We start from the raw sequence: 72,089 nt of genomic DNA, 5'->3' as shown, positions 1-72,089 counted from the left end.
ATTACAAACTGGGGCAAACAAATCTGGAGCAGTAGTAAAGCCATTTCGAACCCCGTTTTACGCTTCCAGCTCACTTCTACCCAGTTTGAGCATTACCTGCTGAGTAAAGTTGAAAGTGTTGTAGGGCGTAGATCAACCCGAAACGGCTGTGTGTGTGAAACGAAAAGGACACAAAAGGCCTGAGGCAGGTTGGCCAGTTCATCCATTACCACAGACCCTTCCAAGATGATCCCTACTCTGGATGGGTTGAGCTGGGTATTTTCTCAACCCAGGCAGAGAATTCCCACTGGAGTTTAACTGTACGAGTCCTTGTCAGTTACATCCTAATGTGAAAGAAACGTAGTGACAAGGAGAAAACATAAACATGCCAGTTAGACAATGGTGTTTTGTACACCAAAAAGAGCCTGTGACTGTTTATAATGAAAAGCGTTGTACAATATAAACTGCACTGATAGTATACTAAAGGATGATACCAGTTTAGATTATTTTTTTTAATCAAATGCCATATTTGGATCTGTAAAGTATATTGCAACACTTTGTCCCAAATATGGAGTTTACCCACTTCCAGTCACAGTCGTGCTGAAAAGATGTAGAAAACTGCTCCCAGAAACTTTGTTGCTATGCAACAATTTTGTGAATCATATGACTCAGTACATTTCACCTTAATTGCTTTTTGTAAACTTTACTGTCACTGGTTGAAACTAACATTAAGTTAGTTGATCAATTGAGCAACCAGAATCTAACATGTGCACTCAGAACTCCCATTTCAGTTAAAGACCCGAGAACATTTTCACAACTTCCAACTGGTGACAGTAAAGTAAAAAAACAAAGTGGGCAATGTAAAAGGATTCATACAACTTTAGTTATGGTGAGTAATTTTCTAAATCTATACAATAGAACTGGGACTGAAAGTGGGTAAGCTATCTTTGTTTGGCAATAGAGACTTAACGGAGGCCCTTAAGGAGACACTGATTGCTGATCAAATCATTCTGAAAATTAGTAGCACTGTTCATTAATGGCTTAAAATGAGACAAATGAGCATGCACCTGCAACATTTACAAAAAAATGATTAACTTACAGAGCATGTCTTGAAGAAGGCAGAAGAATCATCCGCCAAGATGACAGGCAGTCCCCGAAGACATAGGCACCTGATGTGTGTTGGCTCAGTGGTCTGGAAGATAATGGACACAAGAGTAAAACACATCTTGCTAAGGATAATCACATGTATTTATCAAATAAATTCCAGAAATTCCCCACAATGTTTATGTACAAGAGGACAAAAGGGGAGGAAAATGGAGAGGACAGAAAAGAAGGGAGGGGAGATTTGATGGGAAGAAAAGGATAGAGCAGAGAAGAAACAAAAGACATAAAAAGAAAAGCGATGAACAGAGAGAGGAAAGAGAGGTAGTAGACTAATGTAGCTAGTCAAACCCACCTTTGTCTGACGTAAAGCTCAGCCAAAAGCTCGCTGGGCAGGCCTTTCTTTTTTCCTAAAGGAGGTCCATCAGCCTTGGAGAGAAACGGTCAAGTTCATCAAAGAAATTCTCTTGCAGACTTTTCCCCACCACTCTGGCGAACTCGTAACAAACCTGAAACAAAACATAACAAAACACACACACACACACACACACACACACACACACACACAACACAAGTAAAGGAAAAAATACAAAAATAAACTCATCTGGCGGTGCGCGGTCACGGAAGGCTTGTATCATGTGGACGCGTCGACAGTTATGTTGTCATTACTTAGAATTCCTCATGGGGCCGACAGAAACTACGCACTATAGCTTTAACTCTGATTCAACTTTTGGAGAAAAGCAACTTGACGTTACCCTGCGGTGGACAACCATGTGACCAGAGATCAGACTGGTCTGTCCGTATTGTGGTGTGAGAGTCCCGTTAACATTACTGGAAACAGGAAACATCACTGTCTCTATCGCTGCAACAAAAAAGTTTTAAACACTATGAAGGTAATAATAATAATATTAATACATTTTATTTGTAGAGCACTTTTCATTGACAAATTAATCCCAAAGTGCTACAGGAGAAAAACAGGGTAAAAACCGAAGCAAAGCAAAGAAATAAAGATAAACAATAACACAAATAGAGATTTACGAGAAAGCTAGCTAAAAGGAGTTTGTGGTGTGAGTAGCTCTTTAAGTAGGGAGGGGCGTTACCGTGGATGCACTGATGGGTGAGTAGGGAGATTTTGAACTCAATCCTGTATGAGACAGGAAGCCAGTGGAGTGAGTGAAGGATGGGTGTGATATGCTCGTACTTTCGTATCTTCATTAGGATCCTAGCTGCACTGTTTTGGATGTGTAGTAATTGTTGAAGGCTCTTGCTAGGAGTCCCGCTGAGGAGAGCATCACATTGCAACCAGTAAAAAACAAAACACAAGCACTTAACTGCCCATGAGTTTGTGTAACAATAGGCGACTGTGTCCTGCAACAAAAAGGAAAGTCCCTTCAACTCTTGCTTCATCTCTTTTCTTTTACTCCGCTGCTTTCCGTGCTGCCTTCACGTGCAGTCGGAAATTTAGACAGATTTCTATCAGAGTTAATTTCAACAGCTTCTATCAATGAATTTGATTTGCAGTATGTGTTGTATGTTTTAACCAGGCTTCTCTTCTCCTCACAGATACTTGTGATGAGTGTCTTCAGAGGACATACCCTCACATGTCATCCAACAGAGTATCGGATGGGGGGTCGTTGCTGTCCTAAGTGTCCTGCTGGTAAGATCTGATTAAATGTTAAAGACATATTTCTATGTGGAGTATTTTGTTATACTGCCAGATGGCAACAATACTGACCAGAATCAACCACGTGAGTGCAGTTGTTGGTGCTGTTTACGTTCACAAGTCAAATGTGCTGAAGTTTTATTCCAACAGTAAGCAACAAGCAGGAATTATTATTGTTAATAATAATAACTAGAACTGCAAGCAGTTATGACGGGGTCCAAGCCTCATCGCGCCAGTCCCCCTGACGTGAGTCGACCCCGGCGACCGCGCAAAAGCGGAACCCAAAGTGTAACGTGAGGAGGCAAATATATCACACACGCAGCAATGCCACACAAGCATTTGTGTTGTCTAAAACAGTTCTACATATTTGGAGTCATCCAGTGCAAAAATAAACATATTGGACATTATAACTCATATAAAGGACAAACTATTTACATTTCTTACATGCAGTGTATCAATCTTGGATGTAACAGTATGGATTAATGCCACAAAGACCCCGAAAAACTCTGGACTTCTAGGCTGGATACAAAACCTTCTGTAAGGGCTAGGTAGACAACAAAGCCATCAGCAGAACGGGGCGACTGATAGCTTTTAGCTCCAAAAGACCGTATGTTTCTACTAGTTATAGTTATAAAGTTATTAAGTTATGAATCAGAAGTACCTCGACCTCAGAAGGGGTAAAAGGGCCCAAACTGGTCTACGTTGACTATAGCGCCCCCTAATGGCTGATCTTTTACCAAATTTGGTACAGAGCCTCAGAGGAGCATGCCGATCAAGCATCACAAGTTTCGTGTTGATACCATTTATTCTGGCAGAGATATTGCAATTGCAAATTTCAGGCGATTCAGTTGGATCCAGGGAACGCGTCGATATATGGTTTTTGAATGTCCGGTGTACAGTGTGGGAGTTATAGGACCAATCGCTTTTTTTCTGTTATAGCGCCACCTAGTGGTGGAAGTGGGTCAATTGTTGCGCCTGAGGTCCTTGCGGAGTTTTGGACCAGTCCTGAAAATGGCACCCCCCCACCATGTATGGTTTAGGCTGTAGCGAGAGTTTTAGGTGGAGAAGAAAAATAGTGAAAAAAAAAAATCCTTTCGCGGTTCCTACAGCCTTGGGCTTGGACCCCTAATAATAATTAAAGCTGCAGGCAGCGTTGGACAGGCCCTCGCACGTCAAATTTGGTACAGAGCCTCAGAGCAGCATGCCGATCAAGCATCACAAGTTTCGTGTTGATACCATGTATTCTGGCAGAGATATTGCAATTGCAAATTTCCCATTTAAATGCATTGAGTTATTGGCCAAAACAAATAAACGTTGATTATAGCACCCCCTAATGGCCGATCTTCGCCAGATGTGGTACAGAGCATCGTAGTAGGATGTTGAACAATGATCTCCAGTTCTTTGCTGATAACATTTAATTTGGCCGAGATATGATATATGTGTGTGGTAGGTAGCTAGGAAAATTTGTGTGGTTGTCAAATGCACACGTAGCAAAATTATTTTAATAACTTTTGGTCATGTCCATCTGGACATGCTATGTACCAGGTTTTGTGAAGATTGGTCGCACGGCCTAGGACAAGTTTGAAAAATTTGGTTTTGCCCATTGCGCGATATTGTGAAAAAACTTAGCGGAAATGGGCGGGGCCTATATCATGTGATTCAGCATAATTCAAGGAACATGTGGATGTAAGGCTTTCTAATGTACGATGTGTAATGTGGGAGTTATAGGCAAAAACACGTTTGACGTCATTATAGCGCCACCTAGTGGTCTACATGTGTAATTTTTGGTAGGTGAGGTCAATGACCCATTGTACATCTACCCAGTACATTTAAAGTTGTTCACAAGTGGTGAATCCAAATGTGGGTTCCATAGGCCATGCCCACTTTGACCAATCAGTACCCAACTGTAGGGGTGGCCTCGAGAGTGGCCCTAGATGGTACCATGGTTTCATGTTGATTTTATCCTTTTGTATTGTATTTGTGTTTTATTCTATGTTAATCTGAAAATGTTTTTTTTTTTGTTTTTTTTTCTTTTTTGTTGGTTATGTTTGAAGCAACAGATTGTAGCACTATGTCCAAGACAAATTTCCCCTTGGGGACAATAAAGTGTATTCTATTCTATTCTACCCTCCAAATTTCGTAAAAATCGGATGAGCCGTTCATGAGATATAAACTTTTTGTACTTTGTACTAAAGTAGGTTTTTGATAAATCACTATTTTTCACGCATAAAAGTCTAGGCGGAAATGGGCGTGGCCTATATCAGGCGATTCAGTTGGATCCAGGGAACGCGTCGATATATGGTTTTTGAATGTCCGGTGTACAGTGTGGGAGTTATAGGGCCAATCGCTTTTTTTCTGTTATAGCGCCACCTAGTGGTGGAAGTGGGTCAATTGTTGCGCCTGAGGTCCTTGCGGAGTTTTGGACCAGTCCTGAAAATGGCACCCCCCCACCATGTATGGTTTAGGCTGTAGCGAGAGTTTTAGGTGGAGAAGAAAAAAAGTGAAAAAAAAAAATCCTTTCGCGGTTCCTACAGCCTTGGGCTTGGACCCCTAATAATAATTAAAGCTGCAGGCAGCGTTGGACAGGCCCTCGCACGTCCTCGCACTGGCAGACACTGCTCCTTGCGGCCGTGCATTTGCGCGGCACTCAGACACTACAAATCGTCACCAATGAAAATGGAACTCTCTGCTGAGTTCAATGATATCTCACACAAGACTCTACGTCATACAGTTCTTTAGCTGTGAAAGGGGGCGTGGCTAAAGCATAGAGGGCGGGCCAAACCATCACCAATCAAAAAGGAACTCTGCTGAATTCAATGATACCATAAAAGCCATAAAAGGGGGCTAGGCCTGAGTACATGGGTGTGGTTAAAGTATAGGGGGCGGCTCAATATCACATGTAGACCACACATAAGTTTCATGTAAATCGGCTGATGTTTGTCCATATAAGGTTGATTTCCTGTTGCCAGCGTGGGGCGCTATTACCAAAATTTAATTTTGGCCTATAGATGTCCTCAGGCCTGGACCCTTGTCAATCGTGAGAAATTTCGGGCAGATATGACAATGTACACTAAAGTTACAACAACTTCTTCGTTCATCGATAAATGCTCAAAATCGCTGCCACGCCACGCCCCACCAATGGACGAAAACTTAAGCTTTTAATAACGTTTCATTGTTGAGGTCTTGAGATGGCAAACACCAAATTTGAAGTTGATCGGATGAAATCTCTAAGAGGAGTTCGTTAAAGTATAGCACCTTGACTTTTAGGCCTACTTCCGGTTGCCACTAGGGGGTGCTATAACTTTGAGTCAATATCAGCCTGTAGATGGCATCAGGGTTGGACTCTTATGAATCCTGAAAAGTTTCGAGCCAATTGGTCAATGTACACTCAAGTTACACCCACTTTCTGTTTCGATGGCCCCCTACAGGAAGTTGGTCCTCTGTAACTTGCGCATTTTTTGGACTATTACACTTCTTTTAATAACTGTTCATCTTTAAGGTCTTAAGATGGCACAGACCAAATTTGATGTCGATCGGATGAAATCTCTAGGAGGAGTTCGTTAAAGTACGACATGTGGAAATGGCCATAAAACAACTTTCAATTCAAAATGGCGGATTTCCTGTTGGGTTTAGGGTATGGCTCCAATGAGCTTTTTTGTACGTCTTGACATGATACATATGTCTACCAGATTTCGTGAGTCTACCTCAAACATACTGCAGGGGCTGTTTTTTAGGGGGCGCTAGCAAGCCATTTTTGTGCGCCTATCCACGAAACCCTTAAAATACATACATTTTCACCAGGCTTGATGCGACCGCCAATTTTTGAGTATGTTAAGCCCCTCAAAAAGGCGATTCATTTGCCGGACGAAGGAATAATTCCTTCAGTTTCAGCCGCTTCGCCGCTGTCGGCGCTCGGGCCCTAATTAAAGCTGCAAGCAGCGTTGGACGGGCCATCGCACCTCCTTGCACGTCGGGGTTACTGGCGGATGATTAGAGCAATATGTGTGCTAAATTTGGTGAATATCAGTGCAACTATGTCCAAGTTAAGGCCTTCCACGCATTAGGGGGCGCTATGGAGCCCACTTACAGGTATGGGCCAAATCGCTGTACAATCTCGCAAATCTTCCAGGTGTTTATGTGGGTGCCAATTTTTGGGAGTTCTCTTATATATTGAGGCCGTTAAAAAGGTCGTCACCAATGAAAAGGGAACTCCCTGCTGCGTTCAATGATACCTCACACAAGACTCTACCTTAGATGGTTCAAATGTTATGAAAGGGGGCGTGGCTTAAGCATAGGGGGCGGGCCAAACCATCACCAATGAAGAAGCAACTCTCTGCTGAGTTCAATGACATCTCACACAAGACTCTTCCTTAAATGGGTCACCAGTTATAAAAAGGGGCATGGCTAAATTATAGGGGCCGGGTCAACCCATCACCAATTAAAAAGGAAGTCTCTGCTGAGTTCAATGATACCTCACACAAGGGTCTACCTTAATCGGTTCAAATGTTATGAAAGGGGGCGTGGCTTAACCATAGGGGGCGGGCCCAACCATCACCAATGAAGAAGCAACTCTCTGCTGAGTTCACTGATACCTCACACAATGGTCAACCTTAAATCGTTCAAATGTTATGAAAGGGGGTGTGGCTTAAGCATAGGGGGCGGGCCAAACATCACCAATGAAGAAGCAACTCTCTGCTGAGTTCAATGACACCTCACACAAGACCCTACCTTAAATGGTTCAAATGTTATGAAAGGGGGCGTGGCTTAAGCATAGGGGGCGGGCCAAACAATCACCAATGAAGAAGGAACTCTCTGCTGAGTTCAATGACACCTCACACAAGACTCTACCTTAAACGGTACAAATGTTATGAAAGGGGGCGTGGCCTGAGTAAGTGGGCGTGGTTATATTATAGGGGCCGGCTCATTATCACATGTAGACCACACATTCTAAGTTTCATGTAAATTGGATGATTGTTTGTCATATAAGGCGCATTTCCTGTTGCCAGCGGGGGGCGCTATGACCAAAAGTCAAATATGGCCTGTAGGTGTCCTCAGGCCTGGACCCTTGTCAAGCGTGAGAATTTTCGAGGCAGATACGACAACGTACACTCAAGTTACAACAATTTATTTGTTCATCGCTCAACACTCAAAATGGCCGCCACGCCACGCCCACACCGTCAGACGAAAAGTTTTTCTTTTAATAACTTTTCATCTTTAAGGTGTTGGGATGATACAGACCAAGTTTGAAGTACATCGGATGAAATCTCTAGGAGGAGTTCGTTAAAGTATAGCACCTTGACTTTTAGGCCTACTTCCTGTTGCCACTAGGGGGCGCTATGACTTTAAGTAAATATCGGCCTTTATTTGTTGTCCTTAGGGTTGGACTCTTATGAATCCTGAAAAGTTTCGAGCCAATCGGACAATGTACACTCGAGTTACACCCACTTCCTGTTTCGGCGGCGAAACGCACAAAATGGCCGCCCCGCCACAGCCATGCCCTATGACGAAAAGTTTTTCTTTTAACAACTTTTCATCTTTAATGTCTTAAGATGGCACAGACCGAATTTGAAGTTGATCGGATGAAATCTCTAGGAGGAGTTCGTTAAAGTACGACATGTGGAAATGGCCAAAATCGCACTAATTTCGAACTTTGAAATCAAAATGGCGGACTTCCTGTTGGGCTTAGGGTATGGCTTCAATGACGTTTTTTGTACATCTTGACATGATACATATGTGTACCAAGTTTCGTGAGTCTACGTTAAACGCACTGCAGGGGCTCAATTTTTTTAACATTGTAGGGGGCGCTAGCGAGCCATTTTTGCGCGTCTATTCCCGAAACCCTTAAAATACGTAAATTTTCACCAGACTTGATGCGACCGCCAAATTTGGTGAGTTTTTGAATATGTTAAGCCCCTCAAAAAGCCAATTCATTTGCCGGGAAAATAATAATTCCTTCAGTTTCAATAGGGCCTTCGCCGCTGTCGGCGCTCGGGCCCTAATAATTGACTATTCTGCACATGGCTGCACAATTTTGAGCGTTTTGGTGCATCCTAAAGTCCTCAAACACCTGTTTGTAAATTGAAAAATTTCACTTGAAAACCAAGATTTCAAAAAAATGCTACATGGACTTCAAGATGAAACCTACGTTCCCTCAAAATTTGGTATATTAACTTCTCATTTTTTTCCGAATCATGGAGCTCGTTAGGGGGGCGCTATGGAGCCCTGGCGACGCCCAAACCCACTACACTACAGAACTTTGCAATTTTCACCAGTTCTGACGTGTGCAAATTTTTGTGAGTTTTCGTGCATTCTAACCCTCTCAAAAATGCGACGAAGGACTCGGAAAAATAATAATAATCCTTACAAAAACAGGTTCCTCGCACTTTCAGTGCAACGCATCATTGGGGCCTTGCACTTTCGTGCTCGGGTCCTAATAATAATAATAATGTAGACAGCAGTGCATGTCCCTTTGCCTAACAACGTGCACTCTACCCTCAAAATTAGGCATTTTTATTTAATAGAAACATTATATTGCATGAAATTAAACTGGTGGTGTTCTTTTCAACAGGAAGTCAAGTTAGAAAAGATTGCACAGGGTTCAGAAGTACTTGCTGTCTGGATTGCGACAAGGGAACATTCATGGATCAGCCTACGGATTTTATGAGCTGTTTTCCCTGTTCACGCTGTGATTCAGGTAGACTTATGTTAATATTTCCTAATTATTAGTTAAAATGTATGACTAAGCTGTTGCCGGGTTGGCTCAGTGGGTAGAGCAGGTGCACATATACTGAGAGGTTTATGCCTCGACACAAAGGTCCAGGGTTCAAATCTGACCTGTGATGATTTCCTGCATGACTTCCCCCTTTCTCACCTAGCTGTCCTGTCAAAATTAAAGGTGGAAAAGCCCAAAAAATAATCTAAACAATAATCTTTTTTAAATTTTTTTTTTATGACTAAGCCTAGATTTAAAGGCAATAAGTAGGCTTATTACTGCAAGTCCTGTTAAAAATGCTGTGTAAGAACTGAAAAGGGTTTACAATGTCATTATGAAGATGCAGAAAGTCATTTTGAAGAGTTTACTCTACTGCAGAATTACAGACTGCACGCAGAAACAAAGACCTCATGTGAGACCAGGAAGACTATTTTGTGTCATAAAATCCTCTTTTAACATAAGTAAATAGCAGTCGACATGATCAAAAGTCTTTTTGCAGTTAAGATATTAAATGTTGGTATCAGCTTAGACTTTTATTCTCTGTTTTTATAAATAGGACTATTTTAGCATGTAGCTCTATAGTAGAAGAGACAAAATACATATATGTAACCTATTTATGTGTTGACAGGTTCTGGTTTAAAGATAAAGACAGCATGTATGACTACCTCAGATACAGTTTGTGAACCACTGGAGGGATTCTACTGTACGGACTCTTCAGATAAAGGCTGTGTGGAAGCACAGAAACACAGAAGCTGTCAACCAGGACAATATATCCGGCAAAAAGGTTAGTTCCTCGTGCTGAATTTGAGTATAGGTATAGTTTAAGTTTTAAATGAGAACACCAAAGTTCAGTGAAAATGACCTTATGAACTTAAAGGTCCCTTATTGTAAAACAAGTGAGATACCATGTATTTTTTTTATTATTAAGCAGGTCGAGGTGGTGTATAAATATGAGTAAAGCATAAAAAAACACTCAATCCACAGAGAAATGCACACAGCCCGTATTCAGAAACTGTGCCTTTAAACCAGCAGTCAGGACTACCGTATGGTTGTGATGTCACAACTATTACTACTAGAGGCAAAGTCCCTCCCTTTCTGGTTTGTCAATTTAGAAGACAATTTTGCTTTCCACCAGAACAGGAGGGACTTTACCTCTCTATCGAAAGAAAGTGCTGTTACAGTGCTGTTACAGTCATTCCCCGGCTGCAATAAATGCAGGTATATTCAGACAGACAGTATGATATTGATCTTCCTCCAGTTGTTTGCTGATCACCTATCACATGACTGACACTCTGTACTTAGATTCCTTTGTCATCATCTGAACCGCCTCATGACAACTTAGCAAACTCCATCAGCTGATGAAGGTCATGAGATGTGTGGTGGGACCTTTTTTTTCATGTTCAGTAAAGAAGCAGGCCCAACCGTAGAATAGTATTTGTGCAACTGCGAAGCAGGCCTTCAGGGGAATGAGTTGTTTTTACTGAAACATTAAAGCTTGTAAAAGATTATATTTTGGGACTTGAAACAAAGAAATGTCTGTGAATGTATTTTAAACTGTCTGCTTCAAAAATCTCAACAATCAAATACTGTTTTTTTTAATCCACTGAAGAGATTAGATTAGATAAAAAGATATCATATAATACTTTGATTCCTTCATAATATGTATACTGAATACTGAACTATATATATATATATATATATATATATATATATATATATATATATATATATATATATATATATATATATACACATACACATACACACACACACACACACACACACACACACACACACACACACACTACCGGTCAAAAGTTTGGGGTCACTTAGAAATTTCCATTCCACTCCAGACAGAATACCAGCTGAGATCAGTTGCATTGTTTTTTTTATCCAGGGCAGCAGTTGTTAGATTACATTATGTGTTTACATAATTGCAAAAGGGTTCTCGACTGTTGTAGACAGAAGTGGCTGAATTCCATGCTTTTTGGTCTAAACGTCATACCCAAATTAAAAGTGGTACAGCTCCCATATACTTTGACACAAGTGGGGGGTGCCTGATATCAATGGAAAGGAAACACTCAAGTTTTTGTTCCAAGTGTCAGGGTGATTCTAGGCCTTACTGACACAGAGTTACAGAGGCTAGAATGGAGATTTTTTATTTCCATCCAAGTCATACATCTGTAAAATGATTAGAATACACTGCTGTAAACACATCTGACAGGTGACAGAAAACACAAGGCCATAGCCACATGTCTCAGCTTACTAAAGAAAGAATCTAGACGCCGAAAGACTCAAAAATGGATTTTATATGAATTTTTTTCTACAGATATGTCTGTGTTTTTTTATTTCCATTTGAAAAGTGCAAAGAAAAAAGCCAAAAAACTACCAAATACAACACTTCTCAAATACACAAACACAACCACATCAATCACCTTTCCAATGATATCAGGCACACCCCTGAGTGTCAAAGTATATGGGAGCTGTACCACTTTTAATTTGGGTATGACGTTTAGACCAAAAAGCATGGGTTTCAAGCGTTTCTTCAGCCACTTCTGTCTACAACAGTCGAGAACCCTTTTGCAATTATGTAAGCACATCATGTAATCTGAAAACTGCTGCCCTGATTAAAAAAACAATGCAACTGATCTCAGCTGGTATTCTGTCTGGAATGGAGTGGAATGGACATTTCTAAGTGACCCCAAACTTTTGACCGGTTGTGTGTGTGTGTATATATATATGATATATATATATGTGTGTATATATATGTGTGTGTATATATGTATGTGTGTATATATATATATATATATATATATATATATATATATATATATATATATATATATATATATATATACACACACACACACACACACACACACACACACATATATATATGTGTGTGTGTGTGTGTGTGTGTGTGTATATGTATATATATACAGTCATGTGAAAAAATTAGGACACCCATGCTAAAGTTGACCAAAAAAAGGAATAAAAAATGCCTTAATTTTGCCTTAAACCTAGAGATTGGCATGGGGTACTTTCCATAAAATCATCTCTCAATGCAAATCAAACCAGCTATTAGGCTAACTGACATAAAACCATGCCAATCTCTAGGTATGGTGAAGGGGATGTGATGATGTGGGGCTATTTTAATTCCAAAGGCCAAGGGAACTTTATCAGGATGCATAGTATCCATGAAATAACTGGCTTTTAAAAATAAAAATCTGCCTGCCTCTATGGGAATTTAACATAGGGGTGTACTTACTTATACCCCCTGTATTTTAAGGAAGAACATTTATTCATTCACAAAGAAAATTGGTGTCCTTAAAGATTGGATTTTTCATCATTTTTTTAATTAAGACATTAAGATCAATTTCCTAAAGATGATTTTTTTTATTCCTCTTTTTAGTCAACTTTAGCATGGGTGTCCTAATTTTTTCACATGACTGTGTGTGTCTATATGTATATGTACATGTATACATGTATATGTACATATGTGTATGTGTGTAATTTGTATTTGTAGGAACAGCATTAAGGAGATCAGACACAGACAGATCTGATGAAATGTAAAGATGTCATATAACACGTTGTTCTCTTCACAATATGTAAACTGAACTGAATCATCTGTACAGGAACAGCATTAAAGGACACTGAGTGCTCTGACTGCAGAGATGGAACATTTTCAGATGGGACATTATTGACATCGTGTCAGCCACACACACAGTAAGTACAGCTTCAGATCAGACATGGACACACCTGAACTCTTCCAACAGCAGCATGGTTCCCTACACATGTTCCTGTCAAAATGTCCCTCTATCATTCCAGATGTCAACATCAGCTGATAAAACCAGGAACTGCTTCAACGGATGCTGAATGTGGAGAACAAAGTTCAGGAGCTGTGATTGTCATCGTGGTGCCTGTGATATGTTTAGTGGTGGCTGGAATATCTCTACTTGTCGTGTTGATTCTCAGAAAGAAGGGACGATGTAAATACACAGGTATGATTGGAGTTTAGACAATTAAAACATTTCTGTTTTTAAAACATAATATAATTGTCAGATCATTATGTTGTTGATTGAGGTGTTTTTCATTGGTAATGTTTTATTACAGTAAAAAGGAATGCAGACAATCAACAACAGGTATGTTCTTTACTGTTATTACTTAGCCCATGTTACTGTATGTATTGTAGAAAGTTGGAATGATTTTAGTAAATTAGTAGTTATTAAATGAGATCTCTCTTTTATCAGTACTTCAAAAAGAATAAACATCCACATGAAGAAGAACAGCTGGTAAGACAGTAGTAAATTCTTCATTTAAATGTTCATGTCTTTACAAATGTATAATATGTTTCTGTTTAAACTCAGTTTATTTCTCTCCTCAGGGAGTGGCTGTGATAAATGAACACAGAGACAGTTCATCGGACACTGCAGAGGAAAGTTCCAGGTTAAATTAAATCCAGTTGGATGCTGGCACATTGTAAGTTGTACAGAAATGAATCAGTCCAAGGTGAATTTTGGGCCCTGTGCTCCAAAGTGAACACCTGCTGGTCTGCAGCCTGCATCACTATCTTACAGAGATGTTACTGGACAGAGACTAGTCAGTCTGGAGTAACAGCTTGGAGCAAGTCACGGACTAAGTATGTAACGGCTCCAGGCTCTTCACTCATAACTTCTGCTCCATCTCTCTCACCTGTACATGTTGCTGCTTGTACAGTGAGCTCCCCTTGTGTGGAACACCTTAAAGGCCAACATCTTCCCATCCCTGTCATTACAAGCCACAGATCACACAGACATCATGTGTCTGAAGGCAGGTATCATCAGAGATCAAACACCTGGTCCCTGCCCCCGCGGCCTCTTGCCTCTACTGAAGCCACTCCTGACCAAGCTTCTGTCAGGACGGCTCTGCTCAACGCTCGCTCCCTTACCAACAAGACATTTCTTCTCAAAGATGTATTTTTTTAGGGAAATTTTGGATTTTTGGATCCTTACTGAAACCTGGTAGAGGAATACCGAGTATTCGTCCATCATTGAACTTTGTCCTGCAGACTGTAGCTTCATCAGGACACCGAGGCTGTCAGGCCGTGATGGTGATCTGGTAGTGATTTTTAGAAATAGTTTTAATTATCAGTTGGTTAGCACCGACACTGTCCCCTCATTTGAACTCAATATGACTCGGAAAAAAGGAAAATCCTGCATTCTGCTCTTGCTACTAAAGTTTCTGTCCCTCTGGACCTTCTTCAAGAGTATCTTGAAGAAGGTCCAGAGGGACAGAAAAGTTTTCTTTAATAACTGGAGATGCTGTAGCAAGAGCAGAGTGCGGGATTTTCCTTTTTTCCAAGTTTGTGATATTTTCCAGTGCACCTGCACAGAAGAATTGTTGGCTGTGCAAATTGTTTCTTTGCATAAACTCAATATGACTAAAATTGGTAAGTCAAAGCCTTTTTACTCTATTTTAATTTACCGACGTCACGGCTCATCTGACCCTAACCTGTCTGATGTTACTGAGTTTTTATCTTGAGTTATAAAGTTGGACATAGTTTTAATTATTAATGATTTTCATGTTGATGATGCTTCTAAGGCTGCATCTGAATGTTTTGATATTACTGACCTTTTTAACTTTATACAACATGTTTCTGGACCCACACATTTAATTCATTTTATATAAGAAGGGGACAATGCAAATTAATAAAAGGCATGATAATACAGTACAGGGGTTAAAAATGCCAGAATTGGCTAAAATGCTATTTTTCTTCTGTAGTCCCCTGGCCTCGATGTTAAAAAGGCTTTTTAAAATACAAATATACAAGAAAGAAGGACAACACAAGCAGAGCAGAACTTGGCACAAATAGTTTTAGTCTTGACATGTATATGTATTGACCATCCATTGTTTTATCTGCTTAGTAAAAGACCAATATGTTTAATTGTCTAATATGGTGTGGGATTGAATTCCACTCTCTTGACCCTCTGATGGACCAAGCTGACTGACTAAAAGAACTTTTCTACAATGAAATAACACAACCTTCCCTCTCTCTCCCCTTGTGACATGATCAGTATCTTTTCTTCTGTGTATGTCTTCTCTGCTTCTCTTCATAGTCTTCAGATTCATCTACCACCCCTTATAGAACTGGCTCAGGTTTGCCTTGCACCAGCTGTTAATTATGCTGTTATAGTTTTAGACTGCTGGGGGACTTCCTTTGACACACTGAGCTCCTCTCTCCTCTCTCTTTCCATCTGTGTGCATCCTTGTCCCAGAAATGCTTGTTACAAACTTAGCTCTGGGGAGATTATTCGCAGGAGTCCTTATGTTTATTTCGCCCAGTAGTTTGTCTTGGATTAGGGTGGCACCTAAATTATGGTTGCAGCTGTCACCGTAGCCCTGCTCCGTGCCCTGCTATGCCCTGCTACACTCTGCAGTTCCCTGCTATGCCCCGCTATGTCCTGCTATGCCCTGCAGTACCCTGCTACGCCATGAACTACTACAACTACTATTTCTGGTCATTCCATTATTCCATCATTCTATTATCTTTATTGTGACTATCATTGCCACTGTTCATCACATTCCCAACCAGCACCATCAGACACCTCCCACCAAGAGCCTGGGTCTGTCCCAGGTTTCTCCCCAAAAGAAGGTTTTTCCTCGCCACTGTCGCAGTAAATTCTTGCTCTTGGGGGAATTATTGGAATTGTTGTGTATTTGCAAATTATAGAGTGTGGTCTAGATCTACTCAATCTGTAAAGTGTCTTGAGATAACTTGTTATGATTTGATACTATAAATAAAATTGAATTGAATTGAATTCTCGTACCACCAGCGGACAGCACTTTATAAAATTTCGGTTTAAGTACCTACACCGGATTCTGTTTTCGCCATATTGAGTTAATTTCATGTCCTATTTTTTATTTTAATTTTTTATTGTAAATTACGTTGTAGTGACCTGGTGAGGTCAGAACCCCCCCTACAGGTTTCTGACCTCTCCAGCACACACTCTTTCTCTTTCAATGTAAAAAAACATATGCTGTGACTTTTGTTGTATTAGTTGTTTTTTATGAATGTGTGTAAACCCATAAACAATCAAACAAACAACCCATCTGGATCCTTTGACATTCTTCCTTCATAGTGGTTTTTAAATGTTTTGAATCCAATTGCTTCCACTATATATCAATGATCAATCTCTCCCTTCTAACTGGCTCTGTCCCCAGTCATTTTAAACATGCTATAGTCCAGCCTTTGCTGAAAAAAATAAAATAAATATAGACTTCACCCTTCCAGTGAATTACAGACCCATATCTTAGCTAGCTCTTGTGTCCAAACTGCTATCGTCACAAGTCGTCACAAAGCAGGTTTTAGAAATATATAACCTGTGTAAATCAGGCTGAAGAACAAACTCCACTTCTGAAATGTTTCCTGTGGGCACTGAACCTATCATGGACATGTTGGTTGAGCCAGAACACAACCAGAATGCACCGCAGCAGAGTATTGTGGACATTGGATGTTAATATGCAATAACCCACAGTAAAGCTGCAAAGAAATGTAATGTATTCATTGTATGTTGTGTTATAACCAGTTCACCTGTGTTGAGTACTTTTTAATGATGATGATGAATGATAAAGATGGTAATGCAGGAGAACGGGTTGATCACAAATGCAGACAGTTGGAGGCAGCAGGAAGAGATTTATTGAGAATGGCTTACAGGCAGAGTTCAAACTGCAGACAGGTAACTGGTAGACAGAACACAGCACTGCAGCTATGATGAAAAGACAACAAAACAAATTTAGTCAGTAGTACATGTGGAGAGTGGCTGGGGAGGGAATGAGATGCTGGTGAGGAGGTGGGCAGGGAAGGCCAGGTTCAGCTGATTATTGAAGTGGGAAGAGGTGTGGGGGGAAGGAGAGAGTCAGGACATCTGGTGGATGGAGGGAGAAAGTCTGTAGGTAACATGGCATAAGGCTGAAGAGACACAGAGACTGGGACCAGGACAGTCTCACCCTCTCTCACCATTTGTCAGTGTTCCATTCAGATATTCTTCATATTGCAATGCTATGACTTAAAAACTGTTCTATTATTAAGTGCACAGATTTTTAAATGATCATCAGAAAATTTCCTTCGGGATTAATAAAGTATCTATCGATCTATCTAGACCATTTATAAAACGGTGCATTACTGACCTCTGGTGGCTGAAGAAGAGCCCCAACCAGCCTCTTCTGTTTGTAAGAGGTCAGAAACCTCATGGACAGTTTGAACCTGGCTAAAAATCAAGTCTCTGTAACACAACTGCAGCTGTGTTAACAGGTTTCTCATCTACATAATGTTTAAGTAAATTAATTATTGCTTAACGGGTAGTGTTTATCTCTACATTTATGTTTTCTTTTGTTCCCAGATGGTTTCTCTGTTTTGGATTTCACTTCATCCCAAATCTGAGTGAGATGTCTTCATTCCATAGAAACTGAGATCCTGCCGTATACAATGATGTTTAGAAAACCTTTGACAGATGCACCATTGCTGGTAAAATATTGTTATCACAGCAAGCTTTTATTATAATTCATACATCATATTGCTCCTCTCCAACATTTCTTTCTGTAATTCTTTTTACTTTAATTTGATCTTCCTCAATGTATGGGGTAAAGAAAAGATGGAGCTGTATTCGATATTAAGAAAAGTGAAAAGTTCCGTTACATTTCTATTTTTTTCTTCTTCATCTGACCACGGCTACACAAAGTGCAGTGAGATTTCGATCAGATTTCATTTCAACAGCTTTTATCCATGCATTTAATTTGCAGTAGGTTTGAATTTCAAACAGGCTTCACTGAGACAAACGTATTTCTCTCCACAGATACTTGTGATGAGTGTCTTCAGAGGACATACCCTCACATGTCATCCAACAGAGTATCAGATGGGGAAGAAATGCTGTCCTAGGTGTCCTGCTGGTAAGATCTGATTGAATGTTTAAGGAATATTTCTACGTGGAGTATTTTGTTTTACTGCCAGGTGGCAACAATACTGACCAGAATCAACCAGCTGTGTGCAGACCAGTGGAGTCAGTCTGTTATGCTCTTGGTCATCAGTGTTTTAGACTCAGTAGATAATAGCATGTCATTGATTGGTTGATCTAAATTTTCCTTGATTATTCTCTCAGTATTTCTGAGGGTGAACTCTTTATCGATGTGTTTTCAAGCATTTCAGACAGGTACACTTATTATAGGCTGGATGAGGTTTTAAATGTGGCAAAAATGAATGTCAAGTCAAATCAAGTAGCCTACTTCCTGATTACACCATTTGATTACTTTTTACAGTTTGGTTTGAAGTGTCCTCCCTGAGTGTTAGGGCTGAGTGCATTATTTGACATACACATTATTAAATGTATGAAATTGGAATTCACATTGTTGAGCCCAAATGGCCAATAATATGTGCTGCACCACCATGTTACCTTTTATTTCTTTCGTGAGATATTGGATCATTGGACCTCTTTGGGCGTGGTACAGATATTTAAAGGAAAGCATTCCGACTGCACCTTGGCTAAGAAGATGATGGTTAAAAGATAAATATAAAATGCACTAACATGTGTCTCTTTGTAGTTTGGCTACAAGTTTGAAGCTAATGTACTTCTATGTGATTCATGCTGTTCTGAGTTATTACCTTCATAGTTGAAGGCATTTAGTTGAAGTCATTTTGGATAAAAGCATCTGAAACATGAAACAAAGACCAAAAACCAGACACTACGTTTTTTGTAAGAGGTCACAAACCAAAACTTTTGGATACCACTGGTTTAATTTGCAGAGACCAGTCAATAGACAGATCCCCAGTGAAGGGTAAAAGACTCAGAGGATACACCTGTGGCTCCTCATTCAAGCTCCTCTGAAAGCCTCCTATTTCCTCACACCTTGGCTCCTCTGTGACATCACCCCTCAGTTATGGCCCGACCTCAGTTTGATTTCTCATGAGCCTGATTCAGTTTATTTCCCTTTTGTTTGAACTTTGTACAGCAGTGAGGTGTAAAATGCATTTAGCACCACTTGAGGTATCAAAGTCCAGCGTTGTTGCTCGCTAAAGAAAATCAACAGCTCAAGCTGCATTAAAGCAGGTCTCTGCAACACAATTCTAGCTGTGTTAACAGGTTTCTCATCTAATCTCTACATGGATGGTATCTTTTTGGTCCTAGATGGTATCCTTGTTTTGGATTTGACGTCTCTCTTCCTCCTATATCTGACTGAGATGTCTTCAGCTCATAGAAACTGTGATCCTGCTGTATACAATGGCGTCTAGAAAACCTTTGACAGTTGCACCATTGCTGGTAAAATAATCTTATTACAGCAAGCTTTTATTATAATTCATTCGTCATATTGCTCCTCTCCAACATTTCTTTCTTTGTAACCCTTTTCACTTAATGATGGTCCTCGTCAATGTAGCTGTGGTAAAGAAAAGATGGAGCTACATTTAAAATTTAAACAAAAAAATAGGTGGAAAGTTCCTTTTAGGTTAAATGATGGAAATGTTTACAGTAGAAATGAAAGGCTAAGGATCTCACTCATTTCAGCTGTAGTGGATGTAGTTTTAATTAAATAAAATACAAGTTATGTTTTTGTACATTTAACTACAGCTACACAAGTGCAGTCAGGTTTCTATCAGAGTTCATTTCAACAGTTTATATCATATATTTAATTTGCAGAATGTTTGAATTTCAACCAGTCTTCCCAAACGTTCTTACTTCACAGATACTTGTGATGAGTGTCTTCAGAGGACATACCCTCACATGTCCAACAGAGTATCAGATCGGGAATCAATGCTGTCAAATGTGTCCAGCTGGTAAGATCTGATTGAATGTTAAAGGAATATGTCTTCCACTAGGTGCAGACCAGTGGAGTCAGTCTTACTCCCATGGTCACAAGGGAAATGTATCGGTGAAGGACTTGCATCTGACTGAAGTTTTATTCCAGCAGTAAAAGAACAAGTAAAAATGTATAGATTATTTTGTATTTATTTATTTAAAAATACCAAATAAAGAGAATGACACTGTAGCAGACAGTAGTTCATGTCACTTTGCATACCAACATGTGCTTTAACCTCAAGATTATACATTTTAATTTAATAGAAACATTATATTGCATAAAATTAAATTATTGGTTTTCTTTTCAACAGGTAGTCGAGTTGAAAAAGATTGCACAGAGTTCAAACAGACTTCCTGTCTGCCTTGCACGGAGGGAACATTTATGACTCATCCTACTCATTTCATGAGGTGTTTGTCCTGTTTACGCTGCTATGCAGGTAGAATTCTGTTAATATTTTCAATTATTAGTAAATCTATGAAATTTAAAGAAAGTAAGTAGGCTTATTACTGCAGGTCCCACTGCTAATGCTGTGTAAGAACTGAGACAACTGGTGATTGGTTTAACAATGTCATTGTGAAGATGCAGAGAGTCATTTTGAAGAGTTTACTGCACTGCAGAATGACAGACTGCACGCAGAAACAAAGACCTCATGTCTTATAGAATACTGCAAGATCACTTAAGACTATGTTGTGTCATAAAACCCTTTCTCCACATAAGTAAAGACATTCTACATTGTGACAAGTTCTATATTTTGCAGTTAAGGTATTAGCTGTTAATGACAGCTTAGATTTTGGTGTACTCTGTAGTTTTATCAGTGGGACTTTTTTAGCATGTACGTAGCTCTCTAGTAGATTAGACAAAATAAAAGTCTCTCTCTTCTCTTCTCTCTTTATGTGTTGACAGATTTTGGTTTAAAGCTGAAGACAGCATGTACGGCTACCTCAGATACAGTTTGTGAACCACTGGAGGGATTCTACTGTCTGTTCTTTATAGAGGACGGCTGTATGGAAGCACAGAAACACAGCAGCTGTCAACCAGGACAATATATCAGCCTAAAAGGTTAGTTTTCTTGTGCTAAATTTGAGATAATAGGTATAAAGTTTTAAATGAGAACACCAAAATTCTAACTTTCACTTTGGAAGCTACAAATTAACAACAACTAAACTGTTATTTTAACATACACGAACATCCTCTCTTATAGGAGCACAACATTTTGTGTGTGTTTCTCTTTAAATATCTGAGCACCCAGGGACAGTGTACCAACGGCCCAGACTGTAACAACTGCAACCCTAAATTTGGCCTACTGCAACAATGTTGCAATCAAAAACCACGAGCACACAGACCAAGGGCAGGGAGATGGACATATACATATATTATCTACTTATATATGAATTTTGAATATATGCAATGAATATTTAGATTCAGACTATTCCATATATTCAGACTCTGCATTTTATATACACTACCAGTCAAAAGTTTGGGGTCACTTAGAAATTTCCATTCCACTCCATTATAGACAGAATACCAGCTGAGATCAGTTGCATTGTTTTTTTTTTAATCAGGGCAGCAGTTTTCAGATTACATTATGTGCTTACATAACTGCAAAAGGGTTCTCCAATGTTTTCTCAGGTAGCCTTTTAAAATGATATCAGATTAGTAAACAGAATGGGCCTTTGGAACATTGGATGAATGGTTGCTGATAATGGGCAATGTAGATATTGCTTTAAAGATCAGTCACCTACTCAGATCAGCTGGTATTCTGTCTGTAATGGAGTAGAATGTAAATTTCTAAGTGACCCCAAACTTTTAACCGGTAGTGTGTGTGGTAACTTCCTGAACGGCATAGCAGTATATATAACAATAGTATATTAAAACATCTGGTATGATTTCTCCTTTACAGTGAATTCACATCCCATCTTGGGCTGTAGTAGAACATTTCATAATACCTCAAAGAATATCATGAGTAATTTTTCCTGAAATATAAAGAAATGTTTGGATGTATTTTACTGTCTGCTTCAGAAACCTCAACAATCAAAAAGTTTTTTTAAATCCACTGAAAGTCTGATGAAATGTAATGATGTCATACTGTATAATGATATGAATTTGTATTTGTAGGAACAGCATTAAGCGACACTGAGTGCTCTAACTGCAGTGATGGAACATTTTCAGATGGGACATTATTGACATCGTGTCAGCCACACACACAGTAAGTACAGCTTCAGATCAGACATGGACACACCTGAACTCTTCCAACAGCAGCATGGTTCCCTACACATGTTCCTGTCAAAATGTCCCTCTATCATTCCAGATGTCAATCATTGAATCTTCAGCTGATAAAACCAGGAACTGCTTCAACGGATGCTGAATGTGGAGAACGTAGTTCAGGAGCTGTGATCGGCGCCGTGGTGCCTGTGATATGTTTAGTGGTGGCCGGAATATCTCTACTTGTCGTGTTGATTCTCAGAAAGAAGGGACGATGTAAATACACAGGTATGATTGGTGTTTAGACAATTAAAACATTCATGTTTTTAATACATAATATAATTGTCTTTCAAATCATTAAGTTGTTGATTAAAGTTTTTTTCATTGGTAATGTTTTATTACAGAAAGAAAAAGAAGTGCAGACAATCCCCAACAGGTATGTTCTTTACTGTTATTACTCAGTCCATGTTACTGTATGTACAGTAGAACGTAGAAATGATTTTAGTAGTAGTAGTAATTAAATGATATCACTCTTTTATCAGTACTTCAAAAAGAATAAACATCGACATGAAGAAGAAGAAGAGCTGCAGGTAAGACAGTAGTGAATTCTTCATTTAAATGTTCATGTCTTTACAAATGTATAATATGTTTCTGTTAGGGTTAGGGTTAGGGTTAGGGTTATAATGTATAATGTATATGTTTCTGTTTAAACTAAATTTATTTCTCTCCTCAGGGTGTGGCTGTGATAAATGAACACAGAGACAGTTCATCGGACACTGCAGAGGAAAGATCAGAACTCTTCACTTACTCAGTAAAACAGAAGTCTGCGTAGACCACTGCTTTCACACAAAAGTCGGGCAATGACCACATTTTCTAAAATCCATAAATATGCAGCCAGTATATTACTGTAAATTCAAATAAACTTTCTATTTACAGTAAAATACCTTACATTTAAAAACAGTATGCTTAGTGCAAATAAACAGTAGTTTACTGGCGAAGCTGCTTCCAGTGTATTACTGTAAATTTACAGTGTAAATGTTTTACAGTGTAGAATATTTACAATGAAATGAAGTCATTCATTTGATTTTTCTGCAGATTTTTCACAGATTTTAAACAAATTAAACAAAAAGATTTTCATTCTAGATCACCGCTGAAAACCAAAAAGAAAAAGAATTCAGTTTGGATTGTAGAGTTGGGCAGTGAGTGTTTCCATTACTATTACTAAAACATACTCCTTAAAAGATAAGTAGGCAATGCTTTTTAAAGAAAGTGAAAGTACCAAATAATATAGTTGAAAGGCTTACATAACTTGTCTACACACTAAAATGAAAGTTATTTACGCAGGAGAGGATTCATTTTTATTTATTTTTTTAAAGTAAGAAGGAAAAAGGTGTGACACAATTAGTTTTTAACCTTTATTTTTTACAGAAAGGACCATTTACATTTCTCTACAGATCTTGCAAGTACAGAACACGTGCAAAAGAGAACATAGAAAAAGAAACAATATAAAAAACTTTAATGTCACAGTTTTAACACTGTTACAGCTACTGGCTCCAGTTGGACCGAAGGACAAAAAAGCTACACGGGTCCAACTAGTTCAGTTGTAGTCCTTTCAGACTGATGTTGCGACATCACTGGTTCTGTCTGTGTCTGCTGTGTAACTGAATGGATTGATCTTTGGATTTCATCCACAATGGCTTCTCCTGCTGACCTGGGTAGGTCGCTGCTCTGCTTCACTATGAAAAAGAACCGTGAAAGGATGAACAATAGTTAGTATAATTACTCAATGAATACTATACAGGTAGTAATTTTATGAATACTATTAGGCTACCTTGGGTTAATTTGTGCATTCCTTGAAAATGTAATTCATTGCTAAGCCTAACTGTCCCATGTTGTGTCCCATTTTGACAATACTACTCACCCTACTTTATAATATATACACTAGCAAAAATTGCAAGTTACAGTTAAGTAAAGTAACATACTCTGCATTACTTGTGCTGTAATTATTTTACCCTGTTTAAATGAAAAAAATAACCAGCAGCTAATATTTCACATTAAATTGGATGGGACGTTAATGTTGACAGAGTATAGAAGAAATAAAAATCGGCATCATGGGGGATTCCTAAGGTAAGGTCTCAGTTATTTGTAATTATTCTCCTAACAACAGCCACCGCAGCATATCCCATAATTACCTAACTGACTAATTAATGCTACCTGGTGGACATTTAAGAGCTGCAGGGTTTTCCACAGTGTTTTATGGAGGTGGTGGGCCACCTCATCTTAATCAAAGACCACCTTTGTTACATCATCAAAATGAAAACAATAATCAACACGGAGCTTTGAGGGGGTTTCACACAGCTAATGCCAAGCATTTAATGAGTGTGCACTGTTTAGGCCATCAAAGACTAAAACTCAATTGATCAGCAGGTGTTAGTGAGGCCTAGAATAGGATTGTATTTAAACTTCACTGTAGCTGATTCTGGTTTCCAACTTCGCCCCAGGTATGCCTGTTAAAACAGGAACGGAGACAACTTCTCTCTTTTGCAGGGGCGGATCTACAGGGGGGCAAGGGCAAACAATTAATTTATATTAATTAATAATAAATAATAATTGTAGATGTAATCTTAGCCCCCTGCCCCTCAAATACTTAGCTACGTCCCTGTGTCAAACGTGCAGAGCAGCGTTCGCATGCTGGCTCGAACACAGGCGCAGTGTTGCCAACTTAGCGACTTTTCAGACCCCCTTAGTGACTTCTTTTCAAAAAAGCGACTAGCGACAAATCTGGCGACTTTCTGTAGAAAAGTCGCCAGTATTCACGCAAGGTATTTCCCTCCTGTGGCTGCCAAAACAGTCTCCTCTCTCTTCAGCCCCTCCCCTCTCTCCTCATGTGCAGCAGCACTGCCACACTGTGCAGGCAGGTAGAAGGGGAGGGGGGACAGGGTGCGGGGGCCGGTGTAGGTAGGAGAGACAGCGGCCTGGCCCTGGGCAAGCCAGCCTTCTTCGAGAATTCTTTATAGATATTTTTCCCTCCCTTTGTAGAATTTCTTCTTTTTACTTCAAAGATAGGCTACCTAAGTAATGATTATACGATCAAATAAATTGCTGTATTGAATTTGTGATTATTTGGCTAAAGATTTCTATTTCTTTCTATCTACCTTGCTGACACAACCACTAAGCTTTATGCAAATGAGTACGTAATGACGTCACAAATATGCAAATGAGCTATGAGCTAGCTATGATGACGTTAAATTTGTAATAAATGTAATGTATGCTAAAGACGAGTCAGCATCAACAACAGCGCGTCTATTACGTTAGCCAAAAGTAAAATCGCTCCCTCGTGATTTGTAAGAGCATTCTGCCCTTTGATTAGTTTTGATTTTAGTAAAGACAAGAACAGCATAATACAAAATATTACAAACTGGCATGTTTGAATTCATAACGTTTACAGAGGGTCGCCGTTTCTGTGGCGTTACGTTACAACACACACAGTGCTTGTTGAGACCGATCATATGTGATTAGTTAAGGAGTACTATAAAATCCACTTCCTCTCACATATCACGGCAATAAGTTCAGTCCCTCCAGAAAAACGCGATTATGTGATCGCATAATTCATTGCATAATCATAATCATATTTATGTGGGGGCCGCATATTTTGCATGATTTCATAATCCCCGCATTTTCGTTGTAAAAAAGTCACATATATCTTACACAGATACAGATAGTGAGAAATAGGTGTGTATGCTTACGTGGAGTCATGATGTCACGTTGCTAAAAGGTCAAATACCAAAGCCACACCATACCAGACCATTTCCAGCAATGTTTCCATAATAGCGCAAATATTCTTTCTATGTCAACGAGACAACAAGCCTGCTGTACCTTCCTCCTTCTCGTACCACCAGCAGACAGCACTTTATAAAATACGGAGGTGTTTAATACCTACACCGGACATGCAACTCATCCTCCCTACCTGTAAACAAAAGAAAACTAAAAAATTGTGCTCAGTGGATATCTAGCCTCCTGACTGGCAGATATTGAAATGATTTACCAGCTTTTTGAACTCTTCTTCAGCTTTTATTATCTGAATCTCCTGCCTTTATCTGTAATCATAAGTCTTGCTATTTCATTCTTTATTGTCATAATTTTTTATTTTCACCAAATTGAGTTAAAGCCTGTGATTATCTCTAATCATTTCAGTTATGCTATTTTCGCCATATTGAGTTAATTTCATGTCCTATTTTTTATTTTTATTTTTTATTTTATATTATGTTCTAGTGACCTGGTGAGGTCAGAAACCCTTTTCTCTTTCTATGTAAAAAACATATGTTGTGATTTATGTTGTATTCATTTTTTTTATGAATGTGTGCAAACCCATAAACAAACAAACAAACAACCCATCTGGATCCTTTGACATTCTTCCTTCATAGTGGTTTTTAAATGTTTTGAATCCAATTGCTTCCACTATATATCAATGATCAATCTCTCCCTTTTAACTGGCTCTGTCCCCAGTCATTTTAAACATGCCTTTGCTGAAAAACAATTAGACCTCACCCTGAATGAAGTCAATTACAGGCCATATAATGTTTTAGAAATATATAACTGTGTAAATCAGGCTGAAGAACAAACTCCACTTCTGAAATGTTTCCTGTGGGCACTGAACCTATCATGGACATGTTGGTTGAGCCAGAACACAACCAGAATGCACCGCAGCAGAGTAATGTGGACATTGGATGTTAATACGCAATAACCCACAGTAAAGCTTTAAAGAAATGTAATGTATTCATTGTATGTTGTGTTATAACCAGTTCACCTGTGTTGAGTACTTTTTTAATATAAAGATGGTAATGCAGGAGAATGGGGGTTGATCACAAATGATGACAGTTGGAGGCAGCGTTCAAACTGCAGACAGGTAACTGACATTACATTACATTACATTACATTACATGTCATTTAGCTGACGCTTTTATCCAAAGCGACTTACAATTAAGTGCGTTCAACCTTGAAGGTGCAAACTCCAGACAACAAGTAGTAAGTGCAAGTACATTAGCTCTAAAAAGGTAATGCTAGAGCCAAGAAAGAGCCATATGAAAGTGCAGTATCAAGATATAGATATATATATATATATATATATATATATATATATATATATATATATATATATATATATATATATATATATATATATATATATGTGTATATATATATATATATATATATATATATATATATATATATATATATATATATATATATATATATGTGTGTTAGTAGTACATGTGGAGAGTGGCTGACGAGGGAATGAGATGCTGGTGAGGAGGTGGGCAGGAAAGGCCAGGTACAGCTGATTATTGAAGTGGGAACAGGTGTGTGTGTGTGTGTGTGTGTGGGGGGGGGGTGACAGTCACGTGATGGAGGGGAAGGAGAGAGTCAGGACATCTGGTGGATGGAGGGAGAAAGTCTGTAGGGAACATGGCATGAGGCTGAAGAGACACAGAGACTGGGACCAGGACAGTCTCACCCTCTCTCACCATTTGCCAGTGTTCCATCCAGATATTCTTCAAGTTACAATGCTATGACTGTGCACAATGTGGGATTTTTCAATGATCATCATCAGACCATTTATAAAACGGTGAACTACTGACCTCTGATGGCTGAAGATAGTGTAACATGAGAGCCCCAACCAGCAGCTTCTTTTTGTAAGAGGTCACACCGTCACAAACCAAAATGTTGGGAAAACAACAACTCAAGCTGCATTAAAGCAGTTCTGCACCATGTGTGGACAGTTTGAACCTGGCTAAAAATCAAGTCTCTGTAACACAACTCTAGTTGTGTTAACAGGTTTCTCATCTACATGACGTTTAAGAAAATGAATTGTTGCTTAGCGGGTAGTGTTATCTCTACATGGATGTTTTCTGTGATGAGTGTCTTCAGAGGACATAACCTCACATGTCATCAAACAGAGTATCTGAACAGGGATCAATGCTGTCATATGTGTTCTGTTGTAGAAGTAGCTTTAACTATCGGTTGGTTAGCACCGAGACTGTCCCCTCATTTGAACTCAGTATGACTCATTGACCGCATTCTGCTCTTGATACCAACGTGTTCTTTATAATTTGTCTTGTTTTATAGCTCTAATACCCCATAAACATATTTTTTGCTGACGCATCATTAATCAGAGTACAGTTGAAAATTCCACTGCCTTACTTGTCCCTGAGTCGTCAAACTAGTGATGTTGAGGCCCTGGTCCAGTTATTTAATCAACATTGTTCCTCAGTTTTGGATTCAGTGGCTCTGTTTCAATCTAGACTAAGATCCTCTGTTAAGTCTTCACCTTAGATAAATAAGTAAATTCACTCCTTTTCACTCCTTTTTTCCTGTTTCATTAAAGGACATCTTTTAATTTAAACCTTCATATGGATCCTTTGACATTCTTCCTTCATAGTTGCTTTTAAATGTTTTTAATTCAATTGCTCCTACTATAAATCCATGATCAGTCACTCCCTTTTAACTGTCTCTGTCCCCAGTCATTTTAAACATGCTATAGTCCAGCCTTTGCTAAAAACAAAAACAAATTTAGACCTCACCCTTCCAGTGAATTACAGGCCCATATCTTAGCTACCTCTTGTGTCCAAAGTGGACTATGAAAAGGCTCTTCTTTGAGCCACTAATGACATAACAATGGTTGCCGATGATGGGAAATGTGCTCTTAATCATGATGGTATCTTTTAAAAAAGGCTAAATCAGTTAGAGGGTATTTCCTGATCTGTCCTGGATAGCTTTTAATTCTATCTTTCCAACAGAAGTTTCTCGGTCTCTGTGGGCCAGTTTATGTCTGATACAACAGCTCTGTCTTGTGGTGTCCCACAGGGTTCTGTCTTAGGTCCAGTGTTGTTCACCTTATGCATGCTTCCTCTTGGACATACTGTATAAGCCCTTATAGTGGCATCTGTTATCATCTTATACGGATGACATTCAGTTATTTTGCGCTTGTGTGTTCATGTTTTTATCCATTTGAGGAACGTTGCTAAATTAAGATCTGTGGTGACTAAAGTTGAGATGGGAGATCATTATTTCTGCCTTATTTTGTCTTTTTTTCACATTTCACAAACAAAAGTTGTTCTAAAAAGCGTTTTTAGCAACTTCTAGGTCATTTCTTATGTTTCATAGCCTACAACTTTACTGTTTTGGTTCACTCTCACTGCTCTCTTCAGCACAATTTCCATCAGCAGCAGGCAGCTGTTTTAAGTGAAAAAAGGTCTGATAAAGCCACCTAACCAGCACCAAATGACAGAGGGAAACAGTTACAACTAGCGGGTGAACATAGTAGAGCATTCGGCAGCTAAAAAGCCAGATATTGCTCTCACGAGTAGGCCTGTCGTGATAGTCAATACATAGACTTATCGCACAATATATGGAAATGAGCTCCGTAGCTTTTGGAGACGCAATATATATCGCAATTGATAATTTGTATAATTGAAAATTATTTTAGTCGATCACGCCACCTCTGTCATCTCTGAAAATCTACTAGCTGGGACCTCATGGTGCTCTCTGTCCTCTCCCACTCCTGCTCCTTTTCCTGCTGAGTCAGCTTCAGGCTTTCTGTGGCCTGAAGGAGGGATGCCTTGTCCTCCTTCCACTCGTTGAGATGACTCTCCAGCTGCTGCTCAGTCTTCTTCAGAGCAGCCAGGAGGCAGTCACTCGCAAGGCTTTGCTTGTCAATCTGAGCCACATAGGATGCTCTTGTTTTCTCGCTCTCCTCCAGCAGGGAGGTTTTCTCCTGCTGCCATAGGACACGCTCACTCTCTAGCTGATGTTCAAACTTTATCACAAGAGCAGCCATGATGTTCTTGCTGTTTTCGGAGAGCCTCCTCCATCTTGCTCTTCACTCATAACTTCTGCTCCATCTCTCTCACCTGTACATTTTGCTGCTTGTACAGTGAGCTCTCCTTGTGTGGAACGCCTTAAAGGCCAACATCTTCCCATCCCTGTCATTACAAGCCACAGACCACACAGACATCATGTGTCTGAAGGCAGGTATCATCAGAGATCAAACACCTGGCCCCTGCCCCCGCGGCCTCTTGCCTCTACTGAAGCCACTCCTGACCAAGCTTCTGTCAGGACGCCTCTGCTCAACGCTCGCTCCCTTACCAACAAGACATTTCTTCTCAAAGTTTGTCTTTTTAGTGAAAATATGGATGTTCTGTTCCTTACTGAAATCTGGCATCTTCGTCCATCATTGAACTTTGTCCGGCAGACTGTAGCTTCATCAGGACACCGAGGCTGTCAGGCCGTGATGGTGGTCTGGCAGTGATTTTTAGAAATAGCTTTAACTATCAGTTGGTTAGCACAGAGACTGTCCCCTCATTTGAACTCAATATGACTTGGAAAAAAGGAAAATCCCACATTTGCTCTTGATACTAACGTTTCAGTCCCTCTGGAACCGACCTCACGGCCCATCTGGCCCTTTCCTGTCTGACTTTACTGAGTTTTTATCTTGAGTTATAAAGTTGGACATAGTTTTAATTATTAGTGATTTTCATGTTGATGATGCTTCTAAGGCTGCATCTGAATTTCTTGATATTACTGAGCTTTTTAACTTTATACAACATGTTTCTGGACATTTAATTAATTTTATATAAGAAGGGGACAATGCAAATTAATAAAACACATGATTATACACTACATGGGTTAAAAATGCCAGAATTGGCCAACAGAGAGTTGGACCTGAACACTGTTAAGACACTGGACTCCAAGTATGAACTTGTTCATGTGTGTCTCTTTTCTCACCTTGGCTGCTGACATCAGAGACCACCGAGGCTCCTCACTTCTCTTCTGATCAGCTGCTCAACTCTTCACTCTCAAGTATGGTCTGCTCACAAAGTAGCCAGAAACTGTCGCTGCTTGTGTGAAAATGTTGCACTACTGAACTAAAATATTGTATCAAAAACTGAAAGCATTACTGAACTGTAAAATATAATTAAGTCTATTAAAATGTATGTAACTTGTGAATAAATGGTAATCTTGTTTGTCAACTTCCGGGGAAGTAATGAACCGTTCAGTTCTTACCTACACAGTTTGGTTTAATCACATATTTTAAATGGCTAAATACCCTGTGTAGTTTGCAGGAAACTACCAGGAGATCAGAACCATCTCTTAACAAAAAAGCTGCCAACTTTTGATTTGGGTTGGATCTTGTTTCAGTCACATCGTCAGCTCCCATGTAGTCTCATATACACCACAGATGCATTCTGGGATAGGAGAAAAAAACGCTCTGGTTTGTTTGCATTTCTTTAAACCAATCACAGTCATCTTGGGCGGCGCTAAGCTCCAGACACAGCGATGGTGGTTCTGCAAAATAATCTCAGGAAGGAACACCACATACAATATTAAATGAAGTTAACTGTTGACACAATACAGTAACGTAAGCTATTTAAATTAGCTTGGTACATGGTTAAACCTCATTAGCTCTTACCAGTGTATCACCGTGTGTACTTCGTCCACAACAATCCCACCAATCAGTCCCAAAACGTCCCAGTTAGAGAGGAAATGCCGTAAATCGTTACAATCATTCCCCGAAAGAACCAAGCAGGCCTGGCTTGTTGTATGATCCAAATCTTCAAGTGTGTAGCTTGCTAGCTTGAAGTTTGTTGTTGTTTCCTGTAGCGAAGTGATTTTAATAACAACAACACACACAGAGCTGAAGGGGTCTGAAATATCAGGCTTTATCCTGGACATGAACACAAAGAAATGTAATAACCTTTTGAAATAACTTTTATATAGTCTTTGACACCACCACACAATTCTAGTGGGTCATAAGTGATGATTGAGAGGGATTACTTTTGTATTAGTCCATATACATTGTTTTTAGTAAAATACTTTATATTATCTTCTCCCTGATCTTATTGGGTGGTGCCCAATAAGAGGTGATTTAATTCAAATGAAATCAAATCATTCAATGTACTTATTAATTTGATAATAGCCATTTTAATGCTTTGACCGCAACATTATTAGTGCTTTCTGGGTTCCCAACACCACTCAACGGACTTAAACTGGACTTTATTTGTCATAAGCGCAAACAGCTGGACCAGAGGATGAATACACTGTAAGCGAAGCAAACCACTGGATAGTGTGCATTGTGTATGTACAAACCAGCTGGGTCCAGGTGCAGGACTACAGCAGTACATGGTAGAGAGAGGTAGAGAACATGCTGAATGTTGCCAGTTGCTAAGATATTTATGAGGCAATACTGTATCTTGATTAGGCAAAAGAAATGCCTTGATGGTTGAAACATGCCCTCATTTAACCCCTGGGAGCTTGTATTAGGCATTTTGACTTTTTATGCCTTCAGCTTCTTGTGAGCGCAATATCTCGGGAACACCTGAAGGGATTGTCTTCACATTTTGCATAAATGTCCACTGGGACTGAATAAACTGGGTGGTAGTAGCTCAGTCCCGAGGTATTTGGGTTGGGAACTGGAGAGGTGCTGGTTCACCTCCTTGGCACTACCAAGGTGCCCCTGAGCAAGGCACCGAACCCCCAACTGCCCTGACTCTGACATCTCTCCATTAGTGTGTATAGCATGTATAGGTCCTGAGAATGTGTGTAATTCAGGCCAGTGTTTAATGTGTGTGCAACTGTACAAACAGAGTGAAAATTGTGAATTATCCCACGCGGGATAAATAAAGGCATTAGAAAAAATAAAGAAAAAATGATGGAATAACTCAAGAATTATGACACCAGTTCAGGTCAATGTCTAATGATGTTGGATGAAATCAAACCATTTTAAACTGTGCACTCCTGACCTCTAGTGACTAAAGTCAGTGTAACATGCTATCATGCTACACACCTAATACATGTTTTAACTCACTCAGTTAATATCCACTAGGTGGAACCTATATATGTCAATGGGTGGAACATGGGAAAATAATCACTGTAAGATCAAAAATTACCAGTGAAGATGGACCTGCAGCCAGTAGTACCCATATATATCTATATGCACACGCACACACACACACACACACACACACGCACGCACGCACGCACGCACGCACGCACGCACGCACACACACACACACACACACACACACACACACAGGAATAGCACAAAAGTGCTATCAGCTGAAGGACTGCTGTTGGAGCTGACCCTGACTTTGAAAGTAGAAAGATTTTGGTAAATGGAGCTTCAGTGGAATTGACATACTAGGTTTTAAATTGCTATACATAGCACAGATGACCAATCAAATGTTTGATCAAATTCTCCTATTCAGTGCACGGTTCATATTGTTATTAATCTGCCTGTTGTTCCAAAAACAAAGCCATGGGTAACATGTGAGTTAGGGCAGCAGCTTACGGTTTTCATTGTTGTTAAATCTGTTGATTTTTTTTTATTTTTATCAATTGATTAGTTGTTTGGTCTATAAAATGTCAGAAAATGGTGAAAAGTGTTTCCCAAAGCCCAAGATGGCATGCTGAAATGTCTTGTTTTGTCCACAACTCAAAGATATTCAGTTTAATGTCAAAGAGGAGAAAAGAAACCAGAAACCATTCATTTAAGAAGCTGGAATCAGAGAATTTAAAATACTTAAACCGGTTAATCATTTATAGTTGGAAACTAATTTAGTAGTTGACACCTAATCGTGAATTGAAGATAATTTCAGCCAATAACCTGTCATATGGTGGTAATACAATGTACATACTAAACTGAATGCACAAAAACAAGAAAAAAAACTGATTCGTTCACAAGATTACACATTTCAAATAATGTCCAAACAAAACATTCCTGTCAATGAATATCACTTTACATTTCAAAGACACACATTGCTTTGTCTCTTTCAAGTAACAGAACTAAAAGGGATAACAGAACATCATACTCTCTCCAAGGCCCCAACATGATGATGCTGTTTCCTCTGATGACCTATGAGAGATCAGACCACACAGTTAACACACTGCATTCTCTCTAAGAGACTTCCCAGAGGACTCATTGTAAAATTGAGATTTACTGACTAAGGGTTTATTTCAACCAAACCAGAGTGGTGATTGTTGGAACAATGGAAAGACAAACCAAGGAGCCCTTTGATAGTTTAATTTTGTATTTGAAGGATTTAGGTTTTATGGTGATAACATTTTTTAATGTTTTTAAATGGAGAGCTTGATGGGTTTGGCGATAGCGAGTTTGAGGATGTTGTTGTCAGACATTACGCAATAATCTGAGCCTGTCAGTGGTTAAACAAGCACGATCCCAGGGCTCTCCAGTAGATGGCGGTAATGCACCGCTGTTAAACTACATGAAGATGATGAAAAAGCCTTGTGGGATGTGTCCTAAACTACATCTCATAGCCCTTAAATTGCCTCCTTGGCTCCTTCACTTGCCTCCCTTCCTCACGTCTTAGTCCCTTCCACCTAGGAGGCATGGGCGAGACGTGAGGAAATCACGGCATGAGAGAGGCATCAAGGAAATGTGTTTTAGAGGGTTGAGATGTCCTTTTCTCTGAAGCATCACGTGAATTCATCAGCTGTTTGGGCGTTGTTAGTTGAGACCTTCACCGAGGAGGGACAGAACAACAGAACAGCCGAGGACCGAGGAGTCGAGGAGCTATCAAATAAGCAACGCTAGACACGTTATTTTGGAACCCACGCAACTTCTACGCAAGACCCGCCCTTTAATAGTATTCACACGCTACTATTGGCCAGGCGTCCATGCTCACGTAAGGTAGCGTAATCTAACCTATCTAGGCTATCCTAACCTTAACCACTCAAGGTCAATGCCTAACTTGTCACGTTTGTTAATGTCTGTTTCCTGTTTTATTTTGAAGTCTTGTTTTCCTCCCTAGTCTTGTCTAGTTTTACTTCCTGTCTTGTGTTTTCCCGCCTGTTCTGATTGTTCTGCCCCACCCTGATGTGTTTCACCTGTTGTGTCACCTGTCCCGTTACCTGGTGTATTTAGTCCCTGCTCTGTCTTTGTCTCTTGTCGGATCATTGTTTTTCTGTTGCGTGCTGTTTCTGTTGTGTTCCCTGTCATGTATTGCCTTGCCTTGTGGATAGTACTCCAAGTAAGTGTTTTCCTGTCTGAAATAAATCTCTTTAACTGCATTTGGGTCCAAGCTTCGTCTATGTTCGCCTCAGCCCCTGACATAACTTCAACCAATCGGGCTGCTTCGTAGGGCGGGACTTGCCTGGAAGTTGAGTGGGATCCATAATAACGTGTCAGAGACGATTGGCCTAGAATCTGCTTGACGTTCTTCAATAAAATAATAATAATTGATATTATTAGGACTTTGTCGTCAACTAAATTACATTTATGTTTTCAGCATCATTGTTGTAGTTCATTTGCAATTTGCTTTCAGTTGTTATGGCGGCAGTTACAGTTTGCTACTTTTTGGAGCGTGCTAGCGTTAACGTTTTTGTACAGTTCACAACCACAACCTTTCCAGCCTCTTCCACCACCGACAGAATAACCAGTGTAACCGAGGGTGTTATGGTTGTGTATGTTTCTGTTTCCTGTTTTATTTTGGTAGTCTGCTTTTCTGTCTTGTCTTACTTCCTGCCTTTGTATTTGTCTGTCCCACCCTGATGTGTTTCACCTGTTCCTGTGTCCTCGTGTCTCTTGTTTTCTCGTTACCTCTTGTATTTAGTCTCTGTGTTTTCTTTGTTTGTTGTCAGGTCATTGTAATGTTTTGGGTGTTTGTGTGGAGTCTACACCCGTTGTCTCTGTGTTCCAGTTTTTCGGTATTCCTGTTCTTTTGCTTCCTCTACATTCTGGAATGAATGGACTCCTTTGGTTGTATTTCTTTTGTGATTAAATCCTCAAACTCACCACTGCCTGGCTGTCTCTGCATGTGGGTCCTCCAATGCTCTGAACTCCGTGACAGAGGGTATATTATATTGCCTCAGGTTTGAGTATAAAATAAAGATACACAGGCCTTCAATGCCTTTTTTCCAGATTAGAGCAATAGCCCCTCCAAATGTCTGAGCACGTCCCTGTAAAATACCTTACACCAGCTAACACATTTTACCCCCTTCATTAATAAGTACATAACAACTTGGCCTTGTAGGAATTAATGAAGTAGTTAAAGGGCACATATCATTAAGCTGAGAGAACAAATGGAAAAAAAAACTGAGGCACTAAAATAATCACATGGAGCGCATGCATTACTAATGTGATGGTATATTTTATCAAATAATTTTGAGGGAAGGTGGTTGCTACAATAATTAAATGACGATGCCTTGACAAGCTATGCACATATTCTCTGTTTTGAGATTTCTGTTGCGGAATGCTATATTTAATACATTTTTTTGAGAATAAGGAAGGCAAATTCTCTTTAATAACCTCAGGTCAAACAAGATATTTGTTGTTCTTTTCATTTGTATTTCCCTCCTCTCTTTCTTCTTCTGTCTTTTTCTTCTCATTTTAGTTTAGTTTTATTTGCCATCTTATTCTTTTATTCTCCGTTTGGAGCAAAGAGTTATTTTTCATGATGTTGTGTTTTCTCCTCGTTATTCCCTAAATGATCACAGAGACTTTAACATAAGAAACTTGCTAATATTGGGTAATAGGGAAAAGAGAAGGAAGCAACCATTTCACAGTCCTGAAAACTACAGACTACAGTCTGTGAATGCAATGCACTGTTGAAACCCAACACACATTCTTTGTCATAGGGGGAACGCCCGTATCTGTCCTCAGCTGACTTTGACTATTTTTTTCTTATCTGTCTTGTCTAATGAAAACATTTTGTGTGTTCATGTTCAGTTCTCTTCCTCAGAGTGTTTATCTGGTTCTGCAGATTCACACACCAACGGTTGATGTGTATGCAGACCTTTTTCATTTAGCAGATCATATACTCACCATGTTCTTTCTGGACTTTGATTTCTCTTATTCATGAAAGCCATCTGTTTTTAGACTAACAAAACAAAAGAAGAGTCTTGGCTGGGGCTAACAAAGGGGACCAGAAAGTTACTAACATTTAAACATACTATATAAACCACTGACTGTAAATAAAGACATATAGCCTATGTGAAGAAGGAAAACACAGATGACAATTCAAAATATATAAAAAATATAATGGAAAGTATGTTGTTACGTGTCATTGGGCATTTTTAAATGGGTATATGGAAATCCTGGAGCTTTCGTAAGCCTGGTTCACACGGCAGGATAATTAGGCCGATTTTAGCCCCGATTCACCCCTTCCGACAATCTTAAGGACTGCTCTCGTTGCTCGGAAGGACGTCAGGACCGCTCCGGTTTCAAATCGGGGATATCCAACATGTTGGATTGTTTTGGCTCGATTTCTCCTCGTGTGTGGTGTCCCCCGGGGACAAACGAGCACGCAGCCTGTGGTCTGTGGCGTGTAGCCAATCAGAAAGCGAGGTGATGAGACGGCGAGGAAAGCACCGGGAAACAAAATCAAAACAGCCGGCGGTGTATGATGTAGCAAGTATAGTCCATGCTCGCGTTGTCTCCACTTCTTTGACCATCGCCTTTTCTTTTGATAACGTTTTTTTCGGTTAAAAACAAACTACAAACTATTGCCACTGCATCCTCTTCGTCCGCCATGATTGTTTATTCTGAAGTCACGTTTGATCTCGAGGGATTTTGCGAGATTTCCCGTCTGACCTGGGAATGCTCGGGAGTCAAATCGGTTCGTGTGTGATGTGTTGAGTTTGCTGTGTGCTGCGCACCACACACTGTACGACCGAAACTGTTAGACCCGTGATTTTTGATCGCCGTGTGTGGGGTCTCTCAGGATTGGAAAATCGGCCGACAATTTTAAAATCATCCCGTGTGAACCAGGCTTTAGTGGGTATACTGCTTATACCTGCGTATCACGTAGACTACACCACTGACTTCCTCCCACTGTACAAAAGTCAAGCTAAAATATTCCGGATACGGGGGCCGCCATCTTGCAATTTTGGAGCCAGAGTCTGCGCAGTATTAAAGTTCCGCCCAATCACAAGTCAATCATGATGTTTCACCCTGTTAACTTGTTCAAACTTATCAAGAAAATTAACACTTGAACAAACATCAGCATGATCAGAACTACCTACAATTAAAGAAACCATATTTTTTGATCCCAGATACTTTTGGCCCATGTTCCATCCATTTACATGGAGGGGGTGGGGGTTATGACCTGTACTGTAGCCAGCCACCAGGGGGAGAACGAGATAATATGGCTTCATTTCGTCTACACATCAACCCCTGATATAAAGAGGTAACAATGTCAATAAGATTTATAGTTTTTTTTTTAAATTACTTACTCTGTTTCTTCTCTGGGCTGGAGGATAGGCAACATCCCCTCACCTGAAATAAAAAAAGATGAATACTTATCAGCATCTTAATAAGGTCACAGAGCTCTGTATGCAAAATATGCAAATAAAGTATATAATATAAGCAACACAAGTTCACTTAGTGTCATGTCAGCATATCTCTGGTGATGACACTATAAAGACTTAGTTAGTGATCCAGCCAGGTCAATATCAGAGAACACTAATACATTGTAACATGCCCAGACAGGTACAGAGTCCCTGTGGTTTTTCTTCCTGCTCCTCTTTCTCTCTCTCTCCCTCCCCTGTTTGGTGTTAAGCATGATTAGTTTCCACGTATGCATTCCAGTAATGCTGCTCAGTTCCCTCAGATATCAATCTTCTTATCATAGTTGGACCATAAATAAAAGGATCACACCTTGAGAGCTCACACTCTTTAGCCTGCCTGAGCCGGTTCAAGCCAGGAGCGAGGAAATATGAGTTGGTGTACCCTTTGCTCTTTTGACACACAGTTAACGTTTATCTAGAGACACTAGGATTTTCGGTTGGTGCCACCTCTGTATTTCTATTTTTTTTTTTTTCTTCAGAAAAGCAAGTTAAGTCTTTTCCTTTTTGTTTGTTTATGCTTGTTTTTTGTTTTCAGAGGAAGGTATTAATCATGCCTAGTTATGTTATATTGATTTATATTTGTTTGACAAGACCACCTGGTCCTGTCCTCCCCCCTCCCCCACATGTTGAGAACCTTTTGTTCATAAGTATCGAGATGACCTGAAAATAAATGCTTTAATTTTCACTTTTCCTCTTGGCTTCTTCAAATTCTTTGGTTCTTTTGGTTATCGTCTCCAGTTTCCCATTATCAGAAAGGGGATGTATGCATGGGTTATGTGCAGATTCAGGAACAAGAAACAATGTGGGGCGTATGGATCTGTTAACTAAACAGTATAAATAGAGGAAGTAAAGCAAGAGCTGGCTTCAAGTCCAGAGAGAGATTACACAATAAAACCTGAGAAATGCTCTTAAAAACAAGTTTAAAGTACTTTAGATGAATGCCCAAAAATGAAAGATTTGCCAATAATAAAGAAATACTACAATATGCCACATTTGAAACTGTAGAGGCTACAATTAGCTAATGAACTGAAAATATAACCAGTGAGAACATTGTTCAAAGTAGACACATCACCTCTTTGATTTAAATACACAGATCATATGTGTAAATACTCCACCTGGCCTGTACGCTAACATTTCATTATTATCATTTAATCTGTAGCTGTGTTTAGCTGACCTGAATAAGGACCATCTCACAGATAACAACCCACGGTGGCTGTGGCAGGAAATACATCACATCAGGAACTACAAGGGCCGCAACCGTGTGCCTGCTGAGGCTGAAAGGGTATCTAGGTTAACATCAGACATGTATAAAGTACTAGAGACCCAGATTTGAGTAAAAGTACAAGCGCTCTATCAAAAAAGTGACTTGAGTAGAAGTTGAAGTGATCTTTAAGCACCACACTTAAGTGGAAGTACTAAAGTATTCAACATTTTTTGTACTTAAGTATTGCAAGTAGTTTATTTTAAAAACTACTACTCGAGTATTGAAAGTAAAAGTACAAGTATTGTGTTATGTAGTTATTAAAGAAAGCAGTCAAAAGTTTGAATATCATATTGTTTATATTATTTCAAATGTTTAGCCTAAAGGACAATCACAATTCCTTTGGCTGTAGCAGCAGTACAAGGACAGGAAGGTACAACACCATGTCATGAACCACGGGTAGCTAGTTAGCTAGCGCTTACTGATAGCTCAAGCGGATGTGCCATTTGTGTATTATATCAGATTATATTTGTAACTTAATATTGGGAGCTTAAAGCAGTGTTGCGGACGTTACATTTTTTTCACTTTTATATTTGTAACTTACCTTGATATGTTTCTTCAAATTCGACAATGAATTTTTGAAGGCCATTATTTCGCAATCTTTCGGGTGGCAGAGTAGGCACTTCATTCTATATGAATTGTCTTTCGCTCTGACAAATGAAAGTAGGGCCAGGGGTGGTCTCCTTCCTCACCCTCACACGATCACTCAAAGTCATAGGTGTTGAAGGTGGTGTTTCTGGTTCTTCCATCTCGAAACAAACTAACAAAGCTGTGTCTGTGTTCTCAATGCAGGCAGACAACAGAGCCAAAGGCAGAATGGGAGCACGCGTGGTCTTCTTATGAGACAGCTTGATCGGTTGATTCGGTCGGTGATGAGCCAGCTTCATCAAACAGAAACTCTGGTGCGTTTATTTTGGTTATGCTCTCAAACTAAATTACTTTGGAGTAAACTGTCTCAATACTTAGCTGATCTTATTTACCCTGAATTCTCCTTGTGCTGGGAAAATGTACTTTTTGGTTTCATTAACTATGACACAAATCTCACCTCTCAATTTTATTTAATCAACCTGATTTTAATTTTGACCAAATTTTACATCCATAAGTCCAAATTCCAAAATAAAACACCTAACTTCATAGAGCTGTCCATTCACATTAAACACTACATTTCTACTATATCCTGTTGCAGTAATAAGAAGGCTGTTAGAACACACACACTATTTGTACTTTTCAAATGCTTTATGTAAATTTAGTTGTTTTCTTTCTTTTTATTATAATTTTATTTTTTGTATCTCCGCTGGTGTACTTGACCTGTTTGTATTGTATACACTTGTGGCTGTATACATGTTATGTGCTCAATAAAAAAGAAAAAAAAAGAATCGTGTGCCTGCTGGCAGAGGAACTGAACTGTTTCTTTGCTCGCTTTGAGGCCAAAAGGCCAAACATAGACCCACTGCCTCCACCAGCCAACAACCATCAACCATCAACATACTCACTTAGTTTTATTTGGGAAAATAAACATCATCACATCAAAACAGGAGATTTGCTCAAACGTTTTGAAGAAGGTGGGATAAAAGCATTAGATTTTGAAATTATGAATGGTGTATTAAAAATGAAGTGGCTTCAGTCTTTTTTAAAGAAATGCTGTGATTCTCTTTAACATCACTTGTGTTCAGTAAATCAGGAGGCATTGAGTTTCTGTTCAAATATGATTTTGAAATATCTAAACTGCCTGTTAAACTCTCTGCCTTTCACCAACAGGTCCTATTATACTGGAAATCATTTATAAACATCATTTCCACCCTCCCAATGTCCCACTGTGGAATAAAGTCATCATGTAGAAGATCTATTTTCATTGAGAAACATATATGGTCAGTTCGTCATCTGATGGATGAAAATGGTAAAATATTTAAATTGGATGAGTTAACACTAGTAACACTTTTTTTTTTTTTAAGATTATTTTTTGGGCATTTTTAGGCCTTTATTGACAGAACAGCTGAAGAAAAGAAAGGGGAGAGAGGGGGGGGAATGACATGCAACAAAGGTCGGAGTCGAACCTGGGCCCGCTGCATTGAGGAGTAAACCTCTATATATGGGCGCCTGCTCTACCATCTGAGCTATCTGGGCGCCCAAGAGTTTAACTCTTTATATAACTTGGATTGATGGTGACACAAAACATGAATGGCACATATTCAGTTAATCCAAAATAATCTAGATAATACGCCAACACCTAAACTACTAAATATAAATATTGATTATGTGGATCTTTTACACAAAAGATGCAACAATACATTTCTAAGGCATTTGTTTGTAAAGACAATATCTCCTGGTTCAACAAGGACGACACTTCATCTCAAAAACTGAAATGATCAATTCCTCCTAAATATAAAGACACACATTTTGACATTGTGAACGAAATGTATGTTTCAAATGAATTTATTGCAACAAGGTTAAAATTTGATGTTGATAATTGTCACTAATAGTGATATGATCCAAAGCTTATGGGAATCATTGCATGACAAAACCGTAAATACAGATTGTTTTTATTTCAAGACTATCCCGTTAAAAATAATCTTAAAGGACAAAATAATTGAATCCTTGGTTAATAATTTTATTATAATAACAAAATATTATATACACAAATGTCGATTTGCAAAGACTCCCCCAAAGAGGAATGAACTACAAAACAAACTTTCTATGATCAACAAAAAAAAAAATTCAATAGCGCCCAAGCCAGGAAACTACTTATGTCTGAATTTAATTTTCTCTCTCTCTCTCTCTCTCTCTCTCTCTCTCTCTCTCTCTCTCTCTCTCTTTATATATATATATATATATATATATATATATATATATATATATATATATATATATATATATATATATATATATATATATATATATACAGTACATATTCATTTTTTTGCTCTGATATTCTTTAATGTACTTTATTTCGATACTTAAACCAGTATTTTTTATTTGTTTTTGCTATGGTTATTATCATTCACTGATTTGTTTTTTCCTTCAGTGGCTATTATGAATATTGTTAAAATGAAAATATTCTGTTTAGGAGGTGTGACTGTATCTGTGAAAGATTTCTACTTGAATTGTCCAACATTGAGTAGTTTGTCACTGTAATATTCTTTATATGTGTTCTAAATAAAGATTTAAAATAAGAAAAAAAAAGAAACGACCTACACATCTCTGCTGATTGGTTGAAAGAGTTTTGGCAGCTTGCCAAAGACTGAAGGAAGAGAAGGAGGAAGGAGGACATATTGGAAGAGAACAACGAAAAAACAATAAACGAGAACATATTGAGCCACTAATGAAACACAGGTGAGTCATGATATCGTATTAATCCTTGTGTTGTCTTCCCGTCAACCTTGAAAAAAACACTTTTTTTCGACGTTATTGACGCCTTTTTTTAACAGTTTGTTTTTGCTTTTTCCAACGTTTTAAATTTTTTTTACACATTTCCAGCGCTTATTTCTACGTCCCATATTTTCTGATATGAAACAAAAATTTAAAACGGGTCAATGTGACCCGAAGTCAACACAAGGGTTAAAAGATGGTCACGCGCTACATCACTTCTGATGCCAGTTGTTGTTATGGTTACTGCTAGATATGTTCTGGATTATCGGCCAGTCTACCAGAAGTTAAAGTGAAAGTAGAAGTCCTTTAGGAGCAGATCTAGTCTCTTTATATTAAATGGAAAGATACACCTGGAACAAAAAACAGCTGAATGAATCCGCTTCAACTGAAGAAATCTTGAATTAATTAATTAATTACGTCGAAATGTAGTCCGTATGGTAGGTTACACAAATAAGGGTGACGCCCTGATGCGGGAGCGCGCACATCTAAAGTGACACCCGCCGTACTGTAATGAAGGTAACGTATTGTTTAATAATCCTATATGACTGGATCCTAGGTCAGTGGGATTAATTGTGGTCAAATAGTTACAGGAATAGTCAGTGTCAGGGGAGGGAATACATTTGAAACAGCCGGAGGGGGGGGACCACGTGCCAGATAACTAAATGAATTAAGGGGGTCCAGGGACATGGCATCTCCAGAATAAATTGGTTATTTTAATACACACATTAAGCCTTTTGGAGCGTTTTGAGATCAGAATCCAATGAGAAAACATTTCGTTTTGATAACCATTGTAGCTGTGCTGTAGTCCACAGGTTCTCAAACTGTGACTCAAGTAGATAGATTGATACTGTAGATGGATTTTAGGAATCCCAAATTAGGAAATTACTTTGTTACAAGCAGCGAGGTACAAGGACATACACACATACTCACTCACACACACACACAGAAAAACAAGAACTATACTAGAAATAATAAATCAGATACAATAAAATAAGATAGCAAAGATAAATAAAATGCCAGAACAACTGAAAAAAAATACTTAAGAGGGGCTTTGACTCCGAACTTCGTTATTTGAATATAATTTGAATATTTAAAAAAATAATGATATTCTATCAAATATTAGGCAGCCCTTAATATTCGAACCTGTTATGGGCATTCTTTTTTGTAAATGTGTTTGCTTGTAAACGTTGTTCTCAATTCAGATTCCAAGGCTATATAATATATTTATTCGAATATTAATAAACAAATGAACTTTGAATATGATTTTTGGGCAAAAGTCAAAGCCCTAATGTATATACAAGTGTAGAATAGAATGTACAGCCTACATACATAGTATAACAAAATGAAATGTGTATAATATTAAATATGAAATAACCAGTGTGCAAGAACCACTGCTGGTCAAGCTCTTATACAGCCTATTTAAAAAAAAAAAATATTAAAACATATTCTTTTAGATGTGTTGTATGGCTTTATATAGGCCTAGGCCTACTGCTAGGTAGCTTGTGAATTTCCCATTGGGGACCAATAAAGACTTATTCATATAATAATATAACTTATTCATTTATTGTGTTGTGTATTGATCTGAATCTGTAAAGTCACTAAAACAGTCAAGATGAATGTAGTGCAATAAAAATACAATATTTCCCTCTGAGATGTAGTAGAGTACAAATATAAAGTAGCAAGAAATAGAAATACTCCTATAAAGTACAAGTATGCGTACAGATCATTGAAGGGATGATCAGCACAGCTTCAGCACTCCAGTGAAGTGTAATTAATTGAGATATGGCAGCAAAGTCCAACAACATCTCCAGCTGCATTCCAGCAGCTCTCTGCTGTGTGTAGTGTAATCTCTACATGGTTGTCTTCTTGTTGTTTCCAGATGGTGTTCCTGTTTTGGATTTGACGTCTCTCTTCCTCCCAAATCTGACTGAGATCCCTTCAGCCCGTAGAAACAGATCCTGCCGTATACAATGATGTTGAGAAAACCTCTGACAGTTACATCATTGCTGCTAAAATAATCTTATTACAGCAAACTTTTATTATAATTCATACATCATGTTGCTCCTCTCCAACATTTCTTTCTGTCTTTCTTTGTTCTTCATAATTCTCTCTCAAAAAAAATACAAAATAAACTGAATATATATATATATATATATACACACACACACACACACACACACACACACACACACACAGTTTTTGCTCTGATATTCTTTAATGTAAATTACTTTGTTTTGATACTTCAACCAGTATTTTCTTTTACTATGGTTATCATTCACTGATGTGTTATTTCCTATAGTGGATATTATGAATATTGTAAAAATAAAAAAATATTCTGTTTAGGAGGTGTGACTGTATCTGTGAAAGATTTCTACTTGAATTGTCCAACATTGAGTAGTTTGTCACTGTAACAGTCGTTATGTGTTCTAAATAAAGATTTATAAAAAAGAAAAAAAAACGACCGACACATCTCTGCTGATTGGTTGAACGGGTTTTTGGCAGCTTGCCAAAGACTGAAGGAAGAGAAGAGTTAGGACGACATATTTGAAGAGAACAACGAAAAAAGTAATAAACGAGAACATATTGAACCACTAATGAAACTCAGGTGAGTCACGATATTTTCTATAAAGATGGTCACGCGCTACATCACTTCTGATGCCAGTTGTTGTTATGGTTACTGCTAGATATGTTCTGGATTATCGGCCAGTCTACCAGAAGTTAAAGTGAAAGTAGAAGTCCTTTAGGAGCAGATCTAGTCTCTTTATATTAAATGGAAAGATACACCTGGAACAAAAAACAGCTGAATGAATCCGATTCAACTGAAGAAATCTTGAATTAATTAATTAATTAATAACGTCGAAATGTAGTCCGTATGGTAGGTTACACAAATAAGGGTGACGTCCTCATGCGAGAGCGCGCGCACATTGTAGCTGTGCTGTATGTAGCCCACAGGTTCTCAAACTGGCACAAGTAGATAGATTGATACTGTAGATGGATTTTAGGAATCCCAAATTAGTAAATGACTGTTACAAGGAGCCACGTACAAGGACATACACACATACTCACTCACACACACACACACACACACACACACACACACACACACACACACACACACACACACAGAAAAACAAGAACTATACTAGAAATAATAAATCAGATACAATAAAATAAGATAGCAAAGATACCAAAAAATACCAGAACAACTGAAAAAAAAATACTTAGAGTAATGAAAGGAATGTACATGTATATACAAGTGTATATAATACACATAAATGTAATAAAAACACCTACATACATTGTGTGTGTGTGTGTGTATATATATATATATATATATATATATATATATATATATATATATATATATATATATATATATAAATTAATGTATACAATTAAATAACCAGAAGAAAAAAATATTAAAACATATTTGTATAACTTTATATAGATAGATAGATTTTTTATTGATCCCAAAAAAATGGGAAATAACATTGTTGCAGCAGCAAAATTTCAGACAGAGCACACGTACAGAGTAAATATTAAATAATAGGAAAAAAGATACATGAAACAATAATAGAATAATACACTAGCAATATTTAAAAATATATATAATTTGGAAATAAAATGTACAACTGTTTCAATCTATAGATAAACTTAATGTGCAAGTTGGGGAGTAAAAATGTACAACTGTTTCACTGGTAATGATTGTGCAAGGCTGTGCAAGGTGCATTCAGTGCAGTTGTGATGTCCATGAGTCTTATCTAACACTCAGAGATGAGGTGTTAAAATGTTTTATTGCCTGTGGTAGAAATAATTTCCTGTAGCGGTCCATGTGACATCGAAGCTGTCGGAGCCTCTTAGAGAAGGTGCTCCTCTGTTGGACCAGTGTGGGGGGGTGGAGAGGGTGGTCGGGGTTATCCATGATAGATAACAGTTTGTTCAGTGACCTCTTCTCCACCACAGCTTCAAAAGTATCCTGTTTGCAGCCAATAACGGAGCCAGCCTTCCTGATCAGTTTGGTCTGTTGGTGTCGCTGGCTCCGATGCTGCTGCCCCAGCAGATGGCGGAGGAGAACAGAGCGCTGGCCACAATATAGGCACATATATATATATATATAGAATATACACACATATAGGCCTAGGCCTACTGCTAGGTAGCTTGTGAATTTCCCATTGGGGACCAATAAAGACTTATTTATATAATAATATCGTAACTTATTAATTTATTGTATTGTGTGTTGATCTGAATCTCAAAATCAAAGTATCTTTATTAGTCTCCCCAAGGAGAAATTAGTTCTGGACTCTGAGAGAAATTGCTGCAAGGGTTACATCATTCTTCTGTTCTCCCATACATGCCTTACAAACACTCATTCCTACTTCCATAAGCATCCATGCATTCAGTCATAGAAAATAATATACACTGTATATAAAAATAAATAATATATCCATACATTCAGTTATAAATATACATTAATTCCTCCATTTGAACAGAGGAACCCTGTACCTCTTTCCTGAGTTCAATAGCTCAAACTCTGAAGACAACACGTGAGAGTTATCAGATAGAATGGTCTTAGCCTGCCTGATTGTTGCCTGATCAAAAAGCTCCTGCGGGTTGAGAGGTGCAGGTGTTCCCATCATTTTGCCTGCCGTCTCAACCAGATGGAAAATCTGAGTTTTGGATTTGACTGTCAAATTCCCAAACCAGCTGGTAATACCATACCGAAGAATTTACTCTATTGTTGCTCTATAGAAGATTAACATGATATTTTACAGACCCCAAATAACTCGAAGTCTGCGCAAAAAGTGGAGATGCTGATGAGTTCTGGCACAGACATTTGTTACATGTGTGCGCCAACTCAGGTCATTATCAATATAAACTCCTAGATATTTAAAGGACACCTGCTTGATGTCATAACCATGGATGGTCACATGGCTCTGATCTCCAGCTGATCTGGGGTCTACCAGCATTTCCACAGTTTTGCTTGTGTTAATATGAAGTTGGTGTGAAAAAAAAAAAGGAATTAGTGATACCACCTGATTAAAAAGGGATTTACATTTAACTGAACTAATTTCCTAAGCATGATATCTGGCTGGATTGAGTTAAAGGTAGAACTAAAATCAACAAAAAGCAGTCTGGCATATGCAACAGGACTTTCAAGGTGCTTTAGAGTGAGGTGTATTATTGTTGATATGGCATCACTTGTACTAAGATTTTTTGTGTAAGCAAATTGGTATTTATCTAACATTTGTTCCACACCTGTATGGAGTTTCTATATCATAAGCCTCTCCATTGATTTAAAAACATTAGAGGTAATGGCCACCGGCCGATAATCATTGTTCTCCTGGGAACATGCCTTTTTGGGTACTGGAATAATAATAGATTTTGGTACTGTGTATGTGTCTATGGAGAGCTGGAATAGTTTATGCCAGGTTGGTGACAATTCTTCTGCAAAAGTTTTTAAAAGAAAAGCAGACAGGTTATCAGGTTGCTTTGGTTGTGTGTATGTTTATTAACACCTTAGTAACAGTGTGCGGTTCAATTATGATTCTGTCCAAGTTCCCATTAGAAATTACATTCTCTAACCCTAGAGCACATTCCCTGACATTGTCAGTATTAAAACGCATATAGAAATTATTCAGTTTGTTTGCCTTAGCAGTTTCATTGTGGGCAAACAGGGGCTTCCTTTTAGTGTCCATGCTGGTCATTGGTCTGATAGAGTCCCAAACTGTCTTTGTGTTGGATTCTGACAGATCTTGTTCTGTCTGCTCCTTGTTCTGCTGCCGAGCTGCTCTCATTTGCAGATAAAGGTCTTTTTGTGCAGCTCGGACTTCTGCTTTATTTCCAGATCTGATTCCTGTTGATGCATTCCCTGATGCCTTTTGTGATATAGGGTTTGTTATTAGGATATCGTTTAACAGTTTTCTGGGGTATAACAGAGTCAATACAGAAAGATACGTAGTCAGTGATTGATTCAGTGGCACTGTCAATGTCTGCATCCTTGAAAAAGATATCCTAGTCTGTGCAGAGGAAGCATCCCTTCAGCTCCTCCATTTTGTCACTGGACCATACCTTCACAGACTGGACTTAAAAACTGAGCGATATGTGGGGAGCAGCTGGATAACATTATGGTCAGAGTTATTCAGGGGAGATCTGCTCTGGCTGTGTAGGCGTCCTTGATATTGCCATAGCATTAAAGGTTAAAATCGGCAAGTATCAGCATGGGAGCGTCAGGTTTGTCCTGTAGATGGCGATGGACACAGTCTGTGATTGCTTTAGCTGCTTAAGGACCGTGGGTTGCAGAGAAGCATGGGTGGTAGCGGTAGCTTGGTGGCTCCTTGGATGCGCTGTCTGAGGCCGCCTCTCCTACCCCTTTCCTGGCCTTCCTGTCTCGACAGAGGCCCGGTCCATGATGTTGTGGTAGCTCCCCAGGCACATCGTGGAGCAGATCAGGCGACGGTAGCACTCCGCTGTCCTGCAGTCCCAGCACCTCGGACCGGCTGTACATTAGAAGCTGCTGCTGCTGATGGACCCGTCAGCAGAGCTCTGAACAACTTGGCCAGACAGGATTAGTCTCGTCAGTGCTAGTGGTTCCATTCTCTTCCAATTCACTTTGCACACACGCAGCATACAGTTCACAACACAAGTTATATCCAGCAAATTTGCCCACTGAGTCCGCCGATACCAGATAAACTTAGCACAAAAAGTAAGGAAATTTGTGTTTGGTAGATTATTTCTCTGTGGTAACAATGCTTTTTGGCAATACATCTTATACCGTTGGAAAGCCTGTTTAGTTCCCTTTCAAATGGTGCCCCATTTGTAAGGAACATGAATTTGTGGGATGAGCAGCAGCGCTGAGTATGTGGGTTGCGCCCATGAAAAATTTGCCAGATCTTCTCTGCCAATGTCAAACAGCTTATTCTGCCATTGACTCGTTTGGTGTTTGGTGGATTGGATGATTGAAGTTTGAAGAAACAAGACATATTGGCAATTTAACAATTTATTCATTTCACAAACAGGAGCCTCAGTAGTGTGTGGAAGAACCATACACAGCCACAACAGCCTGGTACCTCCTCCTCATGCTGGTCACCAGCCTGGTCACACACTGCTGTGGGATGACATCCCATTCTTCACTCACTCTGTGTGTGTGTGTGTGTGTGTGTGTGTGTGTGTGTGTGTGTGTGTGTGTGTGTGTGTGTGTGTGTGTGTGTGTGTGTGTGTGTGTGTGTGTGTGTGTGTGTGTGTGTGTGTGTCCTCAGCTGACTTGCATTCTTTTCTTATCTCTCTTGTCTAATGAAAACATTTTGTGTGTACATTTTCAGTTCTCTTCCTCAGAGTGTTTATCTGGTTCTGCAGATTCACACACCAACGGTTGATGTGTAGGCAGACCTTTTTCATTTAGCAGATCATATACTCACCATGTTTTTTCATCTGTTTTTAGATAAACAAAATAAAAGAAGAGTCTTGTCTGGGGCTAACAAAGGGGCCCAGAAAGTTACTAACATTTAAACATACTATATAAACCTGTGTGTGTGTGTGTGTGTGTGTGTGTGTGTGTGTGTGTGTGTGTGTGTGTGTGTGTGTGTGTGTGTGTGTGTGTGTGTGTGTGTGTGTGTGTGTGAGAGAGTGTGTAACGTAAATCATAATATTTGTAACAATATGCAGGAATATGACCTACTCATTGTAGCCTATCATAATCTCCCCCCTCTCCACCTACATTTTCAGATTGCAGACGCCATGTGTATATTATGTATAATGGAGTTAGGTATCTCATAGGTTTCTCACTGGTGGGTGGGCAACGGTGGAGCGTACATTGGCGGTGGCCTGTCGGTGCGCGCAGGGCGGGGGGTTGTTGTACTCATAAAATTTCTTCAAGGTTGGCAGGTCTGTAGTTGCAATTCCTGTCGACCTCCTGGGGGCTTGAGGCAACGACACTACAAGCTGACTGTTGCGCCATTTCCTTTTGACAGAGCAGCGGCCAATGGGAATGCTCCAGACATCATTACTCACTCCCACCAGTGGTGTAACTTCAGTACTCACTCAGCTACTGACCTTGAAAATACTGGCTTTAGCATTGTTGTCAGAAAACATAGTATTTAACCTTAGCATGTTTCCTTAATATCTGATGACATATTGTGGTAATTTTTGGATTTGATACAGTAAATATATTACATATTACACCTTTAAAAGTAGAGATGGCCCGATACCATTTTTTGCTTCCCGATACCGATTCTGATACCTCAACTGGTACTGATCCGATACCAGTGTGTCATATATTTTATTATGTTTTAACAACTATATAACTACATAACCCTGTATGGATATGATATGATTTCTGTGTGTTCTTTGTTGTCGGTCTGGCTCAGGTTAAACACAAACAATGAACGGCCCAGAACTTTCTTTTATTCTGCAGTTTGACAGTCAGTTATAATGGAAAAAGAACATAAATAAACTACTTTAACGTAGATTTTCTTTAGGGCTTTATTAGTGGTATTGGATCGATGCATAAACTCCAGTACTTCCCGATACCGATACCAGCGTTTTAGGCGGTATCGGTATCGGAACATCTCTATTTAAAAGAAACCATGTGAGAGGTTTAGAGGAAATGTCTCCTCAGAGGAACTGAAAACAACTCATGAGTCTAGTCATTGGACTAACCAACAACAACAAGCCACTTCTTTTTGGAAAAGGTCACAAAGCAAACAGTTTAAACCCCTGGTTTAATTTGCAGTGACCAGTCAATAGACAGATCCCCAGTGAAGTGTAGAAGACCTAGAGAATACAACTGTGGTTATTCATTTCAAGCTTCTCTGAAAACTTCTTCTCTCGTCACACCTTGGCTCCTCTGTGACATCACCCCCCCATTTGCAGTGAGGTGTGAAATCGAGATATGGCAGCAAAGTCCAACAACATCTCCAGCTGCATTAAGCAGGTCTCTGCTGTGTGTAGTGTAATCTCTACATGGTTGTCTTCTTGTTGTTTCCAGATGGTGTTCCTGTTTTGGATTTGACGTCTCTCTTCCTCCCAAATCTGACTGAGATGTCTTCAGTCCATAGAAACTTAGATCCTGCCGGATACAATGATGTTGAGAAAACTTTTGACAGTTCAGTTGACGGTAAAATAATCTTATTACAGCAAAGCTTGTATTATAATTCATTCATCATATTGCTCTCTCCAACATTTCTTTCTTTCTTTCTTTCTAACCCCTTTGTTCTTTATAATTCTCTCTCTCTCTCTCTCTCTCTCTCTCTCTCTCTCTCTCTCTCTCTCTCTCTCTCCCTCTCTCTCTCTCTCTCTCTCTCTCTTACACGCACACACAACACAAGTAAAGGAAGATAAGATAGACTTTATTAATCCCACACTGGGGGAATTCCTGTGCTACAGCAGCTCAAAAGAAGAAGAAAAAATGACACACATCAGAATAACACAAATACACATTAAGTAGACATAGAAAAATATATACATAAAGTATAAGAAATAGAAAAAATAGAATTAGTTGTAATAAAACAAACATATTTACACAATAAACACCCTTATATAAACAGACAGTATATAAACACAGATATACAGATGATTAAGGTGCGGATGAATAGAAATGACATATTTATGACAAATATTGCACAGTTGGAGGTAACACACAGAGTAATAAATACATGAATATGCATAGTGCAGAATATTGTCCATTGATGGCTCATATTGCAGAAACAGCTAGCAGTGCTACATTATGATGTTGTATTACGAAATATTAGCTTCAACCAAGGTAACATGACTCAATATAGAGTATTTCAAAAACAAGCTAAAAAGGAACTTAAGCTTGCAAAATTTAACTATAAGGACAAAGTTGAGAACATGCTGAGCACAGGCAACTCACATCCTGCATGGGAGGGTGTGAAAGCCATGATTGGGATGCAGTCTAAGAAGTGTCCGATTTCCCTCAATGGCATGTCAGACCGTGCCCTCTCAAACGAACTGAACACTTTCTATAATCGTTTTAATACTTATGACTTTAGTGAGGAGTTGTCAGGTTTTAATAACATTGCCCCTGGGCAGAGCAATGTCCAGGTTAACAGAAATAAGGTCCTGACACTCTTCAGAGGTGTTAAAGAAAGGAAAAGTCCTGGCCCGGACGGCATTGGAGGCCGTATATTAAAGAATTGTGCCGAACAGCTGGTAGACATTTTTTGTTTTATCTTCAAAATGTCCTTACACCTCCACACCGTTCCTAATCTTTGGAAAGACTCAATTATTGTTCCGGTACCTAAAAATAAGGCTCCAGAGTCTTTTAACGACTTTAGGCCTGTGGCACTCACGTCCCTTATTATGAAGACGTTAGAGATGATCGTGAAAGACGAACTTTTGAACTCTGTACAAGATCTACTAGACCCGCTTCAGTTCACTTACAGACCAAAACGGGGAGTGGAAGATGCAGCATGTACTCTTTTTAACTTGATCTATACCCATCTTGAGGGTGCAAAGAGCTTTGTGCGGCTGCTTTTCATTGATTTTTCTTCAGCCTTTAATTGCATTCAACCACATATTTTAGCAGGGATTTTAAAGAATACTTTTAATATCGATCCTAGCCTAATCTGTTGGCTGATGAACTTTTTAACTGACAGGTCTCAACGCGTGAGAGTGAATAGCATCCTATCCGATGTTCTCTTTTCCTCCACTGGTTCCCCCCAGGGCTGTGTCCTCTCCGCGATCTTATTTATTTTATATACAAATGCATGCAAAAGCCAACACACCAGGCGTCATATCATTAAGTTCGCTGACGACTCGGTAATAGTGTCGCTGCTGACGCACAGCGACCCTGAGTATGGCGCTGCCTTAACTGATTTTACAGAGTGGTGCAGATCGTCTTTTATGAACATTAACGCGGAAAAAACTAAAGAAATGCTGATTGACTTCAGGAAGAATCCCCCAACCCTCTCTCCCACCCTTATTAACAATCAGGCTATCGAAGTAGTGAAGCAATACAAATACCTTGGTATTATAATAGACGACAAACTCACCTTCGAGCCTCAAGTTGACGCTGTATGTAAAAAGTCACACCAGCGCATGTTTTTTTACCGTAAACTTCGCAATTTTAATGTTGATAAGACTTTTATGAGGATGTTTTATTGTTGTTTTATTGAAACTATTCTTTCTTTTGCCTTTGTGAGCTGGTTTGGGTCCCTCACTCTTAAAAACAAAAACAGGCTGCATTACATAACTAAAGTGTGTGGCAAAATTTCTGACAACACCCTGATTGACTTAAAATCGCTATATGAGTCAAAGACCTTGAAGAAGGCCCAGTCAGTCCTGGCTGACATAAGCCACCCCCTGAACAGCTACTTCATGTTGTTGCCGTCTGGACGCAGATTCTGTCTGCCTAAATGCAGGACAAACAGACACAAAAACTCCTTTGTCCCTGCTGCTATAGGCTTTGTTAATAATTCAATGTAAAATGTGGACTTCTGTGTAGTATGTATTTTTGTGCCCTCTATTGATAGTGTCTGTTGTTTGTATGGCCTATGTGTTGTTTATGTTGCATTCTATTGCTGCACAACGAATTGCCCCTCGGGGATAATAAAGACTCCTTGACCTTGACCTTGACCTATTAAAGAGTCTGACTGCTGCTGGAATGAAGGACCTGCGGTAGCGCTCCTTCTTGCACTGAGGGTGCAGCAGTCTGCTGCTGAAGGAGCTGCTCAGGGAACTCAGTCTCATGTAGGGGGTGAGAGGTGTTACCCATGGTTGATGCCAGCCTGGCTAACATCCTCCTCTCACCCCACCTCCTCTATGGTGTCCAGAGGGCAGACCACAACAGAGCTAGCCCTCTTCACCAGTCACTCATCCCTCTCTGTGCTCCCAGCTCCCCAGCAGGCTACTGCATAAAAGATTGCAGACGCAACCACAGAGTCCTAAAATGTTTTTAATAGAGTCCTGCACACACCAAAGGACCTCAGCCTCCTCAGCAGGTGGAGACGGCTTTGGCCCTTTTTGTATAGGACGTCTGTGTTTTTGGACCAGTCCAGTTTATTGGTGAGGTGAACACCCAGATATTTGATTGTCTCCACCATCTTGATGTCGACACCCTGGATGTTCACCGGTGTAGTACCAGGCGGCCTCCTGCGAAAGTCAACCACCATCTCCTTTGTCTTGCTGGCGTTGATGTGAAGGTGGTTTGACTCACACTAGTTGACAAAGTCCCAGATGACCTCCCGGTATTCCTGATCATTCTCCTCTGACACCCTCCCAACGATGGCAGTATCATCAGAGCACTTCTGCATGTGACAGCTGCTTGTGTTGTGCCTGAAGTCAGCTGTATACAGGAAGGAAGAAATACAAAAATAAACTGAACCGGCGGTGCGCGGTCACGGAAGGCTTGTATCATGTGGATGCGTAGACAGTGTTGTCGTCATTACTTAGAATTCCTCATGGGGCCGACAGAAACTACGCACTATAGCTTTAAGTCCTATTCAACTTTTGGAGAAAAGCAACCCGACGTCACCCTGTGGTTGACGATCATGTAACCAGAGATCAGACTCGTCTGTCCGAATAAACGTTACAGTGCAGTATAAGAAATTAAACATTGAAGAGCAGTTAAAAACAGTTAAACATTTAAAAGCAGATAAAATACGAGATTACTTTGTTTGCCACCCATTCTGGCGTGGAAAAAGTACTTTTATTTTAAAATATAGTTGTCACTATAACTCTTTGTTTCTATATTTGGAAAGGAAAAACTTAGCTAAACCCTTTTGTTTGAATTCACACTTTGTTGTAATTAGAGTTTGATTAGTGATCTCATGTCAACCAGTTGAAATTCACACTTTGTTGTAATTAGTGATCTTATTTCATTTCAACCTTAAACCATTTACTATTCATAAAAGGCTGGTTTCTTAGTAAAACCCACACAATGAAATCTGGAACCATAAAAGTAAAATAATACACAATAACAAAAACACTTCAATTCCTGTCCTCGTCTGCACAGTTTGGATGACTTTTGCATTTTGGTCAGAAAAAAAAGAAACAATAAGACAAATTATTATATTATTATATTATTATACAGATGTACGAGAAAGCTTGCTAAAAAAGAAAGGTTTTTAGGCCCTTGTTGAAAGAGTCGGCGGTTTGTGGAGCTCTCAGGTGGTCTGGGAGGGAATTCCACAGGCAAGGAGCAGCTGAGCAGGAAGCCTGATCCCCCATGGTGCTGAGTTTGGTCCTGTGGGGGTGAAGAAGGACTTTGTTACCTGAGCAGAGGTTACGTGAGGAGGTTTGTGGTGTGAGTAGCTCTTTAAGTAGGGAGGGGCGTTACCATGGATGCACTGATGGGTGAGTAGGGAGATTTTGAACTCAATCCTGTATGAGACAGGAAGCCAGTGGAGTGAGTGAAGGATGGGTGTGATATGGTCGTACTTTCTTATCTTCATTAGGATCCTAGCTGCACTGTTTTGGATGTGTTGTAATTGTTGAAGGCTCTTGCTAGGAGTCCCGCTGAGGAGAGCATCGCATTGTAGCCAGTAAAAAACAAAACACAATCACTTAACTGCCCATGAGTTTGTGTAACAATAGGCGACTGTGTCCTGCAACAACAAAGGAAAGTCCCTTCAACTCTTGCTTCATCTCTTTTCTTTTTCTCTGTTGCTTTCCGTGCTGCCTTCATGTGCAGTCGGAAATTTCAACAGATTTCTATCACAGTTCATTTCAACAGCTTCTATCAATGAATTTGATTTGCAGTATGTGTTGTATGTTCTAACCAGGCTTCTCTTCACAGATACTTGTGTTCAGTGTCTTCAGAGGACATACCCTCACATGTCATCGAACAGAGTATGAGAACGGGGATCTATGCTGTCCTAGGTGTCCTGCTGGTAAGATCTGATTGAATGTTCAGTAGCACCACGGAGGGAAGCCAAACACCTGCCCCCACACTGCCATGACACAGAGCTGCATTTACATTAGCAAAGTATCCCTTTTATTAGAAACATTATATGGCATGAACTTGTTGGTTTTCTTTTCAACAGGAAGTCGAGTTAGAAAACATTGCAAAGAGTTCGGTACTTCCTGTTTGAATTGTGATGAGGGAACATTCATGGATCAACCTACAGGACTTACAGAATGTTTTCCCTGTGCACGCTGTGATTCAGGTAGACTTCTGTTTATGTTTCCTAATTATTAGTAGAAACATATGAAACTAAAGATTGATTTTTTCGAGCATGTAGCTCTGTAGTAGATTAGACAAAATAAATACATATACATTCATTCATATACAAGTAAAGTATCTTCATATGTAACCTCTTCATGTGTTGACAGGTTCTGGTTTAAAGATAAAGACAGCATGTAGGACTACATCAGATACAGTTTGTGAACCACTGGAGGGATTCTACTGTAAGGACTCTTCAGAAAAAGGCTGTGTGGAAGCACAGAAACACAGAAGCTGTCAACCAGGACAATATATCAGCCAAAATGGTTAGTTCCTCGTGCTGAATTTAGGAGTATAGGTATAGTTCAAGTTAACACCAAACTTCAGTGAAAATGACCTCATGAACTTAAAGCAACACTATCTAACTTTTCCTGCTTCGGTCCCCCTACAGGTTGAAAGCAGAATTGTCCCATTATGTCTCATTGGAACTACAGAGCAGCTACCCGATCTGGCAAACTTGCGTAGTGTGGTTATAGCCGGTAGAGAGCTGCAAAGCGAATGCAGAAGTGCTGTTCACCCTGTTACGAGTTGATGAACCACGGAAACCATTTTGGAAACATTATTTTAACTTACAAAAAGTTATCTAGTGTTGCTTTAAAGGTCCCATATTGTAAAACAAGTGAGATACCATGTATTTTTTTAATTATTAAGCAGGTCGAGGTGGTGTATAAATATGTGGCCGGGTTGGCTCAGTGGTGGAGCAGGCACACATGTAGCACACATGAGAGGTTTGTGCCTTGACACAGAGGTCCGGGGTTCGAGTCCGACCTGTGGCGATTTCCTGCATGTCTTCCCCCTCTCTCTCCCCTTTCTCACCTAGCTGTCCTGTCACAAAATTAAAGGTGGAAAAGCCCAAAAATAATCTTAAAAAAAAAAAAAAAACACCATTCAATCCACAGAGAACAGCACACAGCCCGTATTCAGAAACTGCGCCTTTAAACCAGCAATCGGGACTTCCGTATGATTGTGATGTCACAAACAAACTATTACTACTAGAGGCAAAGCCCCTCCCTTTCTGGTTTGTCAATTTAAAAGACAATTTTGCTTTTCACCAGAACTAGAGGGACTTTGCCTCTCTATCAAAAGAAAGTGCTGCTACACTGCTGTTACAGTCATTCCCCGGCTGCAATAAATGCAGGTATATTCAGACAGACAGTATGATATTGATCTTCCTCCAATCGTTTGCTGATCACCTATCACCAGTGTTGGGTGTAACGCAACTACTTTTTCGGGTAAAAAGTAGTGTAACGCGCTACTACTGAAAATATGGTAACGAAACGTAGTTCCTTTTTCAATTTGGCGCAACGTTACATTTCCCAGGGACATTTGACAGCGACACTGCCTTCTCAGCTGTGCGATCACAAGCTCCACACGGGACGTGACAGAGGCTGGTAGCAGAGTAATCATGGCAAGCGAGAGCAGCCAAAGCTAACTTTTGAGAGCGTTTTAAGCTTTGTGGTTTTTTGCTGGACGGCGTTCAGGCAGACACAAAGTTGACAACCTCACAGATGGGTGCGGTGGTGATGGCCTCATACATACACGCAGCGGACCGCTGTGGACTTGTCGGTTGCACGGACACGCAAGGATTTCCAGAAAAGAGGCTGCATGTGTCTACGACAATGCACGGACCATCGTGGCTGCGCGACCGGTACAAGTTGATACAGACATTACATAGTATACACTAACACCGTGTAACGCCGATGACCTGCTGATGTGCATTCAAACCGCGCTGGACTCGTTCATAATCAATCAGCCGTCACTCTGTGAGGAGAGAATCCAGCCTGCAGTGGAGTTCAGACACTTCACTGATAAACCAGAGATTGGCTTTATGGTCAAAGATAGTTTTTCTATAATTAACTTCAGTCTCTGCCAGAGACGCCTGCTTTTAAAAGTAACATAAAAGTAGCGAGTAAAGTAAAAAGTTACTTTCCATAGGGGGTAACTAAGTAAAGTAACGGATTACTTTTTTAAGAAGTAACGAGCAAACACTACTTTTTAAAAGTAACTTCCCCAACACTGCCTATCACATGACTGACACTTCCTTTGTCATCATCTGAACCGCCTCATGACAACTTAGCAAACCATCAGCTGATGAAGGCCATGAGATGTGTGGTGGGACCTTTTTTTTCATGTTCAGTAATGAAGCAGGCCCAACCGTAGAATAGTATTTATGCAACTGTGAAGCAGGCCTTCAGGGGAATGAGTTGTTTTTACTGAAACATAAAAGCTTGTGAAAGATTATATTTTGGGACTTGAAACAAAGAAATGTCTGTGAATGTATTTTAAACTGATTGCTTCAAAAATCTCAACAATCAAATACTGTTTTTTTTAATCCAGTGAAGAGAAATCAGACAGGTCTGATTAGATTAGATAAAAAGATATCATATAACACTTTGATTCCTTCATAATATGTATACTGAACTATATATATATATATATATATATATATATATATATATATATATATATATATATATGACCCAAAACACACCAGTAAGCGAGCAAAGATTGATGTTATGGAGTGGCCAGCCCAATCCCCAGACCTCAATCCCATAGAAAACTTGTGTGGTGACATCAAAAATGCTGTTTCTGAGGCCAAACCCAGTAATGCAGAGGAATTGTGGAATGTAGTTGAATGGTCCTGGGCTGGAATATCTGTTCACAGGTGCCAGAAGTTGGTCGACTCCATGCAACACAGATGTGAAGCAGTTCTCAGAAATAATGGTTATGCAACTAAATATTAGTGCAGTGATACAAAGTAAAGCAAACCCTTGAGACATTTTTCAGTTTATACAGTAAATGTTTGAGTTTGTAAAGAAAAATAGCAGCCTAATATTCCTTTTTGTTCACTTTCTGTAAAGGTATAAACACAAACCTGATCAATTTTGGTCATGTTTTGATTTGGAATTGAATGTGCAGTGTTCCCAATGTATTGATATTATGGACTTAAAAGCTATTCTAAGGATTTTGAGAATTATTCACTTTCTTGAACACACTGCTATTATTCTGAACACAACTGTGTATATATATATATATATATATATATATAATTTGTATTTGTAGGAACAGTATTAAGGGACACTGAGTGCTCTGACTGCAGTGATGGAACATTTTCAGATGGGACATTATTGACATCGTGTCAGCCACACACACAGTAAGTACAGCTTCAGATCAGACATGGACACACCTGAACTCTTCCAACAGCAGCATGGTTCCCTACACATGTTCCTGTCAAAATGTCCCTCTATCATTCCAGATGTCAACATCAGCTGATAAAACCAGGAACTGCTTCAACGGATGCTGAATGTGGAGAACAAAGTTCAGGAGCTGTGATTGTCATTGTGGTGCCTGTGATATGTTTAGTGGTGGCTGGAATATCTCTACTTGTCGTGTTGATTCTCAGAAAGAAGGGACGATGTAAATACACAGGTATGATTGGAGTTTAGACAATTAAAACATTTCTGTTTTTAAAACATAATATAATTGTCAGATCATTATGTTGTTGATTGAGGTGTTTTTCATTGGTAATGTTTTATTACAGTAAAAAGGAATGCAGACAATCAACAACAGGTATGTTCTTTACTGTTATTACTTAGCCCATGTTACTGTATGTATTGTAGAAAGTTGGAATGATTTTAGTAAATTAGTAGTTATTAAATGAGATCTCTCTTTTATCAGTACTTCAAAAAGAATAAACATCCACATGAAGAAGAACAGCTGGTAAGACAGTAGTAAATTCCTCATTTAAATGTTCATGTCTTTACAAATGTATAATATGTTTCTGTTTAAACTCAGTTTATTTCTCTCCTCAGGGAGTGGCTGTGATAAATGAACACAGAGACAGTTCATCGGACACTGCAGAGGAAAGTTCCAGGTTAAATTAAATCCAGTTGGATGCTGGCACATTGTAAGTTGTACAGAAATGAATCAGTCCAAGGTGAATTTTGGGCCCTGTGCTCCAAAGTGAACACCTGCTGGTCTGCAGCCTGCATCACTATCTTACAGAGATGTTACTGGACAGAGACTAGTCAGTCTGGAGTAACAGCTTGGAGCAAGTCACGGACTAAGTATGTAACGGCTCCAGGCTCTTCACTCATAACTTCTGCTCCATCTCTCTCACCTGTACATGTTGCTGCTTGTACAGTGAGCTCCCCTTGTGTGGAACACCTTAAAGGCCAACATCTTCCCATCCCTGTCATTACAAGCCACAGATCACACAGACATCATGTGTCTGAAGGCAGGTATCATCAGAGATCAAACACCTGGCCCTTGCCCCCGCGGCCTCTTGCCTCTACTGAAGCCACTCCTGACCAAGCTTCTGTCAGGACGGCTCTGCTCAACGCTCGCTCCCTTACCAGCAAGACATTTCTTCTCAAAGATGTATTTTTTTAGGGAAATTTTGGATTTTTGGATCCTTACTGAAACCTGGTAGAGGAATACCGAGTATTCGTCCATCATTGAACTTTGTCCTGCAGACTGTAGCTTCATCAGGACACCGAGGCTGTCAGGCCGTGATGGTGATCTGGTAGTGATTTTTAGAAATAGTTTTAATTATCAGTTGGTTAGCACCGACACTGTCCCCTCATTTGAACTCAATATGACTCGGAAAAAAGGAAAATCCTGCATTCTGCTCTTGCTACTAAAGTTTCTGTCCCTCTGGACCTTCTTCAAGAGTATCTTGAAGAAGGTCCAGAGGGACAGAAAAGTTTTCTTTAATAACTGGAGATGCTGTAGCAAGAGCAGAGTGCGGGATTTTCCTTTTTTCCAAGTTTGTGATATTTTCCAGTGCACCTGCACAGAAGAATTGTTGGCTGTGCAAATTGTTTCTTTGCATAAACTCAATATGACTAAAATTGGTAAGTCAAAGCCTTTTTACTCTATTTTAATTTACCGACGTCACGGCTCATCTGACCCTAACCTGTCTGATGTTACTGAGTTTTTATCTTGAGTTATAAAGTTGGACATAGTTTTAATTATTAGTGATTTTCATGTTGATGATGCTTCTAAGGCTGCATCTGAATGTTTTGATATTACTGAACTTTTTAACTTTATACAACATGTTTCTGGACCCACACATTTAATTAATTTTATATAAGAAGGGGACAATGCAAATTAATAAAAGGCATGATAATACAGTACAGGGGTTAAAAATGCCAGAATTGGCTAAAATGCTATTTTTCTTCTGTAGTCCCCTGGCCTCGATGTTAAAAAGGCTTTTTAAAATACAAATATACAAGAAAGAAGGACAACACAAGCAGAGCAGAACTTGGCACAAATAGTTTTAGTCTTGACATGTATATGTATTGACCATCCATTGTTTTATCTGCTTAGTAAAAGACCAATATGTTTAATTGTCTAATATGGTGTGGGATTGAATTCCACTCTCTTGACCCTCTGATGGACCAAGCTGACTGACTAAAAGAACTTTTCTACAATGAAATAACACAACCTTCCCTCTCTCTCTCCTTGTGACATGATCAGTATCTTTTCTTCTGTGTATGTCTTCTCTGCTTCTCTTCATAGTCTTCAGATTCATCTACCAACCCTTATAGAACTGGCTCAGGTTTGCCTTGCACCAGCTGTTAATTATGCTGTTATAGTTTTAGACTGCTGGGGGACTTCCTTTGACACACTGAGCTCCTCTCTCCTCTCTCTTTCCATCTGTGTGCATCCTTGTCCCAGAAATGCTTGTTACAAACTTAGCTCTGGGGAGATTATTCGCAGGAGTCCTTATGTTTATTTCGCCCAGTAGTTTGTCTTGGATTAGGGTGGCACCTAAATTATGGTTGCAGCTGTCGCCGTAGCCCTGCTCCGTGCCCTGCTATGCCCTGCTACACTCTGCAGTTCCCTGCTATGCCCCGCTATGTCCTGCTATGCCCTGCAGTACCCTGCTACGCCATGAACTACTACAACTACTATTTCTGGTCATTCCATTATTCCATCATTCTATTATCTTTATTGTGACTATCATTGCCACTGTTCATCACATTCCCAACCAGCACCATCAGACACCTCCCACCAAGAGCCTGGGTCTGTCCAAGGTTTCTCCCCAAAAGAAGGTTTTTCCTCGCCACTGTCGCACTAAATTCTTGCTCTTGGGGGAATTATTGGAATTGTTGTGTATTTGCAAATTATAGAGTGTGGTCTAGATCTACTCAATCTGTAAAGTGTCTTGAGATAACTTGTTATGATTTGATACTATAAATAAAATTGAATTGAATTGAATTCTCGTACCACCAGCGGACAGCACTTTATAAAATTTCGGTTTAAGTACCTACACCGGACGTGCAACTCATCCTCCCTACCTTTTATAGAAATGAAAACTAAAAGATTGTGCTCAGTGGATATGTAGCCTCCTGACTGGCAGATATTGAAATGATTTACCAGCTTTTTGAACTCTTCTTCAGCTTTTATTATCTGATTCTCCTGCCTTTGTCTGTAATCATGAGTCTCGCTATTTCATTCTTTATTGTCATCATTTTTTATTTTCACCAAATTGAGTTAACGCCTGTGATTATATCTAATTATTTTTGTTATTCTGTTTTCGCCATATTGAGTTAATTTCATGTCCTATTTTTTATTTTAATTTTTTATTGTAAATTACGTTGTAGTGACCTGGTGAGGTCAGAACCCCCCCTACAGGTTTCTGACCTCTCCAGCACACACTCTTTCTCTTTCAATGTAAAAAAACATATGCTGTGACTTTTGTTGTATTAGTTGTTTTTTATGAATGTGTGTAAACCCATAAACAATCAAACAAACAACCCATCTGGATCCTTTGACATTCTTCCTTCATAGTGGTTTTTAAATGTTTTGAATCCAATTGCTTCCACTATATATCAATGATCAATCTCTCCCTTCTAACTGGCTCTGTCCCCAGTCATTTTAAACATGCTATAGTCCAGCCTTTGCTGAAAAAAATAAAATAAATATAGACCTCACCCTTCCAGTGAATTACAGACCCATATCTTAGCTAGCTCTTGTGTCCAAACTGCTATCGTCACAAGTCGTCACAAAGCAGGTTTTAGAAATATATAACCTGTGTAAATCAGGCTGAAGAACAAACTCCACTTCTGAAATGTTTCCTGTGGGCACTGAACCTATCATGGACATGTTGGTTGAGCCAGAACACAACCAGAATGCACCGCAGCAGAGTATTGTGGACATTGGATGTTAATATGCAATAACCCACAGTAAAGCTGCAAAGAAATGTAATGTATTCATTGTATGTTGTGTTATAACCAGTTCACCTGTGTTGAGTACTTTTTAATGATGATGAATGATAAAGATGGTAATGCAGGAGAACGGGGTTGATCACAAATGCAGACAGTTGGAGGCAGCAGGAAGAGATTTATTGAGAATGGCTTACAGGCAGAGTTCAAACTGCAGACAGGTAACTGGTAGACAGAACACAGCACTGCAGCTATGATGAAAAGACAACAAAACAAATTTAGTCAGTAGTACATGTGGAGAGTGGCTGGGGAGGGAATGAGATGCTGGTGAGGAGGTGGGCAGGGAAGGCCAGGTTCAGCTGATTATTGAAGTGGGAAGAGGTGTGGGGGGAAGGAGAGAGTCAGGACATCTGGTGGATGGAGGGAGAAAGTCTGTAGGTAACATGGCATAAGGCTGAAGAGACACAGAGACTGGGACCAGGACAGTCTCACCCTCTCTCACCATTTGTCAGTGTTCCATTCAGATATTCTTCATATTGCAATGCTATGACTTAAAAACTGTTCTATTATTAAGTGCACAGATTTTTAAATGATCATCAGAAAATTTCCTTCGGGATTAATAAAGTATCTATCGATCTATCTAGACCATTTATAAAACGGTGCATTACTGACCTCTGGTGGCTGAAGAAGAGCCCCAACCAGCCTCTTCTGTTTGTAAGAGGTCAGAAACCTCATGGACAGTTTGAACCTGGCTAAAAATCAAGTCTCTGTAACACAACTGCAGCTGTGTTAACAGGTTTCTCATCTACATAATGTTTAAGTAAATTAATTATTGCTTAACGGGTAGTGTTTATCTCTACATTTATGTTTTCTTTTGTTCCCAGATGGTTTCTCTGTTTTGGATTTCACTTCATCCCAAATCTGAGTGAGATGTCTTCATTCCATAGAAACTGAGATCCTGCCGTATACAATGATGTTTAGAAAACCTTTGACAGATGCACCATTGCTGGTAAAATATTGTTATCACAGCAAGCTTTTATTATAATTCATACATCATATTGCTCCTCTCCAACATTTCTTTCTGTAATTCTTTTTACTTTAATTTGATCTTCCTCAATGTATGGGGTAAAGAAAAGATGGAGCTGTATTCGATATTAAGAAAAGTGAAAAGTTCCGTTACATTTCTATTTTTTTCTTCTTCATCTGACCACGGCTACACAAAGTGCAGTGAGATTTCGATCAGATTTCATTTCAACAGCTTTTATCCATGCATTTAATTTGCAGTAGGTTTGAATTTCAAACAGGCTTCACTGAGACAAACGTATTTCTCTCCACAGATACTTGTGATGAGTGTCTTCAGAGGACATACCCTCACATGTCATCCAACAGAGTATCAGATGGGGGAGAAATGCTGTCCTATGTGTCCTGCTGGTAAGATCTGATTGAATGTTTAAGGAATATTTCTACGTGGAGTATTTTGTTTTACTGCCAGGTGGCAACAATACTGACCAGAATCAACCAGCTGTGTGCAGACCAGTGGAGTCAGTCTGTTATGCTCTTGGTCATCAGTGTTTTAGACTCAGTAGATAATAGCATGTCATTGATTGGTTGATCTAAATTTTCCTTGATTATTCTCTCAGTATTTCTGAGGGTGAACTCTTTATCGATGTGTTTTCAAGCATTTCAGACAGGTACACTTATTATAGGCTGGATGAGGTTTTAAATGTGGCAAAAATGAATGTCAAGTCAAATCAAGTAGCCTACTTCCTGATTACACCATTTGATTACTTTTTACAGTTTGGTTTGAAGTGTCCTCCCTGAGTGTTAGGGCTGAGTGCATTATTTGACATACACATTATTAAATGTATGAAATTGGAATTCACATTGTTGAGCCCAAATGGCCAATAATATGTGCTGCACCACCATGTTACCTTTTATTTCTTTCGTGAGATATTGGATCATTGGACCTCTTTGGGCGTGGTACAGATATTTAAAGGAAAGCATTCCGACTGCACCTTGGCTAAGAAGATGATGGTTAAAAGATAAATATAAAATGCACTAACATGTGTCTCTTTGTAGTTTGGCTACAAGTTTGAAGCTAATGTACTTCTATGTGATTCATGCTGTTCTGAGTTATTACCTTCATAGTTGAAGGCATTTAGTTGAAGTCATTTTGGATAAAAGCATCTGAAACATGAAACAAAGACCAAAAACCAGACACTACGTTTTTTGTAAGAGGTCACAAACCAAAACTTTGGATACCACTGGTTTAATTTGCAGAGACCAGTCAATAGACAGATCCCCAGTGAAGGGTAAAAGACTCAGAGGATACACCTGTGGCTCCTCATTTCAAGCTCCTCTGAAAGCCTCCTATTTCCTCACACCTTGGCTCCTCTGTGACATCACTCAGTTATGGCCGACCTCAGTTTGATTCTCATGAGCCTGATTCAGTTTATTTCCCTTTTGTTTGAACTTTGTACAGCAGTGAGGTGTAAAATGCATTTAGCACCACTTGAGGTATCAAAGTCCAGCGTTGTTGCTCGCTAAAGAAAATCAACAGCTCAAGCTGCATTAAAGCAGGTCTCTGCAACACAATTCTAGCTGTGTTAACAGGTTTCTCATCTAATCTCTACATGGATGGTATCTTTTTGGTCCTAGATGGTATCCTTGTTTTGGATTTGACGTCTCTCTTCCTCCTATATCTGACTGAGATGTCTTCAGCTCATAGAAACTGTGATCCTGCTGTATACAATGGCGTCTAGAAAACCTTTGACAGTTGCACCATTGCTGGTAAAATAATCTTATTACAGCAAGCTTTATTATAATTCATTCGTCATATTGCTCCTCTCCAACATTTCTTTCTTTGTAACCCTTTTCACTAATGATGGTCCTCGTCAATGTAGCTGTGGTAAAGAAAAGATGGAGCTACATTTAAAATTTAAACAAAAAAATAGGTGGAAAGTTCCTTTTAGGTTAAATGATGGAAATGTTTACAGTAGAAATGAAAGGCTAAGGATCTCACTCATTTCAGCTGTAGTGGATGTAGTTTTAATTAAATAAAATACAAGTTATGTTTTTGTACATTTAACTACAGCTACACAAAGTGCAGTCAGGTTTCTATCAGAGTTCATTTCAACAGTTTATATCATATATTTAATTGCAGAATGTTTGAATTTCAACCAGTCTTCCCAAACGTTCTTACTTCACAGATACTTGTGATGAGTGTCTTCAGAGGACATACCCTCACATGTCCAACAGAGTATCAGATCGGGAATCAATGCTGTCAAATGTGTCCAGCTGGTAAGATCTGATTGAATGTTAAAGGAATATGTCTTCCACTAGGTGCAGACCAGTGGAGTCAGTCTTACTCCCATGGTCACAAGGGAAATGTATCGGTGAAGGACTTGCATCTGACTGAAGTTTTATTCCAGCAGTAAAAGAACAAGTAAAAATGTATAGATTATTTGTATTTATTTATTTAAAAATACCAAATAAAGAGAATGACACTGTAGCAGACAGTAGTTCATGTCACTTTGCATACCAACATGTGCTTTAACCTCAAGATTATACATTTTAATTTAATAGAAACATTATATTGCATAAAATTAAATTATTGGTTTTCTTTTCAACAGGTAGTCGAGTTGAAAAAGATTGCACAGAGTTCAAACAGACTTCCTGTCTGCCTTGCACGGAGGGAACATTTATGACTCATTCTACTCATTTCATGAGGTGTTTGTCCTGTTTACGCTGCTATGCAGGTAGAATTCTGTTAATATTTTCAATTATTAGTAAATCTATGAAATTTAAAGAAAGTAAGTAGGCTTATTACTGCAGGTCCCACTGCTAATGCTGTGTAAGAACTGAGACAACTGGTGATTGGTTTAACAATGTCATTGTGAAGATGCAGAGAGTCATTTTGAAGAGTTTACTGCACTGCAGAATGACAGACTGCACGCAGAAACAAAGACCTCATGTCTTATAGAATACTGCAAGATCACTTAAGACTATGTTGTGTCATAAAACCCTTTCTCCACATAAGTAAAGACATTCTACATTGTGACAAGTTCTATATTTTGCAGTTAAGGTATTAGCTGTTAATGACAGCTTAGATTTGGTGTACTCTGTAGTTTTATCAGTGGGACTTTTTTAGCATGTATGTAGCTCTCTAGTAGATTAGACAAAATAAAAGTCTCTCTCTTCTCTCTCTCTTTATGTGTTGACAGATTTGGTTTAAAGCTGAAGACACCATGTACGGCTACCTCAGATACAGTTTGTGAACCACTGGAGGGATTCTACTGTCTGTTCTTTATAGAGGACGGCTGTATGGAAGCACAGAAACACAGCAGCTGTCAACCAGGACAATATATCAGCCTAAAAGGTTAGTTTTCTTGTGCTAAATTTGAGATATAGGTATAAAGTTTTAAATGAGAACACCAAAATTCTAACTTTCACTTTGGAAGCTACAAATTAACAACAACTAAACTGTATTTTAACATACACGAACATCCTCTCTTATAGGAGCACAACATTTTGTGTGTGTTTCTCTTTAAATATCTGAGCACCCAGGACAGTGTACCAACGGCCCAGACTGTAACAACTACAACCCTAAATTTGGCCTACTGCAACAATGTTGCAATCAAAAACCACGAGCACACAGACCAAGGGCAGGAGATGGACATATACATATATTATCTACTTATATATGAATTTTGAATATATGCAATGAATATTTAGATTCAGACTATTCCATATTCAGACTCTGCATTTATATACACTACCAGTCAAACAGTTTGGGGTCACTTAGAAATTTCCATTCCACTCCATTATAGACAGAATACCAGCTGAGATCAGTTTGCATTGTTTTTTTAATCAGGGCAGCAGTTTTCAGATTACATTATGTGCTTACATAACTGCAAAGGGTTCTCCAATGTTTTCTCAGTTAGCCTTTTAAAATGATATCAGATTAGTAAACAGAATGGGCCTTTGGAACATTGGATGAATGGTTGCTGATAATGGGCATGTAGTATTGCTTAAAGATCAGTCACTACTCAGATCAGCTGGTATTCTGTCTGTAATGGAGTAGAATGTAAATTCTAAGTGACCCCAAACTTTTAACCGGTAGTGTGTGTGGTAACTTCCTGAACGGCATAGCAGTATATATAACAATAGTATATTAAAACATCTGGTATGATTCTCCTTACAGTGAATTCACATCCCATCTTGGGCTGTAGTAGAACATTTCATAATACCTCAAAGAATATCATGAGTAATTTTTCCTGAAATATAAAGAATGTTTGGATGTATTTTACTGTCTGCTTCAGAAACCTCACACATCAAAAGTTTTTTTAAATCCACTGAAGTCTGATGAAATGTAATGATGTCATACTGTATAATGATAGATTGGTATTTGTAGGAACAGCATTAAGCGACACTGAGTGCTCTAACTGCAGTGATGGAACATTTTCAGATGGGACATTATTGACATCGTGTCAGCCACACACACAGTAAGTACAGCTTCAGATCAGACATGGACACACCTGAACTCTTCCAACAGCAGCATGGTTCCCTACACATGTTCTGTCAAAATGTCCCCCTATCATTCCAGATGTCAATCATTGAATCTTCAGCTGATAAAACCAGGAACTGCTTCAACGGATGCTGAATGTGAGAACAAAGTTCAGAGCTGTGAGTCGGCATCGTGGTGCCTGTGATATGTTCAGTGGTGGCTGGATATCTCTGCTGATTCTCAGAAAGAAGGGACGATGTAACAACACAGTATGATTGGTGTTAGACAATTAACACATTCATGTTTTTATACATAATATAATTGTCTTTCAAATCATAAGTTGTTGATTAAAGTTTTTGTCATTGGTAATGTTTTATTACGAAAGCAAAAGAAGTGCAGACATCCCCCAACAGGTATGTGTCTTTACTGTTATTACTCAGTCCTGTTACTGTAGTACAGTAGAAACGTAGAAATGATTTTAGTAGTAGTAGTAATTAAATGATATCACTCTTTTATCAGTACTTCAAACAAAGATAACATCGACATGAAGAAGAAGAAGAGCTGCAGGTAAGACAGTAGGAATCTTCATTTAAATGTTCATGTCTTTACAGTATAATATGTTTCTGTTTAAACTCAATTTATTTCTCTCCTCAGGGTGTGGCTGTGATAAATGAACACAGAGACAGTTCATCGGACACGCTGCAGAGGAAGATCAGACTCTTCACTTACTCAGTAAACAGAAGTCTGCGTAGACCACTGCTTTCAACACAAAAGTCGGGCAATGACCACATTTCTAAATCATAAATATGCCGCCAGTATATACTGTAAATTCAAATAAACTTCTATTTACAGTAAAATACCTTACATTAAAACAGGATGCTTAGTGCAAATAAACAGTAGTTTTACTGGCGAGCTGCTTCCAGTGTATTCTGTAAATTACCAGTGAAATGTTTTACAGTGTAGAATATTACATGAATGAAGTCATTCATTTGCTTTTCTGCAGATTTTTCACAGATTTTAAACAAATTAAACAAAAAGATTTTCATTCTAGATCACCGCTGAAACCAGAAAAAGATTCAGTTTGAGTCTGAGTTGTTTGAAGGACAAGGAGTACGTTGGGACCTGTATGCAGAGTTGGTGGTGGCGTGAGTTTTGGAGGATCGATTCACTGTCTGTCCCGACACATTTTTGGTAATGCTGATTGTATGAAGAGTTTTTAAAAGTGGCTTCATATGCATTCTTTTTAGCAATCGTGAAAAAACAACTAATGCTGGATGCATTTTTATGAATACTTTGGATGGTTCTGGGATCGTAAATTTACAGTTGAACATTATATTAGGTAAATACACAGGAGAAACTGCAAGTACTGCTCTGTTTCTCCTGTTTTTTTATTCTTAAATCCACAAGTATTGTATATATCTCTACATTAATTGAACGTTTTTGTTATATTGAGAAATCACTGGTTTCTTTTTTTTATTGTTCTTTTTAAAGCAAACTATAAAAGGAATAACAGTTTGGTTGTAGAGTTGGGCGTGAGTGTTTCCATTACTATTACTAAAACTACTCTTACAAGATAAGTAGGCAATGCTTTTTAAGCAAGTGAAAGTACCAATATATATAGTTGAAGGCTTACATAACTTGTCTACACACTAAGTGAAAGTTTATTTACGCAGGAGAGGATTCCTTTTTATTTATAAAGTAAGAAGGAAACAGGTGTGACACATTAGTTTTTAACCTTATTTTTACAGAAAGGACCTTTACA

The 72,089-nt window shown here is 39.1% G+C and overlaps 3 protein-coding genes, 1 long non-coding RNA gene and 1 pseudogene across 4 annotated transcripts in view; 4 read left to right on the top strand and 1 right to left on the bottom strand.

The window, feature by feature from the left end:
• Positions 1 to 13,986, top strand: part of LOC116037680 (tumor necrosis factor receptor superfamily member 14-like) — a 15,432-nt gene extending 1,446 nt beyond the window's left edge. The window contains exons 2-9 of the mRNA XM_031281648.2: positions 2,644 to 2,737; positions 9,312 to 9,437; positions 10,084 to 10,239; positions 13,091 to 13,181; positions 13,284 to 13,456; positions 13,569 to 13,597; positions 13,706 to 13,747; positions 13,840 to 13,986. Coding sequence (XP_031137508.2) covers positions 2,644 to 2,737; positions 9,312 to 9,437; positions 10,084 to 10,239; positions 13,091 to 13,181; positions 13,284 to 13,456; positions 13,569 to 13,597; positions 13,706 to 13,747; positions 13,840 to 13,911 — 783 coding nt within the window. The 3' untranslated portion in view covers positions 13,912 to 13,986. The remainder of the gene's footprint in view (positions 1 to 2,643; positions 2,738 to 9,311; positions 9,438 to 10,083; positions 10,240 to 13,090; positions 13,182 to 13,283; positions 13,457 to 13,568; positions 13,598 to 13,705; positions 13,748 to 13,839) is intronic.
• The window catches only part of LOC116037682 (tumor necrosis factor receptor superfamily member 14-like), a 24,795-nt gene extending 1,439 nt beyond the window's left edge, over positions 1 to 23,356 (top strand). Inside the window, exons 2-10 of the mRNA XM_031281650.2 lie at positions 19,673 to 19,744; positions 20,166 to 20,256; positions 20,590 to 20,715; positions 21,183 to 21,338; positions 22,395 to 22,485; positions 22,588 to 22,769; positions 22,886 to 22,917; positions 23,024 to 23,071; positions 23,215 to 23,356. Coding sequence (XP_031137510.1) covers positions 19,706 to 19,744; positions 20,166 to 20,256; positions 20,590 to 20,715; positions 21,183 to 21,338; positions 22,395 to 22,485; positions 22,588 to 22,769; positions 22,886 to 22,917; positions 23,024 to 23,071; positions 23,215 to 23,313 — 864 coding nt within the window. The 5' untranslated portion in view covers positions 19,673 to 19,705 and the 3' untranslated portion in view covers positions 23,314 to 23,356. The remainder of the gene's footprint in view (positions 1 to 19,672; positions 19,745 to 20,165; positions 20,257 to 20,589; positions 20,716 to 21,182; positions 21,339 to 22,394; positions 22,486 to 22,587; positions 22,770 to 22,885; positions 22,918 to 23,023; positions 23,072 to 23,214) is intronic.
• On the bottom strand, positions 169 to 1,562 carry LOC116037683. The gene is made up of 3 exons (XR_004101923.2): positions 1,436 to 1,562; positions 1,079 to 1,171; positions 169 to 323 (listed from the first exon to the last, which is right to left on the bottom strand). It is a non-coding gene; the product is annotated as an uncharacterized LOC116037683 (long non-coding RNA).
• Positions 23,357 to 45,935: 22,579 nt separating the features above from the next.
• On the top strand, positions 45,936 to 62,261 carry LOC116037681 (tumor necrosis factor receptor superfamily member 14-like). Its single transcript, XM_035998893.1, has 11 exons — positions 45,936 to 46,075; positions 52,454 to 52,582; positions 57,224 to 57,317; positions 57,471 to 57,593; positions 57,760 to 57,915; positions 60,713 to 60,803; positions 60,906 to 61,078; positions 61,191 to 61,219; positions 61,328 to 61,369; positions 61,462 to 61,523; positions 61,702 to 62,261. The coding sequence occupies exons 2-11, from the start codon at positions 52,547 to 52,549 to the stop codon at positions 62,039 to 62,041; spliced, it is 1,146 nt and encodes a 381-aa protein (XP_035854786.1). The 5' UTR covers positions 45,936 to 46,075; positions 52,454 to 52,546; the 3' UTR covers positions 62,042 to 62,261.
• Positions 60,000 to 71,069, top strand: LOC118494586 (annotated as a pseudogene).
• The last annotated feature ends 1,020 nt before the right edge of the window (positions 71,070 to 72,089 follow it).

The sequence above is a fragment of the Sander lucioperca genome, unplaced genomic scaffold (genome assembly GCF_008315115.2).
Source record: "Sander lucioperca isolate FBNREF2018 unplaced genomic scaffold, SLUC_FBN_1.2 Unpl_7, whole genome shotgun sequence".
Taxonomy (NCBI): Eukaryota; Metazoa; Chordata; class Actinopteri; order Perciformes; family Percidae; genus Sander; species Sander lucioperca.
Note: the sequence above shows the minus strand (reverse complement) of the source record. Positions and strands in the feature narration are given on the sequence as shown.

Bases quoted from the DNA above. Each gene is read 5' to 3' on its own strand.
- LOC116037681 (XM_035998893.1), top strand. From the start codon at position 52,547: ATGATGTTGAGAAAACTTTTGACAGTTCAGTTGACG. The intron at 60,804-60,905 runs GTAAGTACAGCT...CTATCATTCCAG, and splicing joins TCGTGTCAGCCACACACACA to ATGTCAACATCAGCTGATAA. The intron at 61,079-61,190 runs GTATGATTGGAG...GTTTTATTACAG, and splicing joins GGGACGATGTAAATACACAG to TAAAAAGGAATGCAGACAAT.